At 44.8% G+C, this 70,996-nt stretch overlaps 1 protein-coding gene across 1 annotated transcript; it reads right to left on the bottom strand.

The window, feature by feature from the left end:
• Positions 1-30,662: 30,662 nt before the first annotated feature.
• Positions 30,663-31,889, bottom strand: LOC129383958 (uncharacterized). The gene is made up of 2 exons (XM_055068998.1): positions 31,866-31,889; positions 30,663-31,703 (listed from the first exon to the last, which is right to left on the bottom strand). Exon 2 carries the CDS (start codon positions 31,532-31,534, stop codon positions 30,767-30,769), a length of 768 nt encoding a protein of 255 aa, XP_054924973.1. The 5' UTR covers positions 31,535-31,703; positions 31,866-31,889; the 3' UTR covers positions 30,663-30,766.
• Positions 31,890-70,996: the final 39,107 nt, after the last annotated feature.

Raw genomic sequence — 70,996 nt, 5'->3', positions numbered from 1 at the left:
GAGGTCTTGCAAGACACAAGATTACACAACGATGCAACATTACAGTACACTGAACTACATCGATAAAATGGCGATTATAGCCTTAACCACGCACTTCTTTCTTCTAAAGGATGACGTAACACTTCACGCTAGACCAACAGTGCCAAGGTAAAGAGGAACGCATTGAACCACGCAGGTTTTCTTAAAGGGGGGTTTCAGGGCGTGACAGTGATGCAAAGTGTTTGTGAGGTTGCCCCATTTATATGTTACAGAATATTGTCCCGCTGTCGTGATGATGAAAAATGAGGCACTACTAACGGTCTCATATTAAAAGTTAACTCTTCATTTGGGAACTTGGGGCCAGATAGGCAAATGTACACCAAGAGCACAATGAAACTAAAATGTTGAACACCGCAGAGATGCTTTTTTTTTTTTTGCGATATGCAACTAGCAGTGCAGTGGTGGTGCCAATATGACTTCGCATAATGAAATACAGACTAATTATTATGTGCAATGTAATTTGAACATTTTCCTTGTAGCGCATTTCATAATTAACTGAAGCCATTCAGCGCTCAAGAGTTGCAGTACACGTGAGGAGAATCATTATAATAGGAGCTGTTTCCGTATCCCTCCGCAAACGTTTAGAAAAATGGTTTGGTGTACCAGTTATTCTATTCACGGAATGCCTCCCCAGTGCAACGAAATAAAGAAAGAACAAGATACACATTATTGCAATTTCTGTCAAAGCTTGATTAAGAATGCCTCAAATCTAATGCCGCTGGCACTAGTTTAAAGACTGCTATATAGGCAAGCCTGGACACACGCATTTAGGGCGCAGATTTAGGGCTACGATGGGACAAATGTCTGAACCGGAGTAGTGACTATGCGGAAAAATAGTGTGGGGCACACAGAATGCTAGGTATATTTGTAGTAGGTATATAATAGTAGTATATAGTAGTAGTAGTAGTAGTAGTAGTAGTAGTGTAGTAGTATAGTAGTAGTATAGTAGTATAGTAGGTATATTTGTATATGTGTATAATAGTAGGTATATTACCTGTATGTACCTTATTTGGCTGATGGAAAATAAGGGCAAAAACTTTCTGATTCACCCTCGTACCAATCTGGTAGTGGTCTACTTACGTAGTGATTACGTATAATAGCCAAATAATACTACGCTTAACGAGCAGTTGGCGCTCTTGTTAGCTATATCTTTCCCGGTGAATTTACATGCCAATCATTTCTGCTGAACTTTGACAGAGCCGCACTTCGAATTCGAATCACATCATTAAGAGATCGAGTGATCTCTAGCCTGTACTTGAAACTTTTGGATGTTGACAGTCTCAGTAGTATGACTACTGATTTGATCCGATTACACCGAGTTTCCCTAATAGGAAATTTGGAAAGCGCCCCCCAATTTTGTACATTCAGTTTTCTGTCTCTTAGCTGTCTTAAGAGTTTGACTTACTAAAAGAGAAAATACGTGCTGGGTTAGCCCTTCTGTGATACGCCGATTATTTTATTAAAGGAATACAGTAGCCTACAAAGCTGGGATAGGGTATTATGGTAACCAGCATTGCTGAATAAAAGCAGCACGTACAAAGAAAAACTAAAAACATATGGCAAATTACAACATATGGGCAAAATACTATCCGTAGCAAGCAAATGAAACATCCTGAAAATAATAAGTACAAAAGATAAAAAATGCACTGGGAGATCCCATCAGTGAGATGCTAGAGGCACAGGTGCGTACGATCAAGTCACGCATTGAAAGTGTTAATTTCCCTATTCGCTTAACACAAACGTCATCAATTTACGTTTCATTTTGAGTGAGCAATATGTCCGTTACGCTTTTGCCGATCAAAGCAATGTTGAGCCTGGTCAGTGTACATGGGAACAGAAGAATTGTGAAATATACCCTTGAAGGAGTGTGAACACGTCACTTACCAGTCGTTGCATTTGCCATGGCTTTTGTAGAGGCTGAAAAATGGTCATCGATCACACATATAACCAGAAAGAAAGCATCGGTCTAAAGAACTACAACATATACTGCTAAATTCATTGTGTAATCTCCTTACTTATCTTTGCAATTCAGCTTTAAATAGGAGATCTATTAAAGGAAAATCGCACTGCAACTCCCTTGATAAGGTTATGCTGGAGAGATTCGTGGATCAAAGGATATATATTGTGGGTTGTTTAGACAGCAACCTTCCGAGAAACTATTATAATCCCTGATCTATAAATACAAACCCTTACGACCTTTTTTAATGTAAATTCGTAAGCATTCCTATGCTTGCCCAAGGAGGAAAACCGTCCATCCGTCTGTCCCCCAATTCCTGCCTCCCGTAAGACGATCTCTTTCAAGATGGTGCCCACAGCAGCGAGCGCCTTCACCTTCGTGCTGCCTCTCGATTAAGTGAGAACACATCGCTCACGAAGCAGTCAGCACTCGCCGCTATCTGCCTACATCGTATCACCCTCGCTTCTCCCTTCGACGTGGCGAACTAAGCGCCGACAACAAAGCGTACGAAGCTATCAGCAGTCGGCATTCACTGTCCCCATCGCAGATAGCTTTCAAGATACGGCCCCCGCGGCCGCACCATACGCAGCCGCCGCCGCACCATACGCAGCCGCCGCCGGAGTACGGTTGATCACTGTTGATGATGATTTGACGCGGATGGATAAGGCGCTAAAGAGCGATAACGGTTTATAATGATTGGAACGTCATCAGCGCGCCTGGCTACACCTGGCTACACCTGCTTTGCTCGCGTCATCAATTCCCTTTGCGCCGCCGCCGGCAGCAGCTCGTGTCACCGGAGCGCCGTCGTTTGTACTGGCCAGATCAAGTCCCATAACATTGATAATGACACCGGGCTGCGTGGAGATAAGCAAATTGCACAATGCTTACACATACTTAGACAACTCACAGAGAAGTTTACGCGTGAATTTTTGCATGAATGTTAATATTTTCATGTACTTGCCCCTTCTGTTGTGGTGAATCTTGTATTGACTCGGTATATCTTTTCACATGACTTCAATCACCTGCTAATCTCAGTGCAATATGCTTCAGCTAGTCATGCTGATAACGAGGAGCATATTCCGGACGAGTTTTCGAAATTTCTACTTCATATAGCCTGCGCTATATAAAGACCTACGCTCACCAATAACCGCAACATACTCGAATAAGTTATCTTAAAAAAAAATTATGGGATTTAACGCGTCAAAACCACTTTCTGATTATGAGGCACGCCGTAGTGGAGGACTCCCGAAATTTCAACCACCTGGGGTTCCTTAACGTGCACCTAAATCTAAGTACACGGGCGTTTTCGTATTTCGCCCCCATCGAAATGAGGCCGCCGTGGCCGGGATTCGATCCCGCGACCTCGTGCTCAGCAGCCCAACACCATAGCCACTGAGCAACCACGGCGAGTAAAAAGTTATCTTGATAGCACATTTTCGTCATAATCGCCTCAAGTGTTTCCATATGTTGGCGATGCTATGTAATACATAAACCTACAGAGTGCTTGAAACTGGAAAAGCTGAAATTCTTGGACTATGCGGAGAAGATAGGTTTTTTGCAATGTATGAAGTCTGTAAGAAAAGTATCCGACCTTTGGCCGAAGAAAAAAAAGACTGGCACAACTGCAGCGTTGGAAACCTAATCACCCTCAAAGTAGTCTCGTTGGGACTCCACACACTTCTCCCAGCGGTGCTGCCATTGTTGGAAGCATTCCGAGAAGGCCTCTTTCGGAATGGAGTTTACCTCAGCTGTCGTTGCAGCCATAATGTCCTCTCTTGCCTGAAATTGCGCTCCTTTAAATGGCCTCTTGATTTTGGGAAACAGCCAGGAGTCGCAGGGCGCCATATCAGGCGAGTAAGGAGCCTGTTGCACTATAGGAGTCTAGTTTTTCGCGAAAAAAGTATGAATCAAGTGCGAGGAATGTGCAGGAGCATTGTTGTGATGGATGCGCCAACTTACTGTTGACCACAACTCCGGTCTCTTGCGCCGCACAGCATCACTAGGTGACGGAGGACATCCCTGTAGTACTCTTTGGTGATTATTTGACTCTGTGGTGCGTACTCGTGGTGTACCATACCGCGGGAGTCAAAGAAAGCAGTCAGCATCACTTTGACGTTGCTGCGCACTTGGCAGGCCTTCTTTGGCCTCGGTGACGTGCAATGCTTCCACTGTGGTGACTGGCATTCAGTTTCCGGGTCGTACCCGTACACCCAAGACTCGTCACTAGTGGTTATGGAGTTCATGAAGTCGGGGTCACCGTTTGTGGAATCCAGCGTGCCTTGTGAGTCTTCAACACGAAGTTGCTTTTGCTCCCCCGTGAGCAGCTTCGGCACGAATTTCGCCGCAACTCTCTGCATGGCCAAATCTTCGGTCATAATGGAATGTGCAGAAAAGGTGCTGATGCCCACCTCTTCCTTAATTTCTCGTATAGTCACACGACGGTCCGTCCGTCCGTCCGTCCGTCCGTCTGTCCGTCTGTCCGTCTGTCCGTCTGTCCGTCTGTCCGTCTGTCCGTCTGTCCGTCTGTCCGTCTGTCCGTCTGTCCGTCCGTCTGTCCGTCTGTCCGTCTGTCCGTCTGTCCGTCTGTCCGTCCGTCTGTCCGTCTGTCTGTCTGTCTGTCTGTCTGTCTGTCTGTCTGTCTGTCTGTCTGTCTGTCTGTCTGTCTGTCTAGATGTTACCTAATACCTACAATTACAAATTACCTAATAGCTGCGCCACTGGGTATGTGCGCGTGAGGATGTTGAGCATGCTGTGAGGAAGTCGCGGTCGTGGCGTTATCCTCATTCCAGCTTTGTCTTCCGACTCCTGTCATGCCGTCGCCGTCGCACCATCGTCGTCATGCCATCATCGTTGAGCAATCTTAACGTATTCGTTGTCATACCTTCGTCGGGAGGCCATCGTGGCTGCTTCATTGTCAACATCATACTTTCATCATGACTCTCGTCATACCGTTGTCACGCCTTCTACGCCAATCACATAACATATGTTGTCTAATAGCATGGGCCACTAGGTACCTTCTCCTGGCTGTGATACCATAGTAGTTACTGTGTGGACGTCTCTCTAGGTTTGTCACCTGACTTTCGTCCTGCCGTCGTCGTCATACAGTCATCACGCATTCTTTGGCATAGCTTCTTCGGGACGAAGGCGGGTTCGGTTCATCGCCTCCTAAAGCTTCGTCTTCTGGCTCTCGTCAAGCAGTTCTCGTCATGTATATGAGCAATTCAGTGACATTTTGTAGACGATTTAACGTGTTGTTTGTGACTGTTTTCTGAAGTAGACTGTCGACACACATCTCAATTTGATATTAGCCTCTGTCAAATCATGTCTTATTCTTTCCTACAATGATTACCTTGTTCTATTGCTGCTTCTTTTGTATAATACTGTAAACTGTGGATTTCGCGTAGTTGTTTATGATTTGTAATGTTTATTTGTTTGTTTGTTTTCGCTTATGTATTGTTTTGTCGGTTCTAAATTAGTGCCTGTGCCTTCTGCTGCTGCCCTCAGACCGGGTTTTAAGGCCAGTCAAGTTGCTGCGAGCAACTTTTTCCTTAAATCCCCCCATAAATTGTACGTTTATGGAAATAAAGGCATTTGTTGTTGTTTGTTGTTGAATGTCTTGAATAAATGAATGTTTCTACGCCGACCCAATGGGACAAGTTGCCTTATAGCTTGTGCCACTAGGTATGTGCTCACAACCGTGATGCCGTCGTGACCACTGTGTTGTCGTCTTCCCAGGTTCGTCCTCCAAGTCTCGTCATGCCGTCGTCGTCAAGTCATCGTCGTCATAGAAACTTCATGCATTCATTGTCATACGATCGTCGTGGTCGTGAAGACGTCGTTGTCCTTTCATCATCACGAAAGCTTCGCCTTTTGACTCGTTAGGCAGTTTTCGTACCGTCTTCTTCGCTGACCCAGTGACCCAAGTTGTCCGATAGCCAGGGCCACTAGACATCTGATCGTGATGCCATCAGGGTAGTTGCGTTTTGTCATTCCAGGTTCGCCATCCGACTCTCGTCATGTCATCGTCTTCACGCCATGGTCCTCATACAGTCGTCATATAATCGATGCCATACCGTAGCCGTGATGCCGTCGTGTTTGTGTCACCGTCATCACTCCAGCTCCGCCATTCCACTTTCATCATGTCTTCGCCATCACGTCATCGTCTTCGTATTCTTCGTAATACAGTCGTCGTCACGCACTTATCGTCTCCTCATTTTCCCGTAGCATTGTTATAAATTGATCATTCCATTGTCATCATACACTAAGCATTCTAAGTAATACCTTCGTCGTGAAGCCATCACGATCATTCCGTCGAGGTCATTCTAACTACTTCGTCAAAAAGCCGTTGCCATTCCATGTCGTCATGGCGTCGCGTCCCGCTGTATCATCGCTGTCACTTCGCAAACGTAAAGCAGTAACGTCGTCGTCTTTGTCATAACACCTTTGTCATTCCATCAACGTCATTCCTTCTTCATCATTCTTTCATAATCATGTCGTCGTCATTCAGTCGCGATTGTGCCACCCTTGCCACACCATCGCCATCATTACAGCCTTGTCATTCGGCTGTCATCACATCGTTGTCACGCCACTGCCGTCATGCACTCGTCATCCAATTGACCCCAAGTTGACGTCGTCACGCTGCCGTCGTTACCAATCGTCATTGTAGAATCGTCGTGCCATTTGCGTCACTCCAGCGTAGTCACACCGCCTCTATATTTCCATCGACGTCATTCCTTCTTCGTCATTACATCGTCATCACTGCTTCGTCGTCATGCTTAGGGGCGATCTTGGCAGGCGAGTTTCATAGCAAAGCGGGCTGATACCGGAGACAGTATGCGTCACACTCAGCCGAAGCAGCGCAAGTCTCAAAATGACCACTAAAGATTTGAAATGAACGTCACATCAGCAGTACGGCGTGTCACTACATATCTTGAATGTTAATCACATATCGGTCGAAAGTGATTGCGGGATGGGTTCCGCCGTATTTTTAAAGCAAGAATGCAGGATGAGGTAGAAGAAGCTCGGCACCCGGCTCGCTTTCTTTTCAAAGCATTGTGAAAGAAGAGAGACCGATGCAACATCTCAGGCTGTAGGAGCTTCACTCAAGTGATGGAGAGCAAATAAAATAAACACCTAGGGTTCACTTATGACGGGAGCTATCTGCACAACCAAATGGGTTGCTTGGGGTGAAGATCACTCTCTGTTCCCAGCCTGCGGTTCTCCCCCGATTACTGAAAATAATTTTACGAAATATTTGTTTCTTGTCATCGATTATGCGCATTCGCGGTGCATTTTGGACCTCCACATAGAAAATAAGCAATTTCTTTCAAGTGTTTCTAATTTTCCGCATTAAAAGAATACTATGTGCAGCAGCAGGATTGCCTAAGATATTATCTTCCGAACAATTGCAGCGTGAGAGGCTTGAGAAAACGGGCCAATAATTCGTGGTAAGCAAATGAAACATCCTGAAAAGAACAAAAATAGGACACAAACGAAACGAAGAAAGACTACTGCGGAACACTGTCACATTGTTTGACCCATTTTCTTCTGATTGTTTCATGATGACCGCTCCCCGACTAGCTCCCCGTTTGCATTCTCCTTAACCTAACTATACTGAGATGCTACTACTAAAGATGTATGACAACTACAACCTTTCACTAATAGAAAACTGGGAGGACAAAGCAGTACGAAGTACTCAAAGCGGTTATAAAAGCCATTATGAATATGTGGTGCGAAGGTAATTAGCATGGTTTAATTATTAGTCAAGTTAATAATTTATTCTCCCAAGCTTACTATTGTCCGCCGTCATTAGTTATCCGTTGGCTAATAGAAAGGCATGCGAGTAGCAAGCTTTTTCGACAACCTACCTTTCTGTGTCATGTTGGCTTTAGCTGGAAGACGATGGGTACAATGTCACAAAAAGCACTTTTGTTTCGCATTTCTCCAAATTACATCAGGAAAAAAAATTTGCAAAGCTCCTCTACCCATACCGACAGCACAATCGACTTCACCTAATGCATGTTATTAAAGCGATGGCTTTCCCTAGCTCTTCAACCCCTTTGCGGTTTCTCAGTATTCTGACCGTTTACTACCAACTTGGCAAAGTGTGTGTCACTAAGTGCTACTAGGTACGGAATAAAAGCACCAACAGTCGGTATTATGAAACCCAGGTATGGGTCGACAAATTATGCACGGGATCTGTTCTCCGTAGCAAGAAATAGATAACTACAGAAAACCTGAACAAACAATGTCGGCTAACAGGCACACCAATCAATTAATGTAATGTAATCGTGAATTATACATAACAGTTTCTGTGATTAAATTTATCTTTATTGATTTAGCCAATCATCATGTGCCCGTGACAATGTGCGAGTTCTTGGTGAATCCTTCAGAATGGGCATGTCCCAGTGAGATTTCGCAAGGCCCCTCATATGGGTAATCTCCGGAGACAGACGCTTCTAAACTTATAGCTTACAGCGATATCAATCCAATGGTTCTACGCGAGTCTTCTAGCACTAAATTTGGCTAAACTTGTGTACGCGGCACTGAATAATAATCTACCACTCTAACAGCAGTCTACTAAAGTCATAAAATCCTAATGATATCAGTCAAGTATTGTATTATTATTACATTGTATATAGTTAGGCTTAACGAGCAGTTGGCGTTATGTAGCTACACATTTCCGGACGCTCTTATCTGTCCGTTATTTCTGCTGAACTGGAACAGGGGTGCACTTTAGCAGTTTTTGAAACCCATAGCGAAGGTCTATGCGGTTTCTATATTGTACTTAAAGAGCTGGGATAAGAAGTGCGTTCATGTTATACGTACTCACTTGATGTGGCTACAATGAATTGCCGAAATGAGGAATTCATGCATTGCTAGCTCTGGACCTTCAGTAAGCCCCGTATTAAGCAAGCACCTAGTTGTCTTCAAAACTTGCAGATAGTCGTGCAAGGTGGAGAGCTAATATTTCTACGAGAAGTCGCTTCTTCTACGTATTATCAAGGATGCACTTGTCTACAGAGCTGGGCTGAGATTGTGTAGTGTAAAAAGCGTCGCTAATAATAGCAGCGCGTATAAAACGAAAACAAAAATAAGAGACCATGGCAATAAGAGACCAAGGCACCTTCCAGCCTGTCTCTAAAACAGATAGTTCGTTTCCCAACAGCTCAATCAAACGTACGAATTTTTAACATTTTTCCACATTAAGTGAAATTATAACAACTTGTTCCACTTTATTTCTGGCTATTCAGACTACATCAAAAAACGGAAATGAAACGATGTTCGAGTTAAAACCTAATTAGTAAACAATTAGTAAATAGTTTGCTCCGCTATCCACGACGCATAGCTCTCTCCAGCATGTCAACAACGCTACTTTAGACTCCGCGTTATGTTTCGATTGCTCAAATTAGAATTTTGAGATGTCGGGAAACGCAGTACATATGATACGTCGCGAATTAAAGAGTTGGAGGAACAACCCGACCAATTTATTACAAACGAATGCAGCGAAAACACGGAAACACTGAAAAGAAACTGCCCGTAACTGTGACCGTCGCTTTGCGAATCGCCTGCTTTCGTGCTGGCGATACACTTAGAAGGAACACACACCAGGGGTGCGATCGGAGATGGTTGTTCGGTGCGTTCGTTCGGTTACCGGTGCGCGCGATTGGCCTACTCCGCACCGACGTCGCCAGCCGCGGGGCGCCGCCCCGTTTTTGGTGACGTCAAAATGACGACACGCTCCTGTCAATCATCCGCCCACCGAGCATTTCGTCCGAACGCGACGGGAGTTGAGAAGTTTGGAGCGATCATACGGCTTCGCATGGCGCGTCTGGTGGATTGGATTGGATCCAACAGGCGGCCTTTTCGGCTGCGGAATAGCACGTTTGAATCCAATCCATAGTTTAATTCGAGAAAATGGCGCTTCCGTTGGGAACTTGGGTTGTTGCGCTGGCGTTTCTAGAGGAAGGAGGAGAGCGGGTGGCGGTGCGAAACGCGTTTGAAGAAATGGCAGAAAGTGAATTCCGGCGTCGTTTTTGTTTCTCGAAACAAATAATTCGTTGGTTGTACAGATAAATCGACAACATCATTAGTGCCAGCGAGCCACTGGAATGTTGTCGCTGCCCCTTGAAAAGTGCGCCACTCCTCCCGTCGTTTTCTTTTTCTTTTTTCTTCTCGCTGTGCGCGACACCACCTAGGGACGACGCAAAGAACCTAATAGTTATAAATTGCAGTAGTCACACGTACTACTATTTGAAAACGTGTTTGGGCTTGAGAAGAAAAAATACATTTTTTTTTAGATAAAGATTTAATTCATTTGGAAGACGAGATACATTTGGTTTTGTAGTATACCGTTTGCAAGCAGACGACAAACCACGGAACTAAACTTCCGGGGAGGTCCCCGCTTCCTGATTGGCTGCTCTCTCCGCCCCGCTGTCACAAATTTTGTATACTGCAACTTTGTGACGTTGCAGCAGCTGAACAGAACGCGTATCGAACAGAATATCTCCGATCGCGCCCCAGATTTTCATACGTCAAAGCCCGGATTGAGGCTGTCATAAACATAAGTCTTGTGAATATTTGTGTCTCACTCACAGAACTTCTTCATTCAGTAGAGTTGTTTGCCTTTGCCCGGCCACCCTCAGAAATAACATAATAAATATTGCGGTATGATGACAAAATAACGAGCTCCTGTGAACATAATAGTGATGATGGTTATGAATAAGATGTAGTATAGTAAAATCAAGAGAAAACAAATGGTTGAATGGCACCACCCAACATAGAACAAAAGGTGTCAAAAGTTTATTACTGTATGCAAAGGATGCGGTTGTAATAAAGTTTTAATGTTGAAGATATATACCGGTCCGAGAAAATGCTGAATGATGGGTGTCGCGAAGCGACGTAATATTTTCTTGCGACTCAAAGCGAAACAATGTTCTAGAAACGCTAGCGTACAGCAATTCCAAAGAATTTACCTCGCAGTGTCCAAAAATATAATTATGGTGTTTTACGTGCCAAAATCACTTTCTGATTTTGAGGCATGCCGTAGTGGAAGAGTCCGGAAATTTTGGCCACCTGGGGTTCTTTACGGGCACCTAAATCTAAGTACACCGGTGTTTTCGCATTTCGCCCCCGTCGGAATCTCCCAGTGTCTTTTTTATTATTCTTTTAATGTTGTCTCTTTATTCGAGCACACTCACTGCCCCACCGTTCGGATTCTTTAAATCGAATACTACGTGCTTGTGAAATGAAGTCCGGAATAAGCACAGAGTTCGTCACGTAACTTACTCGTCATCATCGTGGCCCTCGTGGCACCCGTGGCTGAAAAATAATCGACAACGAACTTGCACAATGTTTTCTTCGTTTTGAAAAAGAAATGACGTATAAATACCTGGCCGTTGCTTCATCCATGAACACAAAAAAACATTTACCACGGCAGTACGCTGGAGAAAACGCAAGCTAGCAACCTCTTGCGCCTGTAATCGTTGTGTGAGGATTTCTTTTTCATTTTTCTTTCGTCACGCGTAATTATTTACTGGTATTTCGCCAGATGGAGTAGAAGCTTGGGCTTGTTAGTTTTTCATCGTGGTGTTAACAGCGCAATACGTGGAGGGGACATGAGACGAGAAGTCGACACCACAAGCGTTTGTGGTGTCTTCTTGTCTTGTGTCCCGTGTCCAGTCTACGTTTTGCGCTGTTACCACTAGGCCAGACAGAGGTCATACCAAATGTCTTGCGATATCAGTTTACTCGAGATAGTAGATTTCCTAATACGGTACACTGTGTAATTGTGAGCTGCTACATTACTCACGAAAGATTACATTATGTAATATTGCGGACGCTCTTTACCCGTTGCGTAATAATTACAGTGAAACCAACCTTACCAGAAGACATTCATCTCTCGTCTTGAACAGTGCGCGTCAGGTCGTTCGAAGGAAAATGGAAAACATGCTTACCGAAGACGTAATGGAGCTACCACTTTCGTCTGCTACAGAGACAAACAAGATCACTCAAGAATAGGTATACTCCTATCATGATCAGGCTTTGGTCTACCTCCATACACCTCAAGCAAGAGAGCTCGTTCAAGATACACTGACAGGTTTGCCTTGGTACCACGTAGTCCCACGAATCTGCTTTCTAACACCTGGTGGACCGCATGAAGAGGAGATATAGTGATCAGTTCCTCTCGTAACGTCCAAGGACCAACCTTCGAGCAGATAGCAGGAATTCAAGAGTGGCAGTAAGGTGGTTGGTGTATATTTTTGGGGGTTTTTGCTACTTCGACAATATCTTATTCTTTTTCCACCTCCTTTCGAGAGCTTTCTGATAGACCTGTTGGAAATTCTAGTCACATTCGAAAAGCTCACTGCGGACTGAATAAAAAGTGCTAATTTTGCTTGTCCCTAATTGCTGCACTTGACTACATTTCAGCTTCTGCCGTCAGACCTAACTCTAACTCCGGCTCTAACCAAGGTGCACAAAGTGAGGAACTTCGCACTTCTGTGCCCAGTCGCCAATGAGCAGAGCTTCCTGAAGTTTACAAACTGGGATTTTTTTTCGACACTGCAAGCAGGAAGGTAGTCCACTGCAACAAGCAGGTGGCTCCAAAAATTAACAATCGAAGAGTTCCTTTAGTGAATTGTTCTGAAAGGTTATACGATCGTTCACCAGTACATGAGAAATCTCCCAAATGCCGTTGAAACCACGATAGAATCCTCGACTTAAAAGTTGAAGTACGCTTTAGGCGCCTTCTAGAATTTTTTGCAGACGCAGCAAATTCACTAATAGAATTAGAAAATACCTGCGTTAAACAAACACTGCATTCTGTTAGTTGTTCTTCCGAAACGTAATAAGATCAGCTTTCGATATGAGTAGGTAAAATCTGCTACTTTCACGCTTATAAAACTTTGCATTGTACCACTCTCATGCCCGAAGGAAGCTAGGGCACATGATCACTTCTTATTTAGGTTCTTATTACCAACCCCAGTGTGTTAAGAAGTTCGACAACGTTTCTTTTTATTTACACATTAAGGACAAAGGCTAATACATACCTTCCTATGCACGTGAACAAAGTAATTGTCTCCTCATGTTTGTAGTCCTAAATACCCGTATATCTAAACACATAGCTGAAGATGTGACCTGGTGTTCTCTGCCTGCATGATGACGTTGCAATTTTAGTTTTCTTCTTATCCCAGTTCTCTCTGTCAGTTGTGAAGATACAACAATTCAGATCAAATTAGCGTCAATTGTCCGGGCAGCTGACCGCCGTAATACGATTAAGCCACTTTCACTTCCGCGTGCGCCTAACTTCCCATCCGGAAAGAATAATTCACGTAAACGTTTCCTACTTAGTTTTACAAAACAATTAAAGTAATGTGCAATATAATTTACAAGGAGTCTCATGAGGAGGCACATTTTTCTTTGGGTGCAAAAAAAAAAAACTATGCAAACTATGTATGTGCGTGTATGCGCGTGCACGTGCTTACTTTGGCTACGTATGTTGTTAGCCTGCGCGCCCCCGCACGTTTTATGCGAGAGCTTCACCTCGCGGCACAAAGGAGCTGCCGTGCAGTGTTGCTTAGTGGGCTAGAGCCGTCGGTGAGAGTAAGGCTGACCCACATGCAGGCTGAGTAAGTTTTCGACTGTAGACTCTTAGAGATAAAAAGCTTCTAATTACAAAGTAAATTCCGTGGTATCATCTGCCAAATCTATTGAGGAGCGTCGTAATGGGGGACTACGAAATATATTTTACAACCTGGGGTTCTTTAACGTGCACTCCATACACGGCAGACGAGTGCTCTTGCATTCTGACCCCATCGGAACGTGGCCGTCGCGGACACGGTCGAACCGACGACCTCGTGGTCGGCAGCGAAATGCCATCGCGACCGAGTTATACCGCGGCGTTGTGGTACGTTTTATCCCTTATCCCAAACGGCACAGGCCTTCATATCTAAGGCTTCTTGAAACACACCAAATTCTAGCATTTCAATTTAATTACTATTCAAAATAACCAAATCCTATGTACCCACCGTGTGTAATCATAGTCTTTTAAGAGACGCAGATGGAAGAGCTGGAACCCCTCGTGATGCGGCAACGATGTAGCACTTACGACTATCCCTAGGTGAATTAAAATGGCGTTAAGCTAGCTTCTATTGGTTTTCGATGCAAACAGTTGGGCAATTCGTGGTAGACCATTCAAAGTACCGCTTCTTGTGAAGCCTTTTATAAAGCTGTTGAAGACATCGTTGCGACAGCATCGCGTGGCGTTCCGAACTCTCCGGTTAAAGTCTCGAGATCAGAAAAATGAAGCATTGTAGAAATCTTAGTAGAAGCACGAGGAGCTTAGGATGAGAACGAGGAAGGGCGTCCGCGGTTTTAAGAGCCGTCATTGTCCTACCTTTGGCTTTTTGGGCAGTTGATGCTACAAGAGAGCGGTAAACACACATTACGACAATCTAGTCTCGGCCGCCTAACAACAAGTGCGCTCGTAGGTTCAGGCGTGGTCATGACCCTACCTGGAACTTTTTCGGCCGTCGGAACTGTAATATATTAGCCAAAACACGTTAGTGAGATCAGGGAGGGAGAGAGGAGAGGGGAGCACCCCGCCCCCTCTCACTAAGTTGATCAGTGCGACACAGAAGCTGTCACTAGCCCGACTTACTCATCATCGTCACTGTCCCTGCCGGGGTCACTGAAATAGTGCAAGCAATACACACAGTTGATTCTCGTGAGCTGCCGCTATCCATCAAAAGTACGACGAATTAAATTATATTTATCGGCTTCTCACTAAACACTGTTCCTTTTCGTTCGTGCAAGCTAACTACATTTCGCAAAATGATGCACGCAAACACAACGTGCCGTAACGCGAAAGTCGTTTCCCGATTCCTTACTTGTGAGATCGACGCTCCTTTTCTTTTTTTTTTACTGCTGCAAAAAGAAGGCTCTGGGGCAGCGAACTATCTTAGCCATTTCTTCTTTTTCTTTTACTTATTTATACTGACGATACAAAATTACCATATTAAGACTTTTAAAGATATCTACCTAAATATTTGATATTTTTTTTTTACAAAGTTGTGGCCATATCTAGGTGCCTTGTAATTTCATTAGACAGAAATTGCGGCAAAGCTTAAGTGGTACTATATGGTAAACGACTTATAGGCATATTTGGATACATCCTCTATTACATATTCCCCTCGTGAAAGTAATCTTTAGGCGAGTGTAATTATAATGTGATCGGTACACGTTCGTAGGTAACCGTCATGGTGGTAGGGAAACTGTGTTCTCTTATGGTTGCATGCAGTACCATACTGAAAAAAAATGTTTAAATGTTATCAGACATCTGGTTGACGTCGCCCGAAGACAATAGTTCTCCTGAGATAGTTGGAGGTAAAAATGGGGTGGAACCACTGCTCACGGCACTCCATCGCGTCACCTCTCTCATGAGAGGAGTAAGAGGAGCGTTGGACTGCTTAAACCTTTAGACCACACTGTCGTCGGGATAGGTCCACATTTTTAGGCTGCACCACCTTCGGGATCGGCCCACAGCTTCAGGCTGCACAAATCCACGGGAACGGTCTTGAACTGCATTGCCTTCAATACTGGCCCACGCTTTCAGATTGCAGTATCTTCGATATCAGCCATCAAGAGAGGGTGTAGGACAACATGTACCTGGACTCACTAAAAGGAAATTGTCTGTAAAGAAATATTGAGCGACGTCTCCAGGCAAGATCATCGAGTTGCTACATTAAGCGGCGTGCTGAATAAGTTTGCCACTGACCGCCGGTTGTTTGCTTTACCCAAAGTACTTGGTATAAAAGGATCAGCATACAGTACAATGTCACTGGAATGCACGATCGTATTTGTTTTATCCCTAGATGGCACCGCTGTCCCTAGGCCGTTTTGCGAAGCTTTCCAGCGCATTTCAAAACACAAGGTTTTAAAGTTCTTTTGGGTTTCCGACCCGTCACGTGACTCTGCTTGGCTGCCAGCTCTTATTGGAAGCATTCAGATGAAGCCACGTAACGCCCTCCTGCAGTCCTGTTCACAGCTTCCACCGTATCGCTAGAGATAAGGCGATATAGATAAAGTGTGCAGCTTTTTACTATGCTAGCTGTGCTACAATTTGGCGATGCTGACGACACCAGACCATAAGGGGTATGGATGTTGATTGCTTTTCAGACGCCACATCCAAATTCGCATCTTGAAACTGGTACCTCTTCCGCATAAGAGAACCACCCGGTTTTTAACCCAGTCACGGTACAGAATTAAGCCCAAACAACCGGGCAAAGTAAGTGATCGATTTGCGTACATACATACAGCTTTCTATTTCAATAAAAGTAAAGAGTTCTGGTGGCAACCACCACTTAAAAGCTGTTGGAAGCAACTTGACTGGCCGCATCAAGCTTGCAAATGGTTTAGTTTCAGTGCATATGTGGGCTCACAGTACAGCTTTCTGATATTTATATATATATATATTTATATCATAAGAAGCCAACAAACAGAGGCCATGGACAACATAGGGGAATTCACTTTTAATTACCAGTCGAATTCAAGAAAATGATAAATTATCGGAAATAAAACTGGACGAAAAAACAACCTCCCACAGGTAGGAAACAATCGGACGTCTTCGCATTACGCCTGCGATGCTCTACCAATGGAGCTACCACGGCGCGTTCTCCCATCCAATTTCTTGGCTATTTATGTTTTTGTTACTAGAACTAACCCTGGGAGTGTTAGCCAGCACCACCACTCACAGACTTTATATATATATATATATATATATATATATATATATATATATATATATATATATATATATATATATGTATATTTCGCGGTTATCTTTGGTTCATTTGCCCAAGGGTGCCTTCGGTAGACCAACCTTTTTCAAGGGCAACTACACAGGATGTCCTAACTATCAAACTATCATGCACCAAGATTTAAAAATGTGCAAATACCACGTAGCTGGTCAGGTAATGTTGTCAGGTAATGTTGTTTGCCGTCGCTTGGAGATACATTATCTTTTTTTGCATTCCGTCCAATTAAATAATTAGTGGTAATTCATTATTACACTTTTGAAACATTATAAGTAGATAAAAAGTGCCAATGAGAAAATTGTAGAGCAAAATGAAACACTCGCGATACAGCTTTCTTTTCCTTAATACGCGCTACGTAAAAGTGTTTTCCAAGAGTGAAAGAAGCCCGCGAATAGACGGAGAGTTGCCACGCGACTGGTCGCTCGAGGCACTTCGTGTGCATTCACCGATGACTTTCACGTTCGGAAAAACACTTTTATGTAGCACGTGTCGAGCAAGAGAAAGCTGTACCGGGAGTTTCTCATGTTGCTCTACACTTTTTCTAATTTACACTTTCCATCTAAGATTTGAGAAGTTGATTAATTAATTAAGGCTAATTATGTATATAGGTGCAATGCAGCAAAAAAGTCCCCCTATCTCCAAGCGACGGCAAACAACATTACCTTGGTTCTGTCCAGCGACGTAGCATTTGCATACATTTAAATCTCGGTGCACGATAGTTGGGACACCATGTATACTGCAACTAACGGTGTCTGCTCCAAACCGCTGTCAGCTGCACTTCGCTTCTCGAGAGGCAGGATGTGTGTCCAGTGGGTTGATGCACAACGATGCGCAATGTAGTGAATGCGGTTCAAACCATAGATCCGGGACATCAAGTAGGTACGACGTAATGCTTACGCATTTCTATTTCACTTACGGCTAGATCGCCACAGAATTTCTTCTTCTTTTTTTTGTGTTAGCACTGTATCGAGGCTAACCTATACATCCGAGCATATACAGTGTCTGCACTTCGATCTGCTCCGCTTTCAGTTCTTCTCTCTTTTGTGGTGGCTTCTCACCTCCAGAGGGAACTTGACCGGCAATGACCGCGTTAGGCGCTGATGTAGGTTTGTCGCCTCCACCGCCGCCTCCGCCGCCTCCACCGCCTGCAGGGATCGGCTTGCTCACCAGCTTCCCAGCTGGAGTCGGACCACCTGGGGACAAAGTTAAAGAAATAAAAAAGCAAAGTTGGCGCCCACCAAAAACATAGGCGATACCACGAGGAGAACCGAAGCAGCTTCCTTATAAAGGTATCGCGATTATAGAAAAAAAGATATACCAGAAGCTTTACCAATCCGTGCAAGGTCGCACGAAGTAGTCGTCACAGGTCAACTGCTACTAAATTTCATTTCGGCTAAATTTGTTATAAGCGGGTAATCTGTACGACTGATGATACCTCGGCCAAGCTGGAGCTCTGGTAATTGTTGAACTTATTTATCAGTACTTGAATAGCACCAGAGTTGCGCCTGCACCTGAGAGCTAGCGGATGTGACGTAAATACCAACACGCCTCGCCTCAGAGATTTGGCAGCGTGCTGAGGGTAGCGATGGACGTTTTCATATCTCCGAGGTCATGCCAACAAGTGGCACTGTTTCTCAACGGGCCTCTTCGATTACCAGTGCCTGAGAGCGTAAAGTTTTCTGCAATTAGTAGTGAGAGCCCTGGCGCTGTGATCGTTCAGCCACCATGGGAAGAATGGGTAGCACGTGGCTTTCTCTGAGCTCGATGCTTGGGGCTTCAGATGTTCTTATGGCTTTGTTTATTACGCTTTACCTCGGCCTAATTTGTCGTAAATTTCAAAGCAGCTTATACTTTTTTTTATGCAGAGGGTAACAAGACTCTGCAAGCACGCTCATTTCAGTGGTTCCGCTCGGTCAGGCGTCCGTAGAGTAATGGTTTCAATATCGGGCCTCTGTGCTAGCGGTTCTGCTTTCGAATCCTGCGGTCGGACAATTTTAATGATGTTCACCTAATTATCTATAACCCAGTACTCTCTCGAAAATGGCCGTTTGCAAATTCACGAAGCCATTTAAATCTCGAAGCACGAAGTTTAGACAAGCTCATGTACTGCCAATCATTCCCCTGCTGGCAGAAGTGCCCTGCTCACAGCTCCCGTAGACACCGGCGCCGCAGCTTCCCCTAGCAATTCTATGAAACTCTATGCCTGACAGTCCTGGACTGCTTGCGACTGCTGTGCCGCGTTCGATTTTCTTCGGACAGCTTCGGAAGCTCCGCCCACCAGTCCGAGAGCTGCTGGAATCGCGTCCATTTCCCGCGAACCGGAAGTCGCTGACTGTCCGCCGAACTCTCGGAGTCTTGAATTGAAAGCCAGCTTGTGACTTGTCTCCGCGCGACATCATGGACCCTGAGTCGCGTCACACGAGCTCAATCACGCCGCGCGCAGTTACGAGCGGCTAATATCACATATCACCGTGCAGCAAGCTTGCGCCGATGCCTATATGCTAGCAATTTTAACTTATTATAGAGAGCGTGATACGTGTTTCACAGCTTGGAACGGTACGTACGTACACTCTGCAAAGTTTAAGTCTCGCGCCGTACTCCCTATGTCTGCAGAGCTTGCCTTAAATTCACAAACAGGATCCCTCAGATGCCGAGTCACTCGCTGTGCAATTACAGCCTAATGTGATAAATAATGGTGGCGTTCACAATTGACCAAGATCATGTTCGATGACCACCAGTATCTGCGCAAGATCTACGCCCGAAAGGTTCCTGCTGAGCGGATCTTTTCGTCTTCATATTAAATTTCTTTTCGAAATCCTCTTTCCCTCTCCATCTCTCTTTATCTCTCAAGCAGACGCACGCACACAAACATACGTGCGCCACGAGCACATACACCTGCACAAACACAGAAGCCCAATAACACGCTCTCACCCATACGCAGACACCAACACATACGCTATACAAGTGAAAACGATGACGACATCGTGAAGCTGTAACGTTATGCCCTAATCGGGTAATTCAACCTGCCAACCCAGGCTTTCCGAGACAGGTGCTCTACCAAGGGCCATTCGACAGGCTGGAAGATAGCGAGGCGAGGAAGAGTCAATCGACGACTGAGCAATAGCTAAGACTGGTTGCGACACTCTTGGTTATCGAAGCGCTTCAACTTCGCTTTTCTTCATTTGCTTTAACAAGCGTCTGTAGCATTTCTGAAACCACGCGAGCCATTGCTTCTAGCCAAAAAACAAACAAACAAACAAACCTTGCGTCGTTAACAGCACAACGCCGACGATGACTATGACGACGACGAGGGCCAACCCGGCAGCTGGCAGGGTCCAGCCCATTCCCGCAGCACCTTTCGACCTGCGAAACACAAGCCGAGCGCGCGCTGTAAGAAACCAATGCGTAGGACGACATCCAAAGAGCCAAGCTGCGGTCGCGGACAACTCGACAATCGACAATGCAAGCTATAATCGCGCACGAAGTGCCTCGAGCGACCAGTGGCGTGGCGATTTTGAGCGTATTCCTGGGCTTAATTCTTTCACGCTCGGAAAAAACGTTTTTATGTAGCACGTATTGAGCAACAGAGAGCTGTATCGGAGTTTCTAGCGTTGCCCGACAATTTTCTCGCTGGCACTTTCCATCTAACTATAACATTTGAGAAGCTGATTAATTAATTAGGACTAATTATCTACTTAGGCGGAATGCAAAACAATAACCTGAGTATCTCGAAGCCACGGCAAATAACATTATCTTGGTTCGGTTCAGCTACTTGGTGTTTGCATATTTTTAAAGTTTGGCTCACGTTATGTGAAACACGTTGCATTGCTGAATGGCACTCTCTGCCTTCAAAAATTGTCTCGCTTACTGTATCATCACCATTTCACGCAGTACTGGTAACCTTCTTATAGTGTATCAACGGGTCATGACCTACATAAGTAGTGCTAAGTAATGTACAGCAGCTTCGATGAAAAGATAATTCGATAATTTCGACGACAAGACGCTATCCGTGGCATGGTAGTAAAATCAGGCATAAATGAAAGGTTACGGAAAATGGTTACGTCAGCAGCAACAACGCGAAGGTAACGTTTTACTTACGATTCGGCTGCAGAGAGTGAGAACTAGATATTGTACTTCCCAAATATAACGAACAATTAATATACAAACTTAATAAGCAAGACTATTCTTACTTTGTGTGACGGTCGGCTCCTCGCTTTCATCTGTTGGAAATGCAAACAAAGCAGAACATGATGACGTTGTAAATGTCAGCGGTCCGGACACCATACGTAACTAGATACGGTGCAAGGTCTAGCAGACATCACTCGTCTGCTTGTGGCAAGAATTATGACGCATTGCTGATGAATTCTTAAAATAACGACGCTGCAGACAACACTGAAAGAAGTACGTTGGTGCTTCGTCCATTTTCTAGTTGGTACGCATAAATAGAGCACAATAATTCAATTTCAGTTTAGTGCACAGTCATTCGGGTCGCCTGTCTTTCTTTTCTTTTTTTTTAAATAAAAACAAGACAGATTAAGTTTCGCAAAGCGTACGAACACGTTTGTCATTAACTGCAACTAATAACAAGAAAGGAAAAAAAAAACTTCTTTCGCAATCGCAGTTGAGCCCACCTTGCCGAACATGCCGTAAAACATAGAAGCGTGTCAACCAAAGTTGTCATGTATATAAACGTTATAGGGGTGTGTGCGATTATTCAAATATTTAAATACAAAGCGAATAGTCTTTGCGATCTATTCACTTTCGATTCGAGAATTCACTATTAGAAATTCTCGAATAAACGTTTTTTTTTCTTTTTTCTACGACTATCTAAGGGATAACAACACCTACTGAAGTCTCAAAGCATAGATAAGGACGGGAGTGAGGTCTCTTCTGAATAAAACTACCGCAGGGGAACTGCTGCTGCTGTAAAGGATAACCAGGAGACTTAATGACGAAACGTTCTTAGGCTAGAATTATTTATAAGAGAAAATTCTACCCAGTACTGATGCTGGACGTATGGTTAGCGAAGGGGGCCGGCGAAATGAAGAAAGGTCACTTACGAAGGAAAAACTTTCTGAATCCGGCTCGAGTTCTTGAGCTAATGAACGTAACAGATAACTACCGCTCAATATTGTAGTTATTGATTATAAACACACGCTATGAGACGCACCTACACGCCTCACGCTCAGACGTAGGAACCACTAATTTGTTAGAAGATCCTGTGGATTCATACGATTAGAAGTCTCACATGGGCAACAGTGTTTACAAGAAAATGCATTATAGTACGTGCGGTTACTGACACGCCTGGATCCTTGGCACAAAGGCTAATTTCAGTCATGAAGTTCCTTTCGTCTTTCCGTCCCCGTATTCCCTTACACACATTGTAGGGTAGCATACCGTATGTTCCTCTAGTTGATTGCTGCGCGTTTCCTAGACGTGCTTGCTTTGTCTCTTTCTCTGCATTTTCTTTTAAGAGCTGAACGGAACAATGTATCTTACATTTTTCGTACGTATTCGAATGGCTGTACATGGATGACATCGTCATGTCAAAAACTTACTACTACCACCACCACCATCATCCTCCTTCACATCATCATCATCATCATCATCATCATCATCCTACTTTATGTTTGGGCTTCATCTCTTTTTGGTTTACACTGAAAAGGAAAACCTTAAATTACACCGAATTCTTTCACGGGAATTTGGTTGTAACCACCATGGCCGGTGAATGCGAACTTATATCGTAGATGTAAACCTTGATCGGCTTGCAGCTTGCAAGGAGCAGCTCCTTGCAAGTTCCTTGCAGATACAAGGAGCTTGGGCGTCAGTGGACTCCGTCCATTGCCTGCTGAATCACAACGCCTGCTCGTCTGCAACAGCAGGCTGTGTAGTTCCTTTTCCCTAGCACCCATTGACCAGTCTAACGTACACTGTTTGTCTTCCCTGCACTTTACATGGGTTACCGACTCCGCTTTGCTCATACTGCCAACCGACCACACAGCTTCGTGTGTGTAGTTTTAACAAAGGGAAAACTACCACTGCAGTCTCTCGACTGCCGGGCGCATATATATATATATATATATATATTAGTAGCTTCGCTTTGTTATCACGGCCTTCTTGAAATCTTTTGTTCTGATCTGCTATACACTATCACGCTGCACTTCCATAGCAGTCTGGTGACGCTGCCATCGTCAATGAGCATTATGAAATTAGCCAGCCGATCAAGGTTAACTAGAACGAACTCGTACTCTCGTAACTTTGTGGTGGTTTACGGTACGTCTGGCCCTTTAGTATTTAATTTTAACAGACATATCTCAATAACGGACACTACATGTAGATTTCATTGCCTCAATGCGTAGTTGCAATGGTCGTAGTCGCATTGCGCGCGCAGGCCTTAACTGAACCGAGCCGCTCATTGTACTTCCCACTCACAATTCGCGCTAGGCTAGCGGTATATTTACCTCTACGGCGGTTTACATAAAGCAATGACCTCCTCGTTTCAAAGTGCCCGAGGATCAAGCCCTATTCACTCCTTGCTGCTCCATTCGCAGGAAAACGTCGCTTCTCACCTTTTGCATTATTTGTGATGACTTTAGAAGTATGATGATATTGGTCTGATTGTCACAAGTGCGCGTCATAAATGAGTGATGATGATGATGATGATGATGATGATGATGCCTTGTCTTGATACCTGGCGCACGATACCTGATGATGATACCGGGCCAGAAAACATAGCTGACCGTACTATTGGCTGCTCTCTAATAAAAAAAAACTATGAACTTACCACTATCATCATCCTCGTCTTCTTTCCCTGAAAAAAGTGTTTATGTTTTCACAATTCATCGTAAGTTGTCCCAAGGAACATCGCAGATTTCAAAAATCTGTCCACCAACCATATTAACAAACATATACTACTCACATTCACTTCACTGCAAATCTTATAAGACCACATAGCTCATTTATAGAAAGACAAGCTTTCATGTGATGACATGGGGTGATAACGTCCACCCACCATGTTAACATACCTATAATATTCGTCTAACCATTATACTGAATATTCTTATAAGGTCATCTTCAGCATTCACAATTGTTGGGCGTGTTAGTAAACTGACTTGGAATGCATATTTAGCGCCAGCGAACAATAACAGAAGGAAGATGACACCACAATGCGCTAACTTCATATACGGTCATATTAACTTATGTATAAAAACGGATGTTTTATGTGATAACATCGGATTATAAGTTATAATATAAGGTGTTGTGCTTATTCAATGTGACACAAAGAAGAGTTGCTTTAAGTGCATCCCACATGGCGCTTTCTGGGAATGTCGAGATCAGGACTCCATTCATACCTTCATGCAATCAAAACACCATCGAAAGTTGCAGCCCTGCGGTAATGTTTAACGTCGTTTATGTTCCTTTGTTCATATCAACCTCACTAAACTAAACAAGGTCGCGCGCTCATGATATTGCCGCAAATAACTGACATTTCGCTAAAAGAAAAGGTACTGAAGATATATGTATGCAATTTGTCCCGTACGAAGCCTCACTGTCTACTTTCACAACCTTAAAGCGAGAAATACAATACTGCAACATGTCCAAGGGATTAAAGAGTGTGTGAAAAGTTACAAAAACATTTTTAAAAAGAGAAGATTATACTGGCATGCAGTGCAGTGCGTGGAGGCAGTGCTTTGTATTGCGTCGATATTTTCACCAGCGAGTCCTTTTCAACCTTCAAATCTGTTTTGTTGAGTTATGAGGTGAAGCCTCGAGCTGTTTTAAGAACAAATTTTGCGCTTGCCTGTACAGAGCAAGCATGAAATTCAATCGTCGTCGGCATGCATTAGAATGCGAGTCGCCGGTAATTCGCCAACTGCGTATCGCTTCTATGGTGCATATTTACACCCGAAATCATAAAGCTTGCGGACCGTAAAAGAGAATACTTCTGCAGCGTCAGCAGGCAGACGGCAGTCGGAATTTTCAGCCCGTACTAGTAAGTACGAACAATGCGATGTTCAGTGTTGCCTGCACACTGGGCGGGAGAAATTCGACTTTTTTTCACGGAACGCAGGCCCCGTAACCTTTCGACGCCGACTCTACGCTTCACAGCGCTGCAGCAAGATGTACAACGGATGGTGGCTTACCCATCGCTGCGACCTTGGAGTTCAACTTCTTCTTCTGTGCCGCTTGGAACGGACGTAACGTGCTTCGTTTAGCGCGCGTCGGTCGCGCCACCAGCGGCAAACAGCGTAACTGATTTGATTTTACGGTCCTGTCGTAACGGTCTGCGCCTAATCGGGGGGACCAACAAGAGAATCTGAAGGCATTAGGAAAAAGCAATAAATGCTGTCCAAGAAGAGAAGGAAACTGTCGGGGAAGGTATCTGGAAGGGTGCGAAAAATAGGAAGGCAGTAAGAGGTGGAAAAGAAAGGATACGCAGGGACGTTAATAATGCTTTGTCCAGTTTGGTACTTTACAAAAAGTGGAAAATGACATAACGAAATAAACACTTAGCGAGAGAAGCTCTCTGAATGAATTTATAAACGGTAGAGCATACGTTCCAATGAGAGTAGAGGCTTCTAGCGGTTGAATGTGATTGAGGGAAAAGTTTGTCTAAGCAGACGAAACGGTATTAAAAAATGTGTACTGTTATTGCTATATTTGCTGCTACTGCTCACGTGACCTGCTATGGCTAATTCCCACTACAATAGATAGGCCATGAAACGGGTGCTTAATCTCACGAGTTTAATGAGATCGAGTCAGAAGAATAGAGATTATTTAATGGAAGATAGGTATGAGGTGAATTGAAATAACCATTTGCATGTCAACAGAAAGCAATAACGTACAAAATATAAGCAACAGAAGGGTAATGTAGGATGAGCAGAAGATATGCAAAGACTCAAGCGTGGAAAAAGAAAGTTGTGCTATGCACACGTAGGACGCGAAAAATAATAATAGCTGCCACATTATAGGATGCAGCCGAATGCCCACTATGATGGTATCGGCCAAAAGTCAAAAACTCACAAAAAGTGCCTGCGAGAGTCTTGGAAAATAGTGCAAGCTTAACAGAATGGTAGACGAAAATATTCATCTCAAAAATTGAGATGTACGTTTTTAAAGATGAATGAAGATGAATGTCATCACCAATAGAATGCGGGATAAAATGAAATAAAGGAGACAAAGGTAAATAATTTGAACAAACAAGCTTAACGATCAAATGCGCGTGAATAATGGACCTTTTCCATCGTTCATCAGCCATCACAACAAAGCGATCGAAGCACCTTTTATCTGGTTCCTCTTATGTTCCAGATTAATTCGTAAACTTTTGCAGCTATCTCAAGAAATGGAACAGTTAATTCATGCAACACCGTTTTATATATGAGACTTCTTTTTTTTTTGCTTTTTAGGTACACACAACAATAAATATGTCGAGTTGTGTTTTAGTGAAGCAGCCACGGTTATCTGTGACGGTGCTCCATCAGCATCAAAATATTATCCCGAACATCGTTTCAGAGACCTTTACTTGAAACCATGTTTAGGTGGGCGGGATATCACTCCACATGATGAAACACGGTTCCAGGTAAAGGGCGCTGAAAACAAGATATCTTCCAGATAAAGTAAAAGTAAGTTCGTACCAACCTTTTAGACTTTACACAATCGGGGAACTTTTGACTAGAGTGCCTCTTTATGTTGTGGCACATTTTAGGGTCGGATGCCTCGAAATTGTAGTGTAGTGAAAGCAGGAGCGCTATAGCGTAAAACCATTCCAAACCTTTCTATTCCAATTCTGCAATCAGCCCACCGCGATTCGTCAAAAACATTTTTTGGACCACCCCCACTTCACCTGTCTGTCAGGCGACGTCACGAAAACCGCGATAGTTCCCCATCTGATATGATGTGTGCGCAGTGATTATGCATAATTTGACCGAACAAAACAAAAATAGTTATTTCTGATTCGACGCCTCTTTGCCATTAGCCCTCGGCTATTGGTCAAAAGTTTTCGGGCTGCGCCCACTTCACCTGCCTCTCACGCGACATCACAAAACTGCGAAAGCTTACTGCGTCAAAGTGACGTGTACGCGTTAAAGATGCATTATTATGCCGGACAAAACTGAATTTTCTTCTGAATAGCCGCAGGCGACCCCCTTCCGAAAGGCATAAAAGATGGCTGCCGCCGATCGCTGCGGCACTGGTTCCGGCACTGGCTACTCGCCCCTGCCGCAGAGCATGGGTTTATTTGCGTGTAAGAGAACTTCCTGCGTGGCCGTGCAACGTTTTCGACAACTTTTGGCACGTTTACGACCTCGTTCTGCCAACTGTTCTTTGCTGAGGATCCGTTTTAGCGTCATTCTTAAGCTTCTGTTGCATGCCCCCGCGATTGTCGACGAGCCACCGCAAGCTAAGTAAGAGAAAGCGGACCAATCGCTACGCCGGCACTACCCTCTTCATCCGGTTATCGGTATGCAGTGCAGTGGCTCGGCCCCATCGAATCCCTCTCCACTTGGGCATACTCCTCGCCTCTTGTGATCCAATTAAATAAGACAAGCCGCTCAGTGCAAACAATGATATTAGTTTTTCAAGCAAACAAAAGTGACCTCCTATGAACGAGGGGAGCATTTCATTGGTATTGTTCAGACAACCCTGCGGGTGACCGCCTGATGCTTGCGTGGGCGGTTACGCAAATTTGATGTCGGGAGATTGGAATAAAAACATATTGAAATAGTTTTACTTTATACGGCCCCAGATCGCATACCTCCTTTGCCAACGTTGTGGCTTGTCTCCGGCTAAAGAACATTTAAACATCCTTTTAAACACAAAATATCGACATTTTGCGTCAGCCAACCATCAATCGTCGCCTTCCGCAGAGGAGACATCGCACGAGCAATAAAAGCGGATGACGCTGCTGGACTATGCTGTTCTTTAATTTTTATTGCCCCGCCGAGAATTCATATTTGTTAGCGGGGCATAACTTTTTGCTTGTTTTTACTATATATACATATGATCCGTCTCAAATAAACCCTTATGGAGCTAAAATTTCACGCTTGTCGTGATGTCCTTCGCTTCGTGTTCGTTTCTTGCACGGCTTTCTTCATGACGCGCGTAACGACGCGGGTGACAGAAAAGTCACACCTACTGGTTAAATAGAGACGGGAATTCTCGTTTCAATTAATGAACAATTCAATAGGTGCACGAGACAGGAAACACGCACAGAACATGAGCACCAACTTACAGTCGCAAATGAAGAATGTGTTATAGGATAGAGCGACATGTACGTATAATTAAATCTACAGCGGTCAGTGAATGAAACGCGATACTCGGAGCGCATGGCTACTGACACTCTTCGTGCCACTGGTAGGACGTGAGGACAGCGAAATGATCCATTTTTGTACCAAATGAGTTAGAGACTCTGAGATGCATTGCGACTGCAATCGGCCCTTCAGCGATCTCTCATCACGATCATCCGTCAGTGTCACATGCAGGGCCAGTCCCCATGTGTTCTGAGTAACGCGTTTCAATTTCTAAGCACTGTATGTTCTCTATGTTGGTCTGGAAATGTTACGGGAGTGATGACACCCACAATTAATCTATGTGTCCAACGACAAACTGCGTGGTGTCCCCGTCAAAGTAATCCCCCTTCAGTGTAACAGACTTTTCCAACCTGCCCTATCACGCATCTATGAACTGCTGAAAGGATTCTTATGGGGTGTTCCGCAGCTCTGTCGTTACGGCCCTCCTGATGGCCTTCACGCCCCCAAAAGTACTTCCCTTGAGCTTGGGAATAAAAAATGCAACCGGGGACAAGATCAGGGAAATAGGGACATTGTTCTAGGAAGGTGATGTTCCTCTCCGCCTAAAATTGCTGGATGCTAAGGGTGCTGTGACTTCATTTGTAGTCTTGACGAAGCAGACAAGATTTGTGACGCCACAACGACGGCTTCTTCTAGTGTACTGAATAAAGCGCTGCAGCATCTATTTGAAAACATGCTCATTTATCGTCTGACCCTCTGTCTAGAACTCGCGGTGGGCGCTGCCTCCGAGATCGAAAACGTTATCGGCCCCACATTCACTTTGACTTGGAATGCCGCGCTTTCTTCGGCCTCGGCGACAACGGAGACTTTCATGGGCATATATGAGCCTTCGATTCTGGGTCATACGCCGAAACCCACGTCTTGTCACCAGTAACGATTCGACAAAGCAGACCTGGTTCAATTTGAACACGTGCGATGATATGCAAGCCCACGTGCCATGTGGAGCGGCTTCTGATCGGAATTCACCACCATGCTTGCATACATTTTTCGCATGTCCAAATCTTCAATGATTACCTCCAAAACAGTGCCCTTCGGAATGTCCAACTGGCTGTCAATCATTCGAACAGTCAACCGTTGACCACTACACAATGTTTCTCTCCCACGCACCAGGTTACCTTATTCTTGCTTGTGGAAGGCCTCCCGCTTCTTGGGTCATCTTGCACTTCCTCGCGCCCCTCTTTGAGCCTTTTGCCCAATCAAACACACGCGTGTGTGACGTGGTGTCATCTCCATACACTTACAGAAGCATTTGGAGTGCTTCTAACGGAGTTTTTCATAACAGAACAAGAAATTTCAGGCTCGTTCATTGGCCCATTCCCATCGTTCATTCCTCAGTTCTCACAGCTGAGCGGCGTGACATTCCCCATGACAATGCGGGAAAGAAGAAACGTATCATTGAAGAAATGCTATTGTCCGTAGAAGTAATAAGTAATAATAAGTAATTACTGCAGAAGTAATAATAAGCTTATCCCTAATTCTCATTTCACCCACACAGCAGACCCAGTTCCTTTACTTTCCAGACAGACCTGTATGTATATACTCGCGGACAAATTTCCGTGGTTATGAAGGGGAAGCTACGGTGGCAAAGCGTGCATGAGTGGGAACGCTTCTGAAAAGCCATTTGTCATTTGCCTTCCGTTTGCACTGGTTAACTCTGAAGGAGACGGTCTGACACCAGGAACGTACATGTGTTTAGACTTCCCTTCAGCGGCAGTTTCACGTAGCATGATTGGTTGTCTGTCGCGGGAAATGGATGAGCAACACACGCATAGGCGCGTGAAAGAACGTGCACGTCACCGTGCATTGCGGAAGGAGCAACCCAATTTATAGAAAGTTATAGATAACAATCTATTACAGTGTACCTCCAGAGACCACCGGATAGAAGAAGGGATGCAACGGACGCCGCTACTTTTTGTTGCATTATTACATCTTTAACCACACACACTTCGCATCTTGCCACAATGTATTACAACAAAATTAGCCCAATATGTCACTACGTCATTATTCAGATTGCACACGTTTTTATTTTCCGGAAAACCGTGTCCGTATTTGTTCTTTTAGAAATGACCGAACACTGTGTTGCACGACAAGTACTTGTAGCAAGCACATGACATTTTACTTCCACTGAGGACTCCTACAGGCTTTCATTCTTCTTTTATCAGTGGTCCCGCTGCACACATTAAGAATATTCATTCGACGACGATAACTAATGAGCGTTGCAATATATCGATGGTATTTAGCAGCTTACGCATACGTTTACAAGAATGCCACTAGTCTCCCTCTTAGTTATCGCCTGCATGTTTTGTACCATGGTAAAAGGGCACAGAAGGTGAACAGGAAAACTTAGAGCTGTCCAAACAGCTTTCTAGTGAAGGCTCGCTTCAATCGGAGGAGGTATTGCCATGGCGGATTTGTGCTGTCACGAGGATATTTTTCGACTCGTCCAGCCAGCATCCTTTCGCCAAAAAGAAAGCTCTCCAAGTCTCACTCCGCCTTCATTACACCTAATATGCGTATAAAACAAGCGCTGATACTCACAACTCTTGCTTTGAACCTATATTCTACGAAAATTGAGAATACACTGTTTCCGAGTCGAGAAAAAGACACCAGGTTGTCGCTAATCAGTTAATCTTACGCGGAGCACGTCAGCGCGTGCTCACCAGCGCCAGACACCACAAGCCAAGCGACGCCATTTCTTCCTCGTTGAGGTGCTCGCCGTCATTGTCCTCCTCCTCGCCCTCCGTTGAGGACTCGGTGTCAGCCTCGCAGCCCGAGTCCGCTTCTTCGTCGATCCCGGAGGCTCGGCGTTTTATGCGTTTGCGCTTGACGTCACGCACGATTCTGCTGAGTCTGCGCTTCCTTCTCGGGCGGAATCCGCCGTCGACCTGCGGAGGGCTGTAGTTTAGTACCGTGGGCCACAGCCCGTCGCCCAAGTCGATCTCCGGGCCCAGGTGGAAGAGCGGTTCGCCAAAGTTGTGCAATTCGTCCGTCATTCGATCGGCCGTGGGTGCGCCACGACCTATCGTTATCCACGATGTCGGCAGGCAAGATCCTCCGGGCTCTTCGGCTACCGCGACACCATCCTCAGGATCATTCGACCTCGGAACACCCTCACCATCGTGCTCCATACCAGCCACCTTGAAACAGGCGTCCTCGTAGGCCTGCGTTAAGGACAACACTTCCTCGGTCTTCTCTTCGACTTGAGGCACTGGTAGCTCTAATGGATAATCCGAAACGCCATGAAAGTCCTCCAGGTAGACGACTTGGTCGGCGAGCTCGTCGTCGAGCGCGTTACTGAGTGCAAGCTCATCGTTGGGCGCTGCTTTGTCCTCTGTCCTGCTGCCTTCGTCGTCGCTGTGAGACGCCGATTTCGCGGAATCCGTCTGCTCGAATTGCAACGCAGAAGGTACCATCTTCGTCCGATCTGGATGCGGTATTAGGGAAATGCGAACCGGGAGCTATCTTCCACGTGGGTCTTTTCACAGCGGTCATGCCACGCGCGATTCACAGCGACGTTGCCGTTCTTGTGGCGGTGCTCAGCGTTTTCATCTTCTGACGCTTCTTCAGCTTGGCCTTTGCGGTCTGCGCACGGGAACCCCAATGCATAACGAGTGAGAAAGTGGTCGCCAAAGACATGCATATTAGATTACAGGAGGTATACTACAGTCGCGTCAGAATACATAACAATAAAGGCAAGTACACACTTTGAAATAATACGATCACGAGTAGAATTGCTCTCCGTACCTCGAGCTCCCGCCTTCGTCTTCTTCTTCCTCGAGCTTCTTTTTTAGCAACTTGTATTTTCTTTAAACACCATCGAAAATGTATTCGCTGCAAAAAAAATGGCCAGGAAACCAAGGACTCAAGTTTGGCTCACGTATACAGAGGAGAGGGACTACAAGAAAATTAACACTTGTCTCTTTTACAATGAAACTGTTTACGCGTACCTCGTGCCGTCGTTGTCGGAGTTCGCTAAAACTGTCATCATCAGCAATGGCTCGAGCGTCGTCTTCTTCCACAGTTGGCTAATAGGCGCCCCTCGGCGCTACCGCGCGAATGTGCGCCTGCCACTGCTGCCGCGTTCGTCGCCATCGTCGTCTTCTTCCACAGCTGGCTCCGTTGCCGCTCCTCGTTCCCACGTAGAGTTTTACTTCTGATGTAGTAATTGGGAGGCTACATTTAAGGGGGTATGAGCCATTCATTGTCTTCCGTGACGAACAGATGTAATTTTGAAGCAGAAGGCTGTGATTGTGAAATGTAAACGCTGTCATCTGCCGTCAACTCAAGAGCAAGCAACGGAAGATTCAACGTCTCTACACAAAGCACTGCAACCGGAGGAGGGACACCGATAAGTGCAAGCACAAGAGACGACAACTCTAGACCAAGCGGTAGAAGAGACAACACAGTACCAAGCAAATACATTGTGCACAAAGTGAATAAAGACACAATCAGATGGATTTCATATCACGCCAAACCTTGCTCTCATTACTGGCGCGCAAAAAGGTGGCGGAGCAACTTGCACGCGAATAAAAGCACGGCATAACACAGACAGAAACCTCATGCGCAAAAAAAGAAATGATGAAACACTGGAAAAACCCTAAAAACGCACTCCTAAAGCATGCTTACCACGCGAAGCACGCAAAAGCAAAAATGAGGTGAAAGAATGGTGAAACCTAATATTTACAATACAGACTGCTTGCGGAATTTGACTTGCGTAGTGTAACATTCGATCGGTGTGACTAACACAGCTTCGCTGTTCGACCATTATCACGTACTGGAACGGGCGGTGATTTTTCTTCTGGCTTGAAAAACGCCGTTTAACCTGTTCTATCCCTGGCTTCTTTTTTCTTTCTCTTCTCAGCGGTTATGCACGAATTCGCTGAAAACAAAATATCAGATGTCAAAATTGGCGAATAGCTTATGCGGATAGCGGGCTACGACTGAACATGCACAGAACGTAACACAGCCTTCGGTCATTGCGTTCGCGTCCATCCAAACACCCTAAACGCAAGGAAACAGCGTGGGTTCCCAACCGCTTTGGGTGGCTCGCGCGGGCGACGAGCAGTCGCGTGGTAGCCAAGGGAGACATACGAGCCGCAGCCATCCACATCCCGTATCGCTCAGTCACGTTGGTTGCAGTGCAAAATTGACGTGTTCCGGGTAATATTCGGCATTTTTCAGAAGCAAGAGACTAAGGGCAACGCAAGGAGGTGCTAGCGGCGCTAGGGTCAGCATCCCTCCACCCCCATCCCCTCCTTTTGACTCAAGAACGCCAGAAATGAGTGGTACAAATAAGAACGTATCCATTATTTTTATTACAAACATGCCTGAGCCTTTAATTGAAAATTCGTTCCTTTAGGTTTCACTTCTAAGAGGACTCCTCTCGTTTTTTCGCTCTCAAGCTCCTTTCATGTTCACAACTGGCGCGTCCCGAGAGCGCAACCCAACGCTGCTCTTGCCGCGATTCCAAAACTCTGATGCTCCTCCAAACTCAGAAGGAACCAAGGCAAGGTGGCTGGGGACCCCAACGGCGTGGGGCCCAAATTCTAAAACTATCTCATTAAACAGCACTTCCGAAGTACACTGCTGACGTCGGCAACGGTGATTGATCATGGCGGCACAGATCATCGTTGACATATTTTAGTAGATTACATGACAACGTGACGACGAGACCGTTGGCGAGGCGATGACAGTGACGATGGCGTTGGCGGAATGACGACGACGAAGATAAATGCGCGACGGCAGATTCGCGAGGATGATATGACAACAACGAAACGGCTACATAGACGCGAAATCGACTGCGCACCTCATGCTTTCTTATCCGCTCGTTTACTTCCCGGCGGTCGTCATGTACTCAACTGACCATTCGGTTTAATACCGCACAGATATCATTCACTACTGTGGGAGTTGGCCTAAGCGAAGCTGTGATGAATCGGCAAGACGAAACGACCGCATCTCGGAAAGAAATGCGCTCCGCACAGCTGCGACGAATGCTCTTGGTGACGGTGCGCATTATTAGTTGACCAAGAAACGCGACAGACCGCCGCCATTGACAACAGCATCCAAATCTTCAGACGCCACCAAACGTTCGCGCAACACCCCATGCTTCTCGAAAAGCCTCAAACGGGTTCATACGTCCAATTCAACATTGCGTAATGGATACGCAAGAAGCTCGGTCACGAAAATTTATCATTCCGCGCGTTCTTTGACGCTTCGCTGCGCAGCCTCGGCGTCTTCTCGCGCGAGTAGCCACGTGAGGCTGCCGTGACGGGCTGCAAGCATAAACACCACAGAAGAAAAAAAGAACGAAAAGAAACTGACCCGAGATAACGCATTACAGCTGTATACCACAGCTTGTTTGTTTTTAAGGAGTTAAACGTTTTTTTTTTATTATTCAATGCTCAGCCTATATCACGAACAGTTTCAATCAACTGCGGTCAAGAACACATTAAACCATTTCTAAGTGCCGACGTGGCCACTGCAAACGGTCTCTCTAGCATCCACCCCGTTGCACCTGATGTCCGAAACGGAGCACATTATTGGTGTTTCGGCGGCAAATGCGCACCGCAAGTGGGTTGCGCGAGAGCAGACGCCCTCGGCTGACCAAGGAAACGTGCGACAGACTCGGAGAAAGCCATTCGCGTTATTCATCACGCAAGTTCCACGCACAACGAGATCCATGAACACCTATGCCTTTGTACAAGGAAGATTCTAATCATGAGTATGCACCGTAAACCGATAACATTGAGGGAACACGCTAGGCCAAGCTGGGCGCCGAGCAGCTTTTGCACTGCCGGGTTTGAGTCTGCGATAAGGCTAAAGTGATTGCACTGGTCCTGGTCCAGCGCCTGTCTGTTACTATTCCACCTCGTTGCTGCATCAAATAACCTATCCGTAGAACGCAGTATATTGCAATTACTGTCCTTTTTATGTCATCACGGAGGCAGTGTCAAACTTATGAGTACCGTAATAATAATAATAATAATAATAATAATAATAATAATAATAATAATAATAATAATAATAAATCTTTTATTGCACATAACGTATACAGGGCAATGAAACGGGCCTGTCAAAGCCTCTAGTGGCTTGAGGGACTTGGCCCGGCAGAGTCGGCAGACGGACGTGCAGTAAAACATAAAATATGAACATAATATAAACGCAATATATCAACACAATACAAACATGAAATCAATAGTGACTAAGGTGCAAAAAGTTATGAAAAGTAACATCAACAAGAAATGAAAAATAAAGAGCAAGGAACAGTATTTTAACAATTCGTACCTGATCATGAACATTTTTCAGGCATATAGGAACCGTGTTACAATGAGTGAACCATGATTTTTAGCGCTTTTTTTGATGTTGCGGAAAACATTTCCTCTGGTAAGTCATTAAAAATTTGGGGAACATAAACACAGCGCCTGGCTTCCCCATGCCTTGTTGAGGAGCGCGGCACCTTAAAACGAATGGAACTACGCAGGCTTCGGGAGGCTGTATGACGTGTTTTGAAATTGCTGTCCCAGAAATGTTGCACCACTACAGTCTGTAGAAAGAGTGTTCGAAAGCATGGAAGACCAAGGGCTGTGAAAATATTATCAGACACAGAGAAGGGGGCGTTATATGCTATGTTTCTTAGTATGTTTCTTAATAAAGTGTCAACTCTGTTTTGCCATTTGGCTGAGCAAAAAGCAAAAACAGTAATCCCATATCTGAGAATGCTGTACACCAGAGCATGCGCAATATTTTTTTTTATGTGAAAGGGAACAATGGATTTTATATGGAAAAACAACCAGGCCGCGCTCCGAAGCTTACCACAAACATGTGATAGCTGGCTGTGCCAAGACATATCACTGTCGAAGAAGACACCCAAGTATTTTACCGAATTCACATAGGCGACAGGCACGCACCGACAGGGATAACAGCCGTGAACATGTAGAAAAATGGGCGCATCTATAGCTGTTAGTTTTAGTGGGGATCTGAAGCAAACGAGTTTCGTTTTAATTGGGTTAACCTCCAAGCAGTTATTAGTGAACCAAGTCATTGTTTTGTGTATATTATTCTGGAGATTAGTAATGGCCATGTTGTAAGAAAGGTGCTTGGAAAGCAAAACAGTGTCGTCGGCATATTGAAATAATAAGCCTTTGGAAATAACGTGAGATAAGTCATTAACGAACAAATTGAACAGAAGAGGTGATAATATGGAGCCCTGTGGAACCCCGGCCTTCATTGGAAGTTGACTACTTACATTTGTCATCCCGTCTAAAACAACCACTTGTGAACGACCGGAAAGGTAATTCTTGAGCACATCATAAAACGGACCTCTGAAGCCTATGGAGTATAGTTTTTCTAATAAAATACCGTGATGAACTGTTTCAAAAGCTTTAGAAATATCTAAAAATAAAGCAACGCTAAACATATTTTGATCGAAAGCTGAAAAAAGTTCATCGGAGAACTCTTCCAGAAGAGCTACAGTACCACGACCAGGAACGAAACCAAACTGGCGGGTTGACAAAATGGAAAATTTTTCAACAAAGGACGACATAGATCTCAGAAGAAATTTCTCGATTATGTGGGAAAGTATAGGCAAGATCGAGATGGGTCGATAGTTTTTCATGTCGTCTTTTTGTCCTCCTTTAAATAGCGGTTTAACTAAAGCAGTTTTAAGTTCATCTGGGAAAAACGCAGTGCGCAGAAAACCATTTAGCATGAAGATCAGCACATCAGACAATGCCTCGAAGTTTCTTTGAAGCAAATGTGCTGACAAGCCGTCAATACCAGGAGGTTTATTCCGCTTGAAGCTAAAGATTATATCACGCAGTTCTTCTTTTGTAATGCTGGCTAGAAAAGCGGACGCAGAGTTTGATTCTTTCAACGTGTATTGGTATGTCTGACTGGACGATGATTTCTCTGAGGCCAGTGCAAAAAAACGATTAAAACTATCTGCGACTTCAGCGCAATCTCCCGGAAAGAAAGAAAGCGGGGAGGTGCTTGCAGAATTTTTGCCGCGAAGGTGGTTTATCAATGACCACGTTTTAGCGGCGTTCCTTGACGACTGGCGAAATTCTTGAGAAAAGTACTGGCGCTTCGTGGACCTTAGCAGAGCGACCACCCTATTTCTTGCGGCTTTATACTCCAGTCGTAAGGCTTGATTTTTTGGTACCCGTTTGCACCGTCTCCAAAGTATGTCTCTGTATGAAATGGCGCGGATTACGTCGGGGGTCAACCAGTTATATTCTCTTCGGCGCTTTTTTATTACGACGCGTTTAGAATTGTTCTCAAACTTCCTTATTTGGTCGCAGAGGATACTATAGACCTTCTCCGGTGAATTAGACTCAGTTATTGCTAACCAGTTAAAATTGCTAATTAAGCTATCTAAGACTCCATGGTCCGTTATTGTAATATAGATGAGGTTATTTGGAACAGCGTTTCGTGAAGCATTTGATAAAGGAAAAGATGGAGACGAACGACAAGCAACCAGATAGTGATCCGCGAAGCGCTGTAATATAACACAGGAGGCAAACGAGTAGTTAGGAGCACGTAAGACAATGTGGTCTATACATGAACTAGTTAGATGATCGTTAACCATTTCTTCACGAGTAGGAAATGTTGTAGTATTTATTAAACCACATGAGGATAGGACAGACAAGTAATCGGAAACGGTACCCATTGTAGGGCACAATGTATTTATGTTTAAGTCGCCCACTAAACATACTTCTTCCACGGAATTCCAGAGGTGCAATATTTCTTCGAGTTCTAACAGAAATCGGGTGATACTAGCGCACGGCGGCCGATATACAGCCAACAAATTTAAACACCGGGCGCCGCACGTTATCTTCAACGCTAAACATTTCGCATGCGCGAAGTTCACGTCCATTGATGAAACATCCAATTTATCGCTTACAAAGATGGCGATTCCACCACCTCGACGATGAGGCCTTATCACAAAGCGACTTTGATAGCCTGGCACTGAAAATGTACGCAAGCTGGCATCTGAAGTATTGATTTCTGTCAGCACGAATACATCGACGAATTCTATTCCTGCCGTAGCGACAAGCTTGAATTCTTCCCAGTATTTGCGAAGGCTCCTAATATTGGTATTTACAATAGTGAAATCATTATCAATGCTCACACCAAAAGTATCCTTGAATGACTGAAAATGTGGAAGCTGGTAGCACGTGTTGGCCATGATAGCTACACAATGTTGTCCAAGTCAGCATGTCTGATTATTCGAAGAAGCGACGATCCTTCACTCTTTTTCACAAAAATCTTGCCACGCTTCACCCAGGCAAACTTGTACTCCATTTGCTTTGCTCTAGTCCTAGCACGCCAGAATAGGTCACGGTTTAGTCTTGTCAGGTTTTCGTTCAAAAATATATTTTCAAGCGAACTAGCTTCGCAGAGTTGTAGAAGCTTTCCTCGGGCATCGAACAGAATGTTTCTGGCAGCAATTGAAGTGAAACGCACAAGGACCCTCGGAATAGAGTTACGTTTGCCCGGCAGACGATGAATCGCCTCAACGTTCAGCAGGGAAAATTTTTGGAGGTGTAGTTTTTCAGCGATATCGGAAAGCACTTCCTTCAGATTTTCATTCTCTTTTTCTGGGAGACCATGGATTTCCAAGTTCATGTTGCGGCTGTATTGCTCACTCTCATTCATGTCAACCTGCAGGCGCTCTAGCTGTTCGGCTTGTGTCTGAACTGTTGCTCGGAGGGCGTTGATCTCTGCATCTCTAGACGTGGCTTGTTCCTTGGCGGTCTTCATTTCACCACAAATGGAATCATATTGTTTTGCTAGAAAAGCCACCGAGTCCTCGAGTTCATGAAATGACTGCGTTAGGCTGACAACTTCGGCTTTCAAGAGGAGCAATGAATCAACCTTTTCGTTAAGCTCAGGTAGACATTCTAGACTCTTTTTTATCTCGAGCAGTTCCAAAATAAAAGGTGAAACCACGCCTGTATCTTCATCAGCCTCGGAAGCATCTACCTGAGAGGCGGAACCACCAGCGCGTTTTTTTGCTGCTCTGCATGTTTTACACACCCACACGTCCCTTTTAGCTGGGCCCATTGTATTGAAGGTACTAGGTGCAATTCCGGAACATGTCTGACCTAAGTGGTACGATAGCGTACAATTAGCACAGGTCATGAATTTGCCATCATCGGGCACTTTTTTGTGGCAAGCAATACATTCAGTAGTATCATTAGACATTGTAACATGTACACAGAGGGCAGTCGACAGCAAATTCAAATTAAGAATGCAGGCAACGAAGAAGACACGCTACCTGTTGAAATACAAAGCGTCAGCGTTGGGCAACGTAATCGCCGCCGACTGCAGAGGATCCCGCGATGTCCGTTGGCTTAAGTAGTTTTCCGATGAAACCAGGCTTTCAGACGAGGTTGGTGATTGCCGCCAGAAGCGGCAGGATGGTTAGCTTCAACGAAGGTGATTATGGCATCCGGGTTATCACGGGAACCGCATTCAGGGAACCGCCTGTTGAAATACAAAGCGTCAGCGTTGGGCAACGTAATCGCCGCCGACTGATAACTAATAACTAATAATAATAATAATAATAATAATAACTAATAATAATAATAATAATAATAATAATAATAATAATAATAACTTCATTGATTTCCTGCAGATTGCTGGGCTGGGCTCCCACCGAGGGGCCAGTCGAAAGACCGTGTCTCCCGACGGTTTCCTCGGTTTGCTGGATCACCCAGAGTTGCTGGTTCAGGCCTGAACTGAGCAGCGCAGTCCGTCAACGCGCCCGGAGGTGCTCACTGGAAGCCGCGATCCCAGTATTGCTGATTAATGCTGGGCGTGCCCATAGTATGTGACATAGTCTGGCTCTGGTGTTACAATACTGGCATAGATTGATTGTACACAATCCGGGATGTATGTGGTTCATGACGACTGGGCTCGTCTATAAAGCTGGAAAAAGTTTTGAGGCTCAGATCGGTGGCGAAGCGACAAATTTGGAGCGAAATGTCCCGAATGTCTATCAAATAATGGCTATTTACTTACCGCTATGGTGGCAACATATGGGGTCACATACGGGGCACCACCTGTGACGAGGGTGCAAGGTCTTCGGCAATCTCGATCTTTTTTTTTTTCCACCTCAGACTTAGTCATGAAGCAAACACGCATCTGCTCCCAAAAGACATTTATCAGCATCAGTGTTGCCAGCCCCTAGACAGCGCTCTGGGGGCTCTGACCGCCACGCGGAGGCGGCTCCGCTGTTGGTGAAACATTTATGAACAAGGGCCGTCTCATCTGTGTTCACTTCTCTCATTGAAGGAGCCGTGTACTTCGTTACGACTGTGCCGAATTCTGTTGTTCGAGCTCAGTTCGAGCTCAGATCATAGCGTAGACCTTAAATGTACCACTTCATGCATCTCTATAAAGTTACTTATGCTGATCGAACCTCTAAAAACTATTTTACTATATTTATTGCTAAAGGACTCAAAACTGTGTCTAGTATTTGTGTAGTGGCGTGGACAGTAGTTAGATGTTGAAGGAACTCTCCACCGTTACAGCATTCTTGTTGAATTATTCTTGCGATTTCATAACTTATTTATTGTTGTCAAACGGACAAATCGAGTACCCTAGGCATTTTGTTACTCAGCCTCTCCGCAGCCGCCATGTTATAAAATATCAGAAAAGGAACCATGTGCAATATTACCGCGAAGTTAAATTTCGTATACAAATTGAATAGTCCCTACTATTGGATTCGAATTGGGGTCTACAATTCACTATTCGAAGTAGTCGAATATCTGTTTCCTTTGAATATATCAGGGTCAAAAAACACTTATTGGAATCTAGAGGGAGGCAGAATGACGACTGGTCCGAATGATTCTGCTGCAGGAGCGCTGCGATTGTTCAGCAGCGGCATCGGTTCCTGAGCGAACGCACACGGGACCAGATAACTTCTGCACAATAACTTCCAGCGATTCGAAAAAGAACGACTCGCTTTTAGGCAGCCTGTATAGGTATTTGTTCCAAGTTGTATATCGCCAGTCCGCCTATGGTTGCAATGATGTAAAACGACAGGCGTTAGTGTAGTTTTCACGCTTCTCAGTTTCAGCGAATACAGCACTGTGCTCGTGTCTGCTGGCGGGCTGTTTTCTTGTTTTGTTTAGGTCCCTGACATGTAGCCTAGGCAACCTAAATGGCTTCTTTATGATTAGGATACTCTCCAGTTTTCCGGACGTCTAATTCTGCAACAGGGTTACGTGCACGTACGTATAAATGTAAGCCTGGTTATTTTTTTTTTACCAAAGTACCTCCTCGCAAACCTCACAATCCGTCTTGCTCTGTAAAAAGGAAAATGCTTGTTTTCGATATGATTCGAAAGTTTCTCTATTCGAACGCGCCTGCTTAAAATGTATCGATTAATATTGTCTAGTCGTTGCGCAATTGTTGGGTTAGGCATTGATGCAGGCACGCCATTCGAGTGTTACAATATTTTTTTTTCCTTCTATTCGTTTATTTATTACATTTCGGTATTTTGTTTATATATACATTTTTCACGAGCACTGGTTTCTGCCGCTCCTTCTGTGATCTCTTTCACAGACAGGATAGCCCACGACAACCAGCGAAGCAGCTGACAGGCCGTTGACAGACGACTGACACACGGCCGTTGACATGTGACTGACAGATGGCCATGTCACCGGCCGTGTGCACAGCACTGCTTTATTCTCCATTCTACACCCTCGCCATTAACGCACGTTCACTCGTTCCAGCACCCACCCGCCTTACCCCCCTCCCCTTTAGAAGAACCCTACCTATATAAACTGGGCCGAGGAAAGCATATGTCGCCTTGAAAAAGACAAGTCCACTTGTTGAAACGTTGGTTCCTGCTTTCAGCTTGTTCTCGTTTTGCTCAATATAAGAACTGGAAGCTTTCTCAAGAGTTTCCTAAAGTTCCTTAAATACTGGTAATGTTAGAAGCTGCGGTCTTTGTTGCGGGTGATATGGCCTTTATGCCCAGAGGATACAGGGCCCTCAAATGATCGTGTGGTTACCTAACTCAACCCAAATCAATCCTTACTACACCGCTAACATAGAATGGCTATTTTTAAACTCCTAAAGTAGGTTATCACTTTGCGCTCCTCGATATACCAATAAATTTAGGTGTCTTTTCTAGTTTCATTAGTTAACTACTACGTATATCCTGATGAGTTCTTTTGCTATTATAGGCATTATTAGGTCTAATTTAGGACTGTGGCATAATTTCGCCCTATTTGTAAGTGCAACACTTATTTTTTGATGTGAACTGAAAAAGTGAAAATTTCCTGGCATGACCTCGCTGAGGGCTTGCTATCTAACACTTCACATTACGAGAGAAACCTCAGTCCGGAATCAGCGTTTCGACAAGGGTATCTGTTTCCGTAACGGCAAGTCCCCCTTTGTGAGTTGTTCACCTGAAAAAAGTTTTCCATACTCTAACTGCAAGCTCACCATACTGCAACTCCACAGCTATTCTATTGCTCTTCCTCCGTAGGCGACCGCAAGCAGTCCACGGCCAGACAGCTCCTGAACCAGGTGCATGAGCATGCTCCACCGCATTGCGAGGCTTCTCTTCGCGTATATAAACATCCAGATATAGAGACGCTGTGCGCTAAATGCGCACCAAAACGAAGACGTACAAAAAAGCAGAGCGCTACTACGAGCTAGTTGGGAGTAGCACTCTACTACCAGTTAGTTAGTAGTAGTTAGTGGTAGTAGCGCTCTGTTGTTTTAAGCCCTCAGCTCTCTAAGCCCTCAGCAGGCCTTTTGTAACTGTGGCCAGTTCCAACAGAATGGTTTTCAATGTAGATGTCTCCCCTTATTTCATGCGCACGGTGAAGACGAAGTTAAGTTTGCACGTAGCAGGACAGCGAAGCCCAATGTACCTCCCGAAACATGCTGATGAAGGCTGCCTGTGAATACGTGAGATTCACAAGTGTCACTGCTTTTAGGGCACCCTTTTAGTGTTTGTACGTGCAGCTTCATTGTTCGTGTTTCCCAGGCCTACTAAACTCCTATAGTATTTAGTTTTGAGGAGAAGCGGTAATAAGCTGGCAAGTTAGTCCAACTGTATCTTTTTATCCGACCCTGGCGTGGCGAATTTCCTAGAGTATTTCAGCTATTTCTAGTAAAACATATTGCGAGTGGACCTATACCAGTATTTTATCTTCTAGACATCTTCATATCTGCGGCTATGGAAAGTTAATGGTTCTACGTGGTACCGTACTACAAACCCGGCACGGGGGGAAGAATCGTGAATTAACAAGGCGTAGTAAATAAATGAGACAATTTTTGTTTAGAGAGGAATGACTCCGTAGCCAATTCTGGGGTGCCAAGAACCGACAGAGTTGTAGAAAACAGAGGCAGCCCACATGACAAAAGAAACACAGTAACATGGAAGCCATACTGAAGAGAGAAATGATAACTCGGGGAAGGAAGAGATGACATAAGGCGCTTTTTGTTACTTTTTTAGTCTCGCCTGTAAAGCGTGCTTTTCCTGCAGAACTAGCATGTACATGGAAGAAGCAAACTTGAAAACAATGACCAACAGGGAATGATCCCCATAAATTGTAATTTCGAAGTGCGTCTGAATTCACAATGCCCATTAATATAAAAGCCCGAGTCAACAAGACAAAGGCATGAACCAGTTCGGGGAAAGAAAAAAAAAGAATGAGAATAAAGAGCTCTACACTTCACTCGTCAACAAAAGCTGTCATGGCCACTGAGCCCTGCGGAGGTAGGACGCCGCGGGTATCTCGGCGAGCAGCCGGCAAAGCACGGCCACTAAAATAAAGAGCTGCCCGGCGAAAACCAAAGCGGTGCGGAAGCGATCTGCTGGCGCTTTGTCAAAGCACAATTCTTGCCAGATAATCTTTATTTATTTGTTTATTTATTTATTCCTTTATTTTTCGCTGCACTGTGGCTATCTTGAGAGAACGAAATCTGGATATGTGGCTGTAATAATTGTTTGCTCTTTCATTTCTTTATTTCTTTCTTTCTTCAGCCGTATCTACTTTTATTTCCTTCTAATAATCATCATCCCCTTCTTCCTATTTTTGTTACCCTTTCCACTTACCCCGACGCTAAGTTGCAGGCTAGAACCTCGTACAATTTATTTTGCCCTCTCTCTCATTTTTCTCTCTCTGGGGAAAGCTGAAGCAAAACTTCCCTTTCTTGAGCTTTACGCCCAGACTTCAATAATAGCACGTCAGTATAATGCATCCTTCGGGATTTCGAGCAAGCGAGATAACTTTATTTGGAATCCGGCGATTGGGAGGCCCGGGCCTGGGGCCGCCTAGATGGCCACTGGCAACTGCTGCTCCCTTACGGCCTCCATGGCTCGCTGGATGACCTAGAGTTGGTCTTGGAGTTCTGAGCTGAGCAGCGTGGCCGACCACCGCGCCCGTAGATATTCCGGTGAGACTGGCATTTTATTTTGATATATTTTACATACCCACAACATGTGTTAAGGGGTGACTCTAGCCGACTTGCGTAGCTTGCATATATCGATCTCGTATGCATCGGAGTAGATAGTTTTTATATTTAGCGCTTGTGTGTACGTGTCTCCATTCTTGTGGTCGTCTGTTTGCGTTGTTAGCCACACGTTTCAAGATGAACCTACTCGCCCAAAAAGAAGTATTGAAGAATGTTTTTAGTTGCACGGGACTGGTATAAGTTTCTGTTTGTGATCGCCCACAAGTAACGGACTCAGCTCTGTTCTGTTTAGTGTGAGGCAGTGGTAACACTCGCCTCCGATTTTGATAGAATTTGGTAATATCGGTAAATCTCGTTAATCTGTCTCTTTCTCTCCTCCGCGCAGACCTGACCGATGGAAGTCACTCTTTGCTCAGCTCGGCGAGTAAGACCTAGAGCTTGGCCGTGTGCTAACTCGTTGGGGTTGTTTGCGGGAATGCCTGGAGTCGTATGCGCTGGGAACCAGAGAAATTGCCTGCCGTTCTTCTCTGAGCTGGAGAATTTCGCTTCGTTGACTCTGATGATATGCCACGCCTCAGGAGAGATGCTACCATTTCCATAATTTCTAATGGCCACCTGATAATCGCTAATGATGTATTGAGCATTCTTTGAGATCAATGCTAGTGTAATGGCTACCTCTTCTGCTCTCTCGGAATGTTTGGTATTAACTGACACGCTTGTAAGGGGTTTTTGGGTGTGATCTACCACTACTGCCACGTAGCTATTTCTGCGTGGGTACGCAGCCGCGTCTTCGAAGGTTGCTTTATTGTCTGACCCATAGCTTCGGATCATTTTCTCTGCTCTACTCGTGCGCCTGCCCTCGTTGAAACCTGGATGCATGTTCTTGGGCATATATGGTACTAGGAGCGTGTCACAAATTTCTCTCGTTATCACCCTCTTTTTTCCGTATCGATTGTGGTAATTCATACGTAGCTTGCGTAATATATGCCGTCCCGTTTTGGATTGGGCTATTCGTCCCGCCTGAGGTGTTTTTTGCGCATCTATGAGTTCGTCCAGTGTATTGTGGAGTCCTAACTTGTGTACGAGCGCGGATCCTAAGAGATCCGCGCTCGTACTCATAGGAATCCCTAGTGTTAGTTTGTGTGCCTTTTTGATCTCGTCGTTAATTTTGCTTTTTTCAGCTGCAAGCAAATTGTGGAAGGCTGCTCTGTATGTGATCTGACTGATTACGAAGGATTGTATCAGCCGTATCATAATGTATTCCTTCATACCATGGTGCTTGTTAGTAATTCGTCTGATTAATCTCAAGTTGCTTCTTACCTTTCTGTCTAACTTCATTATGGTTTCCCCGTTTGTATCTTTGTTCTCCATTACTAGACCCAGTACCTTGAGGTAGTTGACTATTGCGATACTGCCGCCATTTTTGGTGTGTTGCTTGATTTCACCCATAAGCCTCGTTTCTGTCGCATCCTTTGGGAGGCCTTGCCCTAAGTGCGGGCAGTGTAAGAGTTTATTGCAGTCTGGAGTCATTGTTCCATTGATCCGTAGCTGCCATCACAGACTCAGATAGTAATATGGTCCGCGTAGATTGTGTGATTCAGGGACCTTATGTGATTTCATTTTTCAGGAAGTCCCATCAATACGAGACTAAACAGCATCGGGGAGAGAGAGGACAGCGCCTTGCGGCATGCCACCCCCCCCCCCCCCCCCCCCATGTCGATCTCAGGCGACGTGAGCACTCCGGCGGAGATCACTGCGTTCCTATCTGACAGCAAGCTCTTGATGTAGTTATACGTCCGTTGCCCTAGTCCTATTGGTTCGATGTTTTCCAATATGGTCGCGTAGTTAGCATTATCAAAATCCCTTTTAAGATCAAAGCCCAAAATGGCCCTTGTAGAACGCGTTTTATACTCGATTATCTGATGCTTAATTTGAAGCATCGCATCTTGTGTAGAAATGTTTTTGCGCAATCCCATCACTGTTCCTGCGTATATATTATTATTCTCTAAGAAGTTCGCTACTCTGTTTAAAATTACAAGTTCCATTAATTTTCCGGCGCACGATGTTAGGGAGATCAGTCTGAGGTCGTCGATCCCAAGCTTCCTACCAAGTTTTAGAATTAGCTTTATCGTCGCTTTCTTGAGCTGGTACTTCACCCTTTATCCAACACTCATGTATTCTGTTAGTTTGGCGATCGATTCATCATCGAGGTTCCTGAGAGTCTTGTCGGTTGTACCGTCCGGGCCTGGGGCTGATTTGGTGTTTACCTTTTGTTGGGCCGCGCGGATTTCTGCCTCCGTGAGTTCCTCGTCCAATCTTTCATTTTATTCGGCGATCAAGGATGCGTCCAGGTGGGAGGCTGCACTTCGCAGCCGAGACCTGGATGAACAATTCTGGGCTCTCCAGCCGGCTCACGACGTGGCCGTGACGCTTGGTCTTCCGGTCCCTACGTGGGAGCGGCCCGCTTAGTGGTTAATTATCACTACTTGCAGGACCAAATAAAGTTTTCCATCCATCCATCCATTCATCCGCCATAGCTAGGATGGCTGCAACGGGTACTTGTGTCAAGTATTTCTGCTCTATTTCATTCAGAAACTCCTCTTTTGTGCCCTCATATGCGTCTATTAACTTATTAATTGCTTGCCTGTGGTTTTTTTTTATTCTCATGGTCAAGCAGGAACCTGAGTATGTGCCAGGCTTTGCCGGCGCTTAATCGCCCGTCCATAGAATTACATATCTCGTCCCATTGTTGTTTGGTCAGTTGCTTAGCGTGTTCTCGCTCTCTTTCTTTTTTTTTTCTTTGAGGAGCGCTACGCGCATTCTTAACTTTCTGTTATGCTTCTGACAACTAAGTGTATTCTGAAGCGACCGCTACGCTTCCCACATGTGAAGGAGTCTGCTGTCGCATTTGTGCAAGTTAAATTCAACTGGTCTTATTTTTGGGGCAGCTTTGACGTCATCACTCAGCTCCTTAGTCAATTGTTCTAAGATTTCAAAATGTTTTTCCCCCTTGTATTTGAATGTATGTAGGAGCAGGAAGGTTTCCTAAACTTGCTAGGTTGAGCATGGGCCTCCTTCAAAAGGTAATGCAGTTTCTCTTTGCCGTTGAACTAGTTATTAAAAGTAAAAAGACGCTGTCAACATACATGGCGTCACGGCAAGGTTGTGCAGAAACTTGAGCGTGGCATCAACATCGATCTAAATATATCACGAAGCGAGGAACGAAAAGCCTATCAAAACCTACTGCCAGAGGCACCATGTAGGGCAACACGAATGAAGCGTGACTAGGGATGGAGAGACAAACAGTGAAACAAGAAAACCTATCTGAAAAAGAATGTTGAGCAATGTTCATTCAGATTACTGCCTCCCAAAAATAACGATCTCGTTTAAAGTAATTTTGGTGTATGTTGTGTAACGGCAAATGTTCATTTTTTTTTTCATCTTACTATGCAGTAGCTGGTTTTTGATGAGGGCTACCTACTAGTGCTTCTGACACAATAGATTGTCGTCGTGTGCAAATCAGCTAAGATTTAGTGCGGAATGGCGTTTCTCACTTGAACGCGGCGGTGGCTCATGTGCGACAATTTTTTTTTTTAATTTCCTTGAGAGTTTGCTCAAGGTATGGTGTGCGCTTCACTTCAAATTTTGCCTCAGATGGCGCAGGGATTTATTGGCGAAAAAGGTGCGAGGACAAACTGTTCGTTATCGTCCATCTTCAAGCTGCTGCATCTGACGCGCTGTGCCTCGTAGTGACGATAAATGAGCCGAAAGAACGTCGCGTTATGCTCGTCGCCTCTCCGTAACAAAGACTCTTAGCGTCCTACGGGCAACGAAACTGGTAGTTAGAAATGGTTTATCCATCATATTACGATGCAACGCTGTCTTGTCTCATAACTGTTGGATGTGAATACACGGTTTTGACATGGAATTGTGAAAGCGTTAAATATTTTTTAAACAGGTTTCACATGTCTAGCTACAGTACGACTGTGTAGCGGCCATAGCACTTTTCATATATTGGAACATACGTTTTCTTTGGGCATGCAAATTGAGTGCGTAACTTTAGACAAATAAATGTTAAGTTGCTTCTGAAACCTGTCTGGTACTGTCGTTGGTTCCCATGATGCACTCTCTCACGTCTTTAAGGAACGTGCGGAAGCAATTGTAGTGAATGACAGCTTAATTATGTTTACCTTAAGACACAGCCCACTCCGTGTAGTCTGATGACACGCGGCCGCGTCATCTGAGGCGAGTTTCTGCAAGCTCAGCGAAGAAAACTGCTGGCCTAGCATTCGGAATGCCGGGCCGCAAATAAATTCAAACATTCGCGCAAAGTAGAATAAGGTCTCAACGTCACTTCCATTTCTGGGTTTCATGTAAGTCATTAAAATTAAATTGTGGTGTTTTAGGTGCCGAAACCAAGATCTGATTATGAGGCACGCCTTAGCGGGAGACTCCGGAAATTTGGCCCACCTGGGGTTGCTTAACGTACACCTAAATCTAAGTACACGGGTGTTTTCGCATTTCATCTCCATCAAACTGCGGCCTCCCGTGGCCGGGATTCGATCCCGCGACCTTGTGCTTAGCAGCCCAACACCATAGCCACTAAGCAACCACGGCGGGTATATGTAATTCCTTATATATATATATATATATATATATATATATATATATACATACAGAAGTGGTCCCCACGACACACACAAAGCGACGGTTAGAAAACGCCGTCACATTCCAGACATCTGGGCGCCTGCGAAAGCTTTGCTACTAGTTTACACATACCTTCGTCGCATCACTGCATTTCGTTTTCGTTTTCCGAAATTTCGTTTTTGCGTCTTTTCTAGCTTAACAACCTTCTTCGCATGCCAAGAATAATCATTTTGTTATTACACAACCTGTTGTAGTTGTTGTTTATAACTGCGACTGAAATTGCTAGAGCCCGCTATCCCAAAAGCGTAGCTGAACATACACCCACAAACACACGTAAAGTCACAACACGAGAAAACACTATAAAAAATATAAATAATCGAAAGCGTTTCCAGTCGCTTAAAGTTGACACGTAATGACTTTTAACTCAGCATCTTTATTTAGTGTCTCTTTAAAGTATGTTTTAGTGTAGTTGTGGGATAGGGGTTATCATATAATTGTTAAAAGGTTGCTCTTGTCGCAATAGCTTTCCTTACAGCTGCGTGACTGTTTGTTGGATTACGGAAGAGTTCTTGCCAGACATTACTGTAATGAAGAAAATATTCGATTGTTTTACGTGAGAACATCCTACAACGAAGCTCACTAGCATTGAGTCATGCACCCAAGCATGGTGAAAAATTACGAGGGTATTGTCGAAAGAAAACAAAGGACCGAGCTCCGATTCCAATATTTTTGTAGCATTCAGATCAAAAACACATACAGGCATATGGCAACACGCGCATGAGCAAACAAACAAACAAGACGGTGTCATAAAACCTTCTCACGCTTCACTTATGCAAACAACGTATTAAACTCATTCGGAAAGCATGAAATTGCCGCTCATCCCTTGGGAAAGATAACTGTCATCAACTTGAGCTTTGCGCACTGCTTCTAACACGCAAGTCCGCCACAGGCAACGGCCAGTTGTGGGGACTCAGGTGCACATTTGGGTGGCAGTGAAGTGGTTCTTTGTAAGCATTTGTGGCTTTGTCGAAGCGAATGGCTTCAGTTACAGAGGAGGTCTTGCTATGCTGCCGTCTCGTTTCGAACGTGCCACCTGAGCAGAGTGGGCAAAAAAAGAAGTAACTCTGAAGTGGTGCACCAATGCTGGATTGACGGAAGCATAAACGGGATAGTGTCGAACAAGCCAAGTTATTTCTTTTTGTAAACATACTACACAGGACCAGCTCTGCGAAAGCATGAAGTTACGCTTTACAAATGCTTATTCGTCGCTCGTAAACAGACCATCCTTAAATTAAATTATGCGGTTTTACGTGCTAAAACCACTTTCTGATTATGAGGCACGCCGTAGTGGAGGACTCCGGAAATCTCGACCACCTGGGGTTCTTTAATGTGCACCTAAATCTAAGTACACGGGTGTTTTCGAATTTCGTTCCCATCGAAATGCGACCACTGTGGCCGGGATTGGATTCCGCGACCTCGTGCTCAGCAGCCCAACACCATAGCCACTGAGTAACCACGGCGGGTAAACACAGCATCTTGAAAATGAAGCTTAGAGTATTAGGAGCACTCATAGTACCATTCACTGTCGCTACGGTATAGATGCCATCGTATCCTTAGAGCAGCGGGCCCGCTTTCGAGTCGCCCTCACTGCTGTTTCATGGTGCTGGAATATTCTGACAGATGGAACTACGCATGTACTCATTACCTGCGATTCATCAATCACTCGTAATTACAGCGGCGATCTCGCAAAGGACAGAAATCGAAGACGATGTCCGTGATCGTTAAACCGCTCCTCCAACAGCAGTGCTGAGTTGTTGACGCATTGACTCCTTCCGAACGGCGCGCTTAGTAATCAGGACGTTAAGCTGCCTTAGGCCCATCAGCAACATCGAAAAGGGAAACCTAGGAGAGATAAGCAGAAGCGTCAACCCAAAGTGCAGCTGCAAATGATTCCAAACCCACCGTAGTGGCGCAGTGGCTATTCTGCTGCGCTACTAAGCACGAGGGCGCGGGTTCGAATCCCGGTCGCGGCGCCCGCGTTTAAATGGAACTGAAATTCAAAAACGCCTGCGCACAGTGCATTGGATGCTCGTTGGAGAACCACAGGCGGTCAAAATTAATCAAAAGTCCCTCACTACGGCGTGCTTCATCATCAAATCGTAGTTTTCGCCCGCTAAACTCCAAAATTTAAATTTTTATATCCTCCCGAGAGATAAGACCTAGCCTTGTGAGCACTAGAAGCCGAGGCTACCGGACGGCTGTGAAGAGACGCGTCCAATAGACGCCAAGAACTGGAGGCGATAAGGGGCAAATATATATATATATATATATATATATATATATATATATTATCAGAGAAAAGCTGAGAGGTCTGCCTTGATCAATGTTCTGACTTGCTACTCGAAGGCTTTCAACAACGTTTTGTGTGAGAGCAGACTGGGCGAGAGACTTTGAAGAGACTTGGAGTGCGCAAGATTTTCACCACTATCTGCATTCTCATAATCAACGTGTTCTCTGTTCTTTCTTTCTACACCCATTCCCCTTCCCCCAACGCCGAGTAGCAAGTCAGAACATTGATCAAGGCAGACCTCTCAGCTTTTCTCTGATAATATATATATATATATATATATATATATATATATATATATATATTATCAGAGAAAAGCTGAGAGGTCTGCCTTGATCAATGTTCTGACTTGCTACTCGGCGTTGGGGGAAGGGGAATGGGTGTAGAAAGAAAGAACAGAGAACACGTTGATTATGAGAATGCAGATAGTGGTGAAAATCTTGCGCACTCCAAGTCTCTTCAAAGTCTCTCGCCCAGTCTGCTCTCACACAAAACGTTGTTGAAAGCCTTCGGACTCTCAGGCTCATGACGAGGATCAGGCGAAGGTCCCAACAGAACATTTTCAGTCAATGGTGCAACGACAAATTTCGACAAGATGTCTTTCAGCCATTCTCTTTGTTCATCAAATCGCGGGCAGATGCACAGGAGGCGTTTCGTCGTCTCGGGAACACCGCATTCCTCACAATTCGGACTCTCCGCCCGGCCGATGAGATGCAGGTGGCGCCGGGTGAGGGCCACACCTAGTCGTAATCTGTGCAGCAAGCTTGTATTGCACCTTTTCATGGTGGGTGGTTTCCGTATTTATGTTTATGATCGAGTTCGTGAAGGCGGTGATGATGACCTGCCGAGACCCAATATACTGCGGTATTATCGCGCAGACGTCTATACAATAGGGCATTAGTGTCTTGTCGTGAAGGTGGGATGGAGACAGGTGTGGCATTAATGTGGGCCATCTTTGCCTCCGCGTCGGCGAGACAGGAGGCGACCGGGGAACGTGACCCATGGATTATCGCACTTACAAATGTACAATTAATGCAAAGATCTTAACAATATTTATAGCATGTAGAAACAACTAACGGTTAAACTCTTGGCTGTACGTATCCAGCATACTTTTGCAAAATGTTTGCCGAGAACCACATTATTGATTTTTTTTTCCTGTAGCCAACAGCACTTACAAAATGTTTATTTTCTTGTGTGTAAACCCACTCATGTAACAGTTCTAAGTGGGACTAACAGTATAGTCAATAAAGATAAATAAAAATAATATACTTAATTCCCGTATGCTAGCGCCATTCTCGTCAGCCCATCGCCTTCGTTCAGCAGATGTGGGGTGCACTTCTTGGTTAGCTAGGCGCAGTAGTTCAGTCAATTTTCCACCACTTTGACCTAACAGGTTATATCTCCTTCTTGATCATCCATTACGTAAAAGAAAATGCGTGCATCACAAAGCGGTTAAGATATCTGCGAATTGGATGACTGCTTCGAGTATTGGACGCTTTAAATAGAAGAAGAAACACAATATAGGCTGCCGCCGCAACGTTGCAGCTTTCGCACGTAACCTAATTGACAAAACTCTAAACTGATACTCAGGGAAACAAGCTAGAGCGTGGCAGAGGACCTTTGACGTATACTCTCATGGTTGGTGCCTGCAGCTTAAGTAGGTCCTAGAAATAGAGCCAAGCGACTGTGTTCAGGCTGTTAGTTTCATCTTAGTTTACCTTAATTTCTTTCAATATTTCAATCCTCTTTTATTTAACATTGATCAGAATATACCATGAAGTGCCCCCCTCCCCTCCTCAAAAAAAGAAATATCAGAAGACATTATAGACCCGTGCAGGACCTGAAAGGTCAATATAGTTATTCATTCTTTTTCTCCATGCCATGCTGTGGAAAAGCTGGTGAAATTGAACTAAAGGTTTGTATTACTTCGACCTTCGCAGTAAACGAGAAATGTGAAGAGATCACTGGAAAGTGCACTCACTAAATTTCTATGCCTTAAAGCACTTTTTTTTTTCGAATGCAGCCTAACCATTATGCAGGTAAACCAATCTGGTATATCCAGACTGAAATTCGAGCATTTATTGTTGTGTTTGATGCTTTTATTAGTCTTGATCTTCTATTTCTCGGGGATTTTGGGTTATATAAAAGAAGGCAGCAAGGAATAAATATTTCCCAGGTAAAAAACATCAATGGAAGTAATTTTCCGTTTTCCGCGCACAGACTCAATTTGCTGCTATCAACGACTTCGCCAAGCTGTCCTCTTCTAAACTTCTGCATTTTATTTTCCCTCGAAGAGTAAATGATGTCCCTCTAGAAAGTTGGAAGTTTTGCTTATGCGATTGTAGCTTTGCCGATTTTTTTCTACGTGAGCTCTCTCATTAACGGCTGCCATCAACGAAATGTTTTTTTTTCGGTCGCTGTATTAACTGCTTGTTTTCGTTTCACTTCTGTGTGAGTGTACGAATACACCTAAGGACCGGAAAATACTTAGGCGATATACAGAGATGAGAGCTTGCAAAGATAACATGCAGAAGAGACCATAACTTTTGAAAAAGAACAGTCCTCGTCAATTTTTTTAGGTGTCAGGCTCTAGGTTCTAATGAAAATGAACTTCTAAATGAAGCCAGACTTCGGTTATACAGTGTGTAAACTTTCTGCGTCTCACTTCATGTAAATTGTTGAAAAGAACAGAAAATCATATCAAGGTAATGATCAAGGTCTCAATTTTTCTGACTGCAAAAACGAAAAAAATAAGAAACGGGAACAAATCGCGAATGTGGAAACCGCAGCAACCAGACTCTTGAAAGTGAAAAAACTGCTATGTTAAAATTCGGCGTATGAAAAACTATCGCAGTCATGTGAGTTTCCGAGCAGTCTTGTTCGCAATACCTGTAATTTTCATATGAACTCGAAAATAATTTATTAAGTTTGTTTGTTTCACACGGTCTTACAGAAGGCAGTAACTACGTTGCTGTCATATGGTTCATCGCATGAAACAAAAAAAAGATTATTGGGTTTTGGGTTTTACGTACCAAAACCACTTTCTGATTATGAAGCACGCCGTAGCGGGGGACTCCGGAAATTTGGACCACCTGGGGTTCTTTAACGCGCGCATAAATCTAAGTACACGAGTGTTTTCACATTTCGCCCCCATCGAAATGCGGTCGCCGTCGCCGGGATTTGATCCCGTGACCTCATGCTTAGCAACCCAACACCATAGCCACCAAGCAACCACGGCGGGTGTATCACATGAAACAATCAAAACTACCTATGACATTAACTGCGCTGCTTTCGTACGCAGTGGACTCACGCGCGGAACAACAGCGTTTGAGCTGTCACAGCACTGCAGAACGTTCTCCACAACCGACAAAAAGGCACCTGCTTAAGTACAAGAGCGAATCAGAGAGTCTTTGCTCTTATTTTTTCAGCCAAATTAGGGCTGTAAATGCGGAGTCAACATATCTATCCCCACGGGGTGGATCTTTCTTTTACCTACTGGAGCTACCGGCTTGGCCCTATCTGTCGGTAGGTCCCGGCACGGCGCTGCTGTCAGTTGTTGAAAGGCAGCCATAATGAAGCACAGAGCGTAATGGAGTATACAATAGGTACGGGGTTCCCCGGGGTGTGTGGAAAGGTGTAATGGTTCCATGACTTACTTTTGTAAATGCGGCTGTTTGCTTGAAATCAGGGGTAAAATCAGCACTCGATGGCAACCAATGGTCAGTGGGTCGCCTCGCATTGGCCGCTCACGGGAAGACTACAAATGAAGCTGTGCAGGGTGATATGGGCTGGACTAGTTTTGAAGTGAGGGAGTACAACTGATTGCTCACAGTAAAATTGATTATGAAGAATGACTGAGGAATATGGAAGAAATTCAATGGGCTTGGTGAGTGTTGAGGTATCTGTAAAGAAAAAAACATTGATTCACATTGGAGGAAAAGAACTAGGAAGCTTACCAGGAAGTATGCGGCCTGTAGGCTGGGCAACACAGCAACATAGAACGTCAAGCGGAAAGTCAGAGAGGCTGAAATAAACTAATGGGTGGCGGCACTGGAAAAGAAACCTGCCATGAGTAACTAAAGATGAAAAAACGAAATCAGGAAAGAAACCATTTATGAAAACTCAAAGGGCAGCTCATTACTTTTCGAAGCAAGATCCGTATGCCTTAGAACACGCACCTATGAAGCGAGATATAAGAAGGAAGAAGAAGCATGTGCTTACTGCGGCAAAGCTAGGGAAACAACGAAGCATGTTTTATTAGAATGTGACGACATCTGCCCAGCGGTCGATTTAGGCACCTCTAGCCTCCTTGAATCCGTTGGGTTCAGTGAGAGCAAGGGGAAAGTAAACATCTCCACAATAGAGATTAGTAAGAGGCGATCGGAAGATCGGTGGAAGAAAAGTTGGGAAACGACAAAAGACGGAGACGTGCAAAAGCAAAGTTCGCAATAGGAGGTCAGAAAATTTGGTTGTGGGAGCTTATAGTGTTTTTCTTTTCTTTATTTTCTTTCTTAACTTAGGTAAAACATTAGGTAGTATAATAGCAAGAGCTTGGTGGCGCAACCGACTGCCCCGTTCCAAAGGGGACGCTCATAACATCCATCCATCCATCCATCCATCCATCCATCCATCCGAATCTGGCGGTGGCGCTCCCCACGCCCACGGCATATGAGCAACAAAGTATGATTCGTTTTCTATAGAGCAAGGGACGAACGCCCATGGAAAACCACAGGGAAATGCAGCCCACGTATGGGGAAAGGTGTCTCGTTTTGAGAAATGTAAAGTGGTGGTGTTGTGAGTTCGAAACAGCAACAGCAGTTCGACGGCGCTTTCACAGTCAGCCAGGGCAACTCAAATTTAGTGCTGCGATGGGACAAATGACAGAACCAGTGTGGGGACTATGTGTAAAAATAGTGTAAGATATGTAAAATAGTACGTGTAAATGCAATTGCCTGTACGCACCTTATTTTGGCTAATAGAATATAGGGGCTTTCTGATTCGTCCTCATACATACGACAACCACTATAAAGAACACTTTACAGCCGAACAACATTACACTCACAGGAAAATATCCCTCACCGATCATCAGTTCGCTGCAAGAGCCTCGCTACATAAACAGGCGGTAACCCGGCAAGTCTCAGCAACAGTACTTTCGCGGCGTGTTCAACCAAGGGGCAAAGCTGCAGTTCAGCACTAACGCAGCCCTGCACGTAATAAGCCGGCACAGAGTTTGGCATTACAGATGTGTCACGCACCTAATTTCACTTATCGGTTGCATTCACGTGACCATTTTGTGCAACTGTGCCTATTACCTGGTCTTCCCCGAAGTGACGAGTTTAGTGTAGCTTACGATTACGTGTCGCACTCACCAATGCATACTCATTCTTGGTTGAACTGATTAATAATGTTAAATGCAATGCCTCTGGCACCGAAGAAACTATAGAAATCTTTGGCGCTACTGTCTATATTTTTAAATGGAAACCTTGCACTCCGCACCAGTCTAAAACTAGCTAGATGGAAAACTTTTTTTCTCTTTGGCCAACGCCTAGGGACCGTGGTCTCACTTATCAAAGCGGCCACAAAAGCAGTGATGTATTCCATGAAGGTAACCAGATTTGACAACCATTTTTGATACAGCGCTTAGAGCTTTCACTACGTCGGTGATATCAACAATGGACTTGCTACTACAATGCTATTTATCTTTTCCTCGTCTTTCCTTTTAGATCATTGCCACGTAGCCCATAGGGATTAATCCCAGTTAACCTCCCTGTTTCTATCTATCCTGTTCTCTTTCTTTTCTCTCTCTCTCTCTCTACGAATCATTTGACCGAGTTTTCACTCCAAATTAAACCTATGCATACGACATTCTCGGACGTAAAGTTTTGCACTTGAACAAAATTCACCTTTATCGGCAGACTTTTCCTTGTATTATGTCGCGACGTTTGAGGTTTTCTCAGAGGTCACTAGATCTCCGTCAAGTCATTAGAATTTACTTTCTTCTGAAAACCGCCACATTGGATCGATCCTTTTCAGTAGCCGCTAAATACCGGTATTGGGGATCTTTCTTCTTATTTTACTGTCATTGGCACAATCCTAATAAATCGACTATTTTGGTCACTTTCAGGTGGTGCACATGGAGAGTAGCCTCGGTGACTGAATAAAAAAGAAAAAAATGGCCAGGCTTAGCTTGGTTAAGCCAAGAATGCGTTGCATATTGCGCGGTCTTTTTTTTTTTTTTTTTTTGAGGGCGAGGTATTGCTTGGCGGCACTCGATTTTCTCGATTCCTCCGTGACGTCACGCGCCGGCGCAGCGCCCCTAGCGGGAGGAGCGGGAGTCAGGTGGTGGCTGCGGCCGCGTGCGACCGCGCGAGTTGGGGCCCAGCTTTTCCTCCGGCTGTCGTGACGTCACGTCACGTGGTTGCGCTAAAGGTCAATGGTGGCTGCCCGGCCGCGCCCAAGGGCTGAACTGAGTGATTGCAATATGCAACGCATAAAAGACGCCCCCTAATATTGCCCGCTCACCGGAAGTGACGCGTGGCTCATAACGCCTTGGCAAGAACTCCGAGATCGGCCACCGCCCGCAGCTGCCGGGCGACACGCTGTAAGATCTCTGAGGCGACGTGCTGGATCTTTCATCACATCCACAAAGCACCAAGTGCACGCGTCTGGCGCTTAGGTGCTATTTCAAAGCTGCTATTAAGAAAGTTACACAAAAGCCGTGTGACTTTGCCACGATTGCTTCGGCAGTATATGCTAGTTTTTTATTACCGATTTAGCCCAACCAAACTTTCGTTCCGATTGACCTTTAGGCACCTCGTTTGTCTACGCGTCTTCCTTCCGTTTTGTTTTTCTTTTCTGTACGTTTTCTGTGTACTTGTCAATGCGCCAGTGTGTGCCACTCAATCGGCGCAACGTGCACCATCAACACATTTCCTATTTATTTATTATTTAATAAACATGATGCAAGACCCAATTATAAGGCCTCAGGTGCTCATTCTTCAAAGGCCTGACGACCGAACATCGTAGATGTTACAATTGTATCTTGCACCGCGTTCTATAAATATTTTTTTCCTCTTGTTCAACAGCTTGGCTAAAGTATGCAGAAACACCCTGTATATTAACCGAGAAGGTTTCACGTGTGTGCCGACGTTTCCCGCTGGCTGAGCAGTCCTCTATGGAGACAATGCCTGTCGTGCCCATTTCGCCAGTTGCGGTCTACCGATAACATCCCTGGAGTGGCGGCTTTACTTCGCCTGGGTGCGATGGTAGCAGGCTTTATGCAATGACGGTGTACTTAAGTGGTTGCGTGCCATTAGGCCCCACCACGGAGAACGGAGAAGCTGTCTCGAGTACGCGTTAGCTGTCACATCAACAACACGGAATATAAATCCATCGCGCGGGTACTCTTTCAAGTCCGCACAGGGATGTGGATATGGACGAGCGTTGTAAGGTTCTTGAAGATGGAGTGCGTTGCATTGACGTATAAAAGAAAACGCGGCAAATGCTGTTTGTTCGACACTCACGGGGTGTCCATGCTTTCATTTTCAGCGTGCAATAGTGTAAGCTTTGCGATAGAAAATCTGGCATTTTTCGTGTCCAAGTATATTTGAAGGTGTCGTTCCTGATTGACTTTCCCGCTTGCTTTTATTCTCTCTGCTATAATAACTATAGCAAGTGTTCTTTGTCAAACTATCTAAGTATTCTGACATAGCAAAAAGTGTCTTAAGAAATCAGACAAACACGGTCGAACTGCCTCAGACAGGCGGGGCAATGTTTCAGTAGGTGTACACATCTTTGTTAAGGTAGGCTTGGCTAGTTATCTTGCGCAGTTATTCGTGTATATGGTTGATGCATTCTTAGTAGCTATAGGAGACAATCTCAACAGGCCACATTGCAACCACCAACAGACGAGAATCTGCATTGTAGCAACCGTGAAGTAGGCTAGCTAAGTATACCCCGAATTTAAAGATATAATCGTTTCGTACGCATACAGGTGTATAGCTACAGCCTATATATACTTGGCCTACATCCGTCGTTATCACTTTAGCTGTCGCTATTGATGAGCATGAGTTATATTTTTCGTGATTGGTGCACGAAATGTACTTTTTATGACTTACTACGTAAAGCGGTTGCATTTTGTCAGAAAACTAGGTGGAAAATTTAACGCTTATTAGTGGATTGTTTATCCGGCCCTACTCATAAGCGGCCCCGACCGCAACCGTTCTGCGCCGTAGGCACCGACACTGCAAGCGGTACGTGTTCTCAGCGGCCGACCTCGTAGGTGCCCCTCTAAGTAGCCAGGACACCTTTGTTCTGGCGTCCCGCATACTTACAAGGCCACCAAGGGGGACATCCTGTTCCTTTGTGACTTCAGACCAAATTATCCTGGCCATAAGCGTCCTCCGTAATATGCAGCCTTTTTTTATCATCGCTATCAGCGGCCTTTTATTAGTATTTAGGCCCCTTCCTAGACTACCTGTGCTTTATTTAGAGCCTATACTTGCTTCGATTTTTCCCAATCACACTACACGTGTTACAAGCAGAGCAAACCACGGGAACCCCACCCCAAATATTGGGTTCAAACTAACGACCACCAAGTCAACTGTCACAAATGCTAGCCTTTATACTTGACAAATGTGATGAACAATGGCCAAACAAGGAAACATATAGCGTCTGTTTTATATGTTTTGTTTTTGTAGGCATATTTCTTGTATGTGCTTTATCGAGTGAATGTTTTTAGTGTCACTTCATGCTATCGGATAGTCATTTGATAATTTAACAAATTACTGTTTGCGGAAACGGCAAGACAATTAAGAGTTGCCAACACTTTTTTTCAACTTCATCCAAATAAATTGCTCACACCCTTCTCTGGAACAGGTATTCGGATCTCGTTATAGACTTACGAACACGAGCCCTAGCTTTCACCGCACTGCTGCCTAAATTGGCGAGAAAGAAAAGCATATATAGCCGCAACTTTTTCTTACAGAACTAGTAATGCATCTTGGCAGAGCTACTGTCTGCATCAGCAGCCGGCAGTGGAAGTTAAAAAAGAAGCCTTCCAATAGTCAACATGTAAACTTCTGCAGACGTGAGATATGTTGCTGAATATACCACTAGCAGCGGAAAGTTTTCTATGACGAAACCTTTTAGCACTTTTGTGAGTACGCTCTCAAACATAACGTTGCTGATGGTACACGCTCACTAAAAGCTTGCGAGATGTGCCAAAGTTTCTAAGAGCTCTCCCTGCAACTTTAAAAGGTTTCCGCAACCTTTTTTGTTCATGCTGTTAGGGCGGGTACGAGCCAAACTGACCGATCTAGTGCATACGGCTCTTCAGTCGTGGAGGTTACCGTACTTAAGTGAAATCGTACGGCGGAAATTAGCATTATAACGTGGAACACAAAGGTGTAACGCTTTCGTATGCCGCCTCCTATTCAATGTGTACTTCGAACGTCTGGTTCATTAAATAGTCATTCATTGTCTAGGCCACTGGAAGAACGAGCTGTCCTCCGCACGTTCGTCTCATTGGCCTTCCTGCCTTTCATCTCTTTTCTTTCTCTATCTCTCTCTTCCGTGAACAAAAGGTTCATAATGAAACCAACACCGCAGTGTTAGTTAACCGGGCTGCGTTAGTTAAGTAAGGCAACTAGCGCAACCCAATCGCCTTTGTCGACGTCTTTGTCGCATCTGTTAGCTACACAATTCTGTGCTGACTTAGCCGGTTTTGTTACCTAAGCAGCGCGACAAAGGCTGTCTTTCAGAGCATCTGAAGGAATTTTCTTCATATATTGCCTTTTTCAGCACACATATGGTTTCTTACTAAGTAGCAGCACGCACTTTTTTTTTCTTCTTCCCTTTCTCCCCTTTAGCTTTATTTCAGAGACTTCTTAATTATAAGCCAATTTTGGATTTTCGTCTGGCCGAACAAAAGTTTCACGACTTCAACTTTACGTCATACAGTGTATCGAACAGTATATATTTCAGTTAAGGCTGTAACATACGTTCGGAAACAAGCTGCGCAAGTAACTACATACCTTCAGCCTCTTCCTGTCTTTGCGGTGTTTACGCTGTCATTTTGTGTTGACGCTGCTGGACTTTGCAATGTCGTGATGAGGCATGAGCCGTCTAGGGCGTGCACCATAAGATCAGAAAATTCGAATTTGAGTGGCAACTTTCCCGATGGTCAACAATAGAATGGATAAATATACAGCATCTACAGCTACATCAACATGTGCAAGAAAATCATCATCTTTCGTTTTCTGTGGATGTCAAAAACACGATGTCTTCACAGTTCGCACACAGTTCACCATACAAAAGCGGGGTTGTAACAGTGCGCGTCCTCTCCAAACATTATGAACTACATTAATTCTATGCAATGCCCACAGAGCCCATTTCTCCATTTCTCCAAAATTGGCCTTCTTTTTTTTTTTTTTTTACACTACCCGCCGTGGTTGCTCAGTGGCTATGGTGGGCTGCTGAGCACGAGGTCGCGGGGTCGAATCCCGGCGACGGCGGCCGCATTTCGATGGGGGCGAAATGCGAAAACACTAGTGTACTTAGATTTAGGTGCAAGTTAAAGAGCCCCAGGTGGACGAAATTTGCGGAGTCCTCCACTACGGTGTGCCTGATAATCAGAAAATGAATTTAGCACGTAAAACCCCATATTATAAATTTTTTTCTCACTCCAGCGAGTTGGTTGCCCTGCACTGCTCCGATTACCCTAATAAACTCTCGTCATCGTGTGCAGTTTGCGCACCCTTGTGCGTTCAGCTCGGAACCACAGCTGACTGCCGTGTCCACCATTGGTGGAGGGGGCTCCTTGAAATGCAACCATGCTTGCAACCACTTCCTGCAGAACTTCTGCCCACGGCTGCACACATTGTTGAGAATACCACGAAGAGAATGAAAAAAAAATTAATAACCCCACGCGGTTGGACAGACGCAGCAGATCTTATGCACAGCTCTGCGGTTCAGGCTGGAATGTGCCCCTGAACAAGGCGCCACTTGCAACGAACGCTGCAGACATTTGCTCGTATAGATCTTAGCGACTGGAATGTACCACATGTACAAGTTACAAAAATAATGGAATGCGAGGAATAGCAGAATGGATTACTCGCCACATTCCTCGCTCGAGGGCGGAAATTTCTTCGTTTTTATTTGTCTTTAGGCTCCTTTCCCTGACATTGGCTGCGTAGACAGAGTGTACGCAACGAGCCCCCAAAGCCGCGTGTGATGCCAATCACTTTACCGAGATCCGATTTGTTCTTATCATGTGATATATGACCAAGTGGTGAAAAAAATAGTGTTTCTCTCTCGCAGAACGAGCTGGAACTCGTTTATTGTTTTTTCATTGTATTCTGGCCAGCGAGAGAGAGAAAGAGAGAGAGAGAGAGAAGTGATATTGGAAAAACAGGAACCTTAGCCATGCTGGGCCCAGTTGGCTACGCAGTACTGGGGAAAGGACACGGAAAGATGTGCGGAAGGAGAGAAGAAAAGTTCCCAGTGTGCACCCGTACATGTTTCCACCACGGCTAGAGGAGCTGCGCTACAAAGCGTAAGCTTAAACGCGGACGCGCATTACACGTAAGCAGATGCGTGTAAGCACGAACATGCAACTAAGTCTTGACATGCCTTAAACATTAAACGCTTGGAAGCACTCAAATCATTCGCTATACAGGTCAATTTATTCCGAACATCGCGGACCATACCGCTCGCTACAGAGCAGGTTAAGCCCATTCAGGAAGAGAACGCATTTCTTTAGGAAAAATTCAAGAGATACTCAGTGAACGATGCGGCAAAAATTCTGCATCTTTTGTTCAACAGAATGTGCGGTTGGAACCCGTGTTATATTTCACCGACGCACGCAGTATTACAATAAATTTAATCAGCAGATGTGGCAACATTGCCACGACTGCTTGAAATTTACGCGGCAGCTCCCTTTCAGTTCCCGCAGCGCTACTACTGCTTCGCTCGCCACGTAGGCGCTCTTGCCTCGTATTCTCAAACCGCGGTTGAAACCGGCACAGAGTTGAGACACATCTGTCTAGCGGCGGCACTGACATCAACTTTTTTTTATTTGAGGTGGTGTGTTGAGAAGAGGAATGTTCTAGAATAGAGGGATTGACTAACCTATGTATTCAGAAAAAAGAAGTGGCCCGAACAAAACACATTAGTCACAGGTTAGCGTGTCTGTTTGTGTATGTTGTGTAGGTGTGCATTTCGTATGAGTGGATCATTCTAAATTTATCGCGCTCCTCTTCTGCGTGCCAAGAATTCCAGGCTTATGTGGCGAGTCAAGTTACCTCCATAGTCTAATAAAGTATTTCGCGCTCAGCGAACGCGATCGAGCTCCGGTTTAGAGAACACTGTGGCATTTGGCTTCGAACGTATCAGTTCGCGCTTGCAATACGTCAAGTTTCTTGCCTCTCGGTGAACGCCGTTTCCAATCGGTTCACGAAGCGGCTTTGCCGCAAGATAATAGATCACGTTTACTTTCTAGTAAATGTTTACGTAAGAGAGATAGCTAAAAAGAAGTTCAATTGTACGGCCTAACGTCCAGAAACTGCAGAATGCGTTATAGGTACGCCGTATAGTGGAGAGCTCCAGAATGATTTTGGACGTCTGAGGTTATCTAAACGTGTGTCTACATCAGGGTACGCGACGGATTTAGTATTTCGATCCCATTGAAACGCGGCTGCTGTAGAAGGGCTCGAACCCGCGACCTCACCGTCATCAGCGAAATTTCATACGCACTGAGCGTTGTGTAAGAGAGATAGCTCGCGCTCGTATGCACACGTACATGTGTTAATTGGAAACCCCATTTGTTTGTCTGCTTGTTTGTTTTATTTGTTTGTTGCATTGTTGCTTTTTTTATTTGTTTGTTTTTCTCTAAACCTCGAAACTTTGCCAGCAGCCAAAACGCATGCTACGAAATACACGACATTATCGTTAAGAAGCCGAAAATTGGTCGACCGCTAGTTATACTGCTTAAAAAACATTCCCAATGGCTACTGCCTAATGCCATTGTGATGGCGCAATGGCAGCTCTGAATACGAATCTGAACATATACGACACGACGCAGTCCGCTTCCTCCCGACGGCTTCTATTACGTCCGCGCTGTCTGAAAACTTTCGCTGCATAACTAATGGGGCTGCCTTCGGCCGTCATAAGCTCATGGCGTATTCAGGATCCCTTGCATAACACTGTCTGGCTCGAATTTGCTATTCACTTTGCCCGTGCTGCTTTAGTCAGGTTTCTCCCAGTGTCGTCACTGGTGAGATGAAACCATCAGCGACGAAGGCCTTCGGGTGCTTTAATTATTCACGCAAATATCACTCAGCCCTTCTTTTCTTTCCTATGACACTCAAACGGTGACATAAATCCTGACATTTGTCTGACAGCGCCAAAACGAGACAAAAAGGTGAAGCCAACAGACAATAGGGGCGCTCACTTCTGCCTAATGTTCATGGCACAGTGGCGAAACATATCGGTAGTATAAGCGGGACACTACAATATCAGGTGCTGAAGTGTCTCGCAGCAACCGCAAGACGTACACGATGGACTGGCCACACCTCCTTGTCTGTATAAACGTTCGCAACACGTTCACACAGCCAACCCTCAGCTTGAGTAGTTGGGCTCTAGCGCGACCAGGCAAGTTTCGACCGCGAACGTAGGGTGGGTGCGCGTTCCATGTGTAGAAAAGGTGATGTTCAGTGGTGGTTGAGAATCAAGAACATTCCGTTTTATACTGACCCGATAAATGCGGAGCTGCTGGAGCTTGTGAATGAGCATCAGCACAAGTATATTGGGTCCAAAATTGGCACCCTCGCCATGGTTTGACATGACACCCTCGCCAGCTGGTCATGACTTAAGGTTGCCGCCGTATAACTGCGAATTTCATCCAACAGAGTTAGTTTGGAGCCAAGTGAAAGGGTACGCGGGCGCAAATAACGCGACATTTAGGCTTGACGACGTAGAAAACCTTTTGCATACAGGAGTTGACTTAGTAAGCGAGGAAAACTGGAGGCCCAACTGTGCTCATGTGGAAATAATCGAAATCTAATCACGGGATAGGGATGGCGAAACTAACGATGATATTCAGAGCCTGGTAATGGAGCTTGGCTGAGACGCGGTACAAGCTCCGAAGGTATGTGGAAGCGACACAAGTGCTCTGAAAGAAATACCCTGAGTGTCTTGCTTCTCTTCTTTCTGCTCTATTCGGCAAAGGGCGCTTACAAACTAAACTGTCTGATTGTCACGACAGGTTTCCTCACTCTTGTCTTTATTTCTTAGCTCATCGAACTTTGTGTTATGGCTCATATTCATGTTCTCATTTGTGTCTCGTAAACATGGTCTGCTGCTGACTGGAGTCGTCAAGAAATTTTTTTTAGTGTGCATTGAAGCTTCTGAAACATTACTCCACTGAAAAATCCTTCATTTTGTCATCAGCTCATTGTACCTTTGGGCCACTATTTCAAATAGGGGTCCAAAACTGACATATCTTTACTGAAACAAAGCGAAATATAGAGCTGTGGCACGCGCACATGGTCCTGAACATCACTACAACTTGACTGTTTCTTGCGCTGAAATGTTCCTCGTAAGTTAATTTATTTACCTTATTTCGACACAACTGTAAAGTCTAGCATCGTCGATTCACTGTTATTAATCCTTACTGAATTAGCTTTGTCTGCCTTCACACATGCACAGGAGCTATGGAAGGTTGACAAACCGAAACTAAAAACGAAACGCGCGACAAGGTGGACTACTTCCCGAAGCTGTACATGTGCAGAAGCTCGGCCCTCGCAGCCTTCCCTTCATAGCCAAGAAAAGTTGTACGCGAGTTTAAGACTGTCTATTAACGATAAGAGACGCGGGGCGAATTCAGGCCACGAATGCGTCCCTTAACTTACACCTTTATCGTCGGCCCGAAGTTTCCCGCGCTCACATTTTTATAATTTAAGGTTAGATGACGCCGTTGGAAAACGAGGCTTGTTGTAGGACGAAGCAACCTATAGTTGAAAAAATGTTTATTCTTGTTCAAGGCATAACTTATTCTTATTTTATTGAGATAGCCATTATATGGGTACTCCAAGCTAATTTTCGCCGTCTTCATTGTCGTCGGCATCATCGTGAGGTTCCGTATATATTTATAGATATGTATCCTATGTGTCATCTAATGTTATGTGACATGCGGAATATGCGAGTTGTACTGCCACACCATTCTATCACTAAAGTTGCTCAAACCAAGTCTTACATTCCTGACAAAATTATTCCTAAGAATGTTGATAATGGCAGCCCACAAACAATTGTCAGGAAGCAAAACACCAACAGCACATGCTTTTTATCCTAAATATTGTCAGACTTAAATATTAAAAGTGCGAAACAATACCAGAGCTCCAACGTGGAAGTGATGCAATTTTAGCGGCGTGGCTGTGCGCTACCTCCGGGATGGGCCCAGGAAAGAGGCTTGAGACACGCCCGGTACGGAAAAGTGGTGGTAGAGTAACTGAGAAAAAGGTTGGCTTCAATTAATACACATAAATGAAAATCTACGACGACAGGATTCAAACAGAGGGCCCCAAGCACACCAGGTCGTTTTTACTTAGCTTGCGTTCTACCACCGGTCTCGGCCCAGGAAAGAGGTTTGAAACATAACCGATACGGAAGAGTGGTGGTAAAGTAACTAAGACTTTGGCTTTTATTAATAAAAATAAATGAAATTGACCCATGGCAGGATTCAAACTGAGGACTCCTAGCACAACAGCTCGTTTTCACTTAGTCAGCTTACGTTTACTTCAATTTATGCTGCCCTTACATCTACGAGTCTTACACTTCATGTGATATTATAACATATTGCTATCGCATTGATTGCTTCACCCTTATGGCGAAACTGAGATATTTTTTTATCGTCATTCCTATTCAGTTTGGAGAATGTATTGGTGTCCAAAAACCGTGGCGTATACAGTCTCTAACACATTCCCGTGCGCATGGGAGGACCTCAGGTGCATCCACGTATATCCGAGTGGCTTTCCAATTCTAGATGGCACCTAGTTGGTCATCACTTGTAGTGTAAGCTTTCTGTGAGTCTCATTGCCGGCTATTTCTTGTCCCAAGTTTCTGCGTAAGAACGGCAAAAAAGGGAGGGAAATTCGCACTAGCTAACTAATAGTTCTACACGAATCTCTTCTTACATCCACGGACAGACAACGCGAATTGAAAGAAAGAAGTTTCAGTTATGACAGGTGGCTTAGGATGGGACGGCGCAGGTGGTTGAAGGCATTGGTTTCGAAGAAATGTCGAACGCCTCGAGGGGCCAGATGACAGTCGTGAAGGGATAAGAGCATAAGCCTTACAAGTCGGCTGTCATTTTGAACAAACGAAGAAGTAGAGAAAAGAACTACAACACTGCATTCAGAGAAAGTACGATTGGATTGGAAAAATTTTAATCAAAGTCCTGCAGGACGCACGTCAGCGCGCAGTGGGTGTCTCACACGCCCACTGAGAGTGCCACGAGATTTCTGGAAAAAGGAAGAATACGCGAAAAGACAGAATAATAATAATAAGGAGGGATGAAGCGATGAGTAAGTAGTAAAGAAAAAAGAGACACTAAAGTAATAAGAAAATAGAGTGAAAATATCGCAAAGAATAAAGCAAAAAAAATTGTTTTCTTGTTCTTTTACTTGATGCAGTACATAGCCTGTGTACAAGTGAGAAAACGATAGGCACATCATTTTAGATAACAGCGCAGCAACTGTAAATTCAAGGGCTAGAGAGAAAAAAAATCTCAATATATAGAGAGAGGCATAACAGCAGAGACAGAATTAGCTGAGACCCCAAATTACAAATTCTGTCGTTGGCGCAGAGAATAACGTAAATCACCATCTGTGACGAATAGGCGATGTGGTCAGCAGTACTAATGAATATAATAACGGGGATCGGGCAAACCAGCAAACTCTCACGCACTTATCTCTAAATCTAGATCTCCTATGTGCACCGTTACAATGTTATCGCCATTACGGTAACTTCACAATGTATAATTGCTTGCCATAGCTTGTGCCAGCGGTTATTGCGCAGGACGAATTCGCAAGCCCACATTTCTCATGCAGCTCGCTCTTTGACATATATGTGTGATTGAATAACAGTGTGGAGGACCTCCTCATTTCGAAATTGCAGTACATGCTCTGCGAACTTGTCTTCCGTGAGTCACCACCTGTAACTGCATTCTTGATCCATTCGTAGCCCCATGACAGCTACTAGAATCATTTCTCGGGTAGTGCTCCTTTCCGGGCACAGTCACAGCAGGTTGTTAATGACCTTTGTAGAGGGTGAAGCAGTCTATTTGGGACAGCTCACAGGCTTTTCAAGTGTTATTTGAACCCCTGTTGCATGCTAGTTGCATGCTAACTTGTATCCAATTGCGTATCCGCATCTGCGACGAAATAGTGAAATGCCTGTTGCGGAAATTAATAGATGCGGGACCCTGTAAACTCTGTCGGCGTAGCTATTTCTAAATTCCACTACATGCAGTCTATGCTTGGCAAACCGTTTTCTTCTGCGCAACACTTGAGGGACACAAACTCCTAGGTTTACATTTTCGCAAGCCTGGGAACTACGAGGTTTACAGCAGAAAAGAATATACCATCGCATGCGGAGTGTGCGCCAAACATTACGACACTTCTCTCGTCGCCTGAATTTTAGTTGTTTCCCATGTGGATATTTTGCTGGCAGTAGCTAACATCCGCCGTGTGTCTGCTTCTGTCCACTCTACCTTTCCCAGGTGGCAGAAGTCCGCAAATTTATTGTTGCAGTACCTGCATCACACGAGGCTGGTTGTACGTCTGTGACATGTTTACAACATCTTTTGTGCCCGGTGAATCGCCCTAATAAACTAATGAAATGTACGCCTTGTCGAGTCGCCTACTTCAAGCTCGCGGTAGCTACAGAGATATTGTTCTCACTATTTTAAAAGTTTCTGCTCTTGGCTTCTTGACCTCAACTATAAAACTCAGCGAAATATCTCTTTGTGCATGTGCGCGTGTGAGTGCGTGTGTGCGAGTCGGGGGAAGAAGGATGTATTTGGAAAACTAAAAAGACGACTGGTCAACTTAACTAGAGCCTGCCACTCAGCGTCAGAACAAAGTGAAGGGAAGAGAAAAATTGCAGTAGCTGCCTTGTTGACCCTCCTCACAAACCGCAGAGCACGTCCACATCGTTCGTGTAGGTGCGGCGGCAGACGGTAATTGCCTCGGCACAAAAATCGATAGCACCTCGCTGGAATTCGAAACAGACGGCGAACAGACGGCGAACAGACGGTGAACAGACGGTGAACAGACGGTGAACAGACGGTGAACAGACGGTGAACAGACGGGGAACGCAACGGTGAGCAGACGGCAGTGCACATGCGCCGGCAAGTCTGGCCGAAAGAAGGCTAAATTCTAGTCGAGATCTCAACACCCAACTGTGCACTGCGACGACCAGGGATATTTGGTCATTATTTTTTTTTCTCATTCCTTTTAAGTGCATCTCTCTCTCTCTCTCTCTCTCTCTTGCTAGTGCTTCTTCGAGATTACTGTTCTTTCCTTCCACTCAATAAGAGTTTGTTTCGGGTTAGAGTTGGTTCACTGGCGAGACAGAAATGAAGGGCTCGAAGCGAATGACGACGCAGAAAGAAGAAACAGAAGCACTATCCTCACCGTTGGCGTTTCTTGTGTCTACGTACTTGCTTTCATCTACGTCGTGCCAGCACGTTTATTTCTTTTCTACCACCCCACGCGAAACACTGACAACTGACTTGCGTTTAGGTCCGTGCGCGTCTATGCGGTAACTATCTTTTCTATTTTTCTGTTTTCTTCATAACTCTCTATGCGCTGCAAGCACCCCCTCCAATTTTTGAGACAGTAAATCAGCTTCTTTTTTTCTCTCGGTTTTGAGTGAAACCCCTACTGTTTCCCCTGACTTTCTTGTCTCTGGTCATATAAGGGCGACACAGCTATAATATTGTCTTGTTTCTTACTTGAGGCATCAAGAGCGAAAAGAACTTCACATTTCTTTCTAAAGAAAAGACGGTATGATTTGAGCAGCAGCCAAACATAACAGGCGATGACTTTTACGACCTGTCGCAGATGCGATCTTAACCCCGCTCAGCTCGTCGTTAGGCCTCGTCTTCCCATCGAGGCGTCTAACGAGGGGTCTGGTCATAACTATACCCTTAGATATCACGCGCTGTAACGATTTCTGTATGCAACACTATCCAAATTTTGCGTAGTAGGTCCCGCGTTATAACCATCTTCGTCAAAAAATTAATGACATGCAACCTGCCTTATTTGTTTTGAACCAAAACTCGAATTAAAAAGCGTGCCAGAGAACGCCGTGGCAATTTATGGTTAGGCTCCAAAGTTAACGGCGAGAAACGTGCTTTGCTTTTACGACCAACTACTGC

The sequence above is a fragment of the Dermacentor andersoni genome, chromosome 9 (assembly GCF_023375885.2).
Source record: "Dermacentor andersoni chromosome 9, qqDerAnde1_hic_scaffold, whole genome shotgun sequence".
In the NCBI taxonomy this organism is placed as follows: domain Eukaryota; kingdom Metazoa; phylum Arthropoda; class Arachnida; order Ixodida; family Ixodidae; genus Dermacentor; species Dermacentor andersoni.
The sequence above is the reverse complement of the archived record's forward strand: the minus strand, read 5'-3'. Positions and strand labels throughout refer to the sequence as shown.

Coding starts and splice junctions, on each gene's coding strand:
- LOC129383958 (XM_055068998.1), bottom strand. CDS start 31,534: ATGGTACCTTCTGCGTTGCAATTCGAGCAGACGGATTCCGCGAAATCG.